Source organism: Mytilus trossulus, chromosome 11, assembly GCF_036588685.1.
Source record: "Mytilus trossulus isolate FHL-02 chromosome 11, PNRI_Mtr1.1.1.hap1, whole genome shotgun sequence".
NCBI lineage: Eukaryota > Metazoa > Mollusca > Bivalvia > Mytilida > Mytilidae > Mytilus > Mytilus trossulus.
The window spans coordinates 54,436,082-54,508,170 of record NC_086383.1 but is presented as its reverse complement, the minus strand read 5'-3'; the positions used below and the strand labels follow the sequence as shown (position 1 = coordinate 54,508,170).

Below are 72,089 nucleotides of genomic sequence, written 5' to 3'. Positions count from 1 at the left end.
GATAACTTGTACAAAAATTCTGTACAAATTATAATTTGTACAAACTTACATCTTGTACACAACATATATATAAGGATTACATTTGAGCGCAAGGAGATCTCTATTTGCGGATCGGTTTATTAACCCCTTTGAACCCAGGGTCAAAGTTCAAGATGTTAACATATTAACGGAAAATTTTAGCGTTGCTTTTACTATTGAGGCCATCTATTTTTATTGCGGGGTTTCACATATATTTTAAATCGGAATAAAAGAAAAAAAATGGAATGTAAGCAGAATCAAAACAGAAAATAAATGAACAATTGATTATTTTCAGCAATACGTTCATACATTGGATTGAGGGTCTATGTATACACATTATTTGTAAAACTCTCCTTTTTTCCTGTGAAGCGTGTGCTTTACATCGAGGCTTGCTATGCTTTACATCGACGCCACAGTACTTCAACCAATCAGGGAATGTTTATTTGGGGCATTCGACCTATTTTTACTCAGATTTTGGCACATTTTAATCGAAATTATAGAAAAATGGAATATTGTTAGTACATATAAAATAGAAAAAGATGAATACTTGTAGCTAAGGTTGATTTGGATGGGGGTTCTGTGTATTCACATTATTTGTACAACTCTCCTTACTGATGCCATATTTTGGAATTTCCGTGACCTAAATGGTTCGCGAAAATTAATATTTTTATATATAGTATAGTAAATACTCATGATACAATTCACTTATTTTGCTTATTTGCTTCATTGGTTTGCTGTGCCACTGACAGGCAAACTTGATCTATATAACGTGCATGCCCAATTATTGAAGAACGAGCGGGCACATCAACGTTGCTTCAACCGTTCAACGTCATGCTAAAACGTTGAATCAACATTGAATTATAGGTTGAAAATAAGGATCATTTCAACGTTGAAAATGAAAGGTCATTTCAACGTTGAAAATACAACGTTGCATCAACGGTTGGATGCATCAACGTTCATTCAACGTTGAAAATTCAAAGTTGATACGACGTTGAGAATGTTGAAAAATAATTTCTCTAATTTTTGTGCTATTTTTACATTTCTTGATTGGCGTTAGAAAAGTATTTCTTCTCACTAGTGAAATGCAAATGATTGGTCGAAATTTAATTATGACCGCAAAATTTTTTGGTTTCTTCTGAATTTTCCTAGTGTGACGGCATGAAAAAAGGCGACCATGCCTAATGACGTCACATAAAGAACACAACTCTCTGAAAATCTTTAAAAAGAAATGATAAAATCATTTGAGAAACCGATTCGGACACTTTAACTCGTGTTATACAATATTTCTCCACTCTCAACAGTTAAATTCTAATTATTTAAAAAGATCGAAGCAATTGGGTAGACTAACAAGCAGTACACTGTAACGCTTCTGGCGTAAGTTAGTCAGCTCTTTCATGTGAAAATAATACACTTTTTTTCTGGATGCTCCACACACTTTTTTTTAGAAAAAAAGAAGATTGAAAGACATTTTCTAAAATATTGATTTTGAACATCATGATTAGGATGAATGGATAGTTGGTTGTTTAACATCCAGTGGCAAGTCAAATGCATATTCAGGACAAACTTGATGAGAGCAGACATGCTGAGCAGGAATTTTAATGTACTAGCTCACTAACAGTTCACATATGTCACCTTACCCAGACACATTATTCTGACTCGAGGCTAACCAGTCTTTGCTCTTACTCCTAAATCAGTGATCGGGAAGGACGTGCGCCCTGCGCCTATAGCGCATATTCACCAAAAATGGCGCATAGAGTGACAAATGTAAGCGCCCACGTGGCGCACGATATTTTTCACATCGTTTCGAAACGTTTAGATATTGTCAAATAGTTTTCCGATCGTGTTCCGTGCCGCCATGTGTGTGTACACAACTGTATAATGTTCCTCCAATCATAGGAGCACCCATATATTTTTAGGACCTCTCGGGTGTTTTCCTATGGTAATAGAACCATGCGGTTTAACGTCTCGGGTGTTTTCCTATGGTAATAATAGAACCATGCGGTTTAACTGATAACCCAAAAAACGCAATAAACCATCATTCATGATATATTTTTTTATAAACAACTTAACATAATTTTTTGTGAAATTTGGCTATTACAGACAAGATTTAACCCTAATAATAATCTTTTAATTTAGTTTAGCTTGCTATTATTTCGATTGAAAACCCCTGAAGCCTTTTTATGAATATAGTTTTTGTCTCCATAAAAGGCGCTAAACTTTCCTTGTCATTTTTTGGTCTTTGGCTCGTTTTGACATTTTGTAAACATGACTTCAGCGAATTATTGTTTTGTTCTATCAATTAATGGTACTCTCTACTGTTATTCTTGTCATCTTGATGAAGTAATAATAATAATACAAGAAGTGCAGAGGACGTTCCTGAAATGTCCTCTAATACGGAACATCTGGAATGAGTATGGTATCGACGAAGACCCAAATTTAATGTTAAAAAAACATGAACATGAACAAGCCAAGGCAACAGTAACAGTTTATACATTGTAAATAAAGGTTTATCTTTAATATTGTCCGTTTTGGAAGAAGTTATTGTATATATTCATTGAAATTACAGAATCACAGGAACAATATTATTTAAAATCATAAAGGTAAACTTGTACCAACACCTCTTTTCCAAAACATGAGAAAATAATGATACTTTTTATTTTTTTACAGAAGTCAATTCAAATGGCCCACTCATTTGACAACATGGCCCCATATTTTTTAAAATGGCCCATTGAATTTATTTTTGAGGGGCCCTGGGCCCATAGTGGAAAAAACCTTCCAGATCACTGCTAAATGCTGCATGTTTGGCGGAGAAGCGGTAAATACCAATTCTAAAATCTTTGGTTTGACCTTACCTGCCATACAATTATTAAGTCAATATGAGTCAATAAAAAACAAGATGAAAAGAGCATTTATTTATTTTGACCATCTTGAATCTGTGAAATGTCCTCATCCTGCCTCTTTCTTTTTTTTGTTTCCTCCCGCCCTTCTTGCCTTTCAGGGACATAGTTCAGGTACCTAGACATGTCACTCTTCATCACAGTTTCTGTTGCTTCAGCTGACTCAGGATGGGATTCTGACACACAATCTGTTTGAAATAAAAACATAGCAATAGTTAAAACACTCTTCATCACAGTTTTTGTTGCTTCAGCTGACTCAGGATGGGACTCTGACACACAATCTGTTTGTAATAAAAACATAGCAATAGTTAAAACACTCTTCATCACAGTTTTTGTTGCTTCAGCTGACTCAGGATGGGACTCTGACACACAATCTGTTTGTAATAAAAACATAGCAATAGTTAAAACACTCTTCATCACAGTTTTTGTTGCGTCAGCTGACTCAGGATGGGACTCTGACACACAATCTGTTTGTAATAAAAACATAGCAACAGTTAAAACACTCTTCATCACAGTTTCTGTTGCTTCAGCTGACTGAGGATGGGACTCTGACACACAATCTGTTTGTAATAAAAACATAGCAATAGTTAAAACACTCTTCATCACAGTTTCTGTTGCTTCAGCTGACTGAGGATGGGACTCTGACACACAATCTGTTTGTAATAAAAACATAGCAACAGTTAAAACACTCTTCATCACAGTTTCTGTTGCTTCAGCTGACTCGTGATGGGACTCTGACACACAATCTGTTTGTAATAAAAACATAGCAATAGTTAAAACACTCTTCATCACAGTTTTTGTTGCTTCAGCTGACTCAGGATGGGACTCTGACACACAATCTGTTTGTAATAAAAACATAGCAATAGTTAAAACACTCTTCATCATAGTTTCTGTTGCTTCAGCTGAATCAGGATGGGACTCTGACCCACAATCTGTTTGTAATAAAAACATAGCAACAGTTAAAACACTCTTCATCACAGTTTCTGTTGCTTCAGCTGACTCGTGATGGGACTCTGAAACACAATCTGTTTGTAATAAAAACATAGCAACAGTTAAAACACTCTTCATCACAGTTTCTGTTGCGTCAGCTGACTCAGGATGGGGCTCTGACACACAATCTGTTTGTAATAAAAACATAGCAACAGTTAAAACACTCTTCATCACAGTTTATGTTGCGTCAGCTGACTCAGGGTGGGACTCTGACACACAATTTGTTTGTAATAAAAACATAGCAATAGTTAAAACACTCTTCATCACAGTTTATGTTGCGTCAGCTGACTCAGGGTGGGACTCTGACACACAATTTGTTTGTAATAAAAACATAGCAATAGTTAAAACACTCTTCATCACAGTTTCTGTTGCTTCAGCTGACTCAGGGTGGGACTCTGACACACAATCTGTTTGTAATAAAAAGATAGCAACAGTTAAAACACTCTTCATCACAGTTTCTGTTGCGTCAGCTGACTCAGGATGGACTCTGACACACAATCTGTTTGTAATAAAAACATAGCAATAGTTAAAACACTCTTCATCACAGTTTCTGTTGCTTCAGCTGACTCAGGATGGGACTCCGACCCACAATCTGTTTTAATAAAAACATAGCAATAGTTAAAACACTCTTCATCACAGTTTCTGTTGCGTCATCTGACTCATGATGAGACTTTGACACACAATCTGTTTGTAATAAAAACATAGCAACAGTTAAAACACTCTTCATCACAGTTTCTGTTGCTTCAGCTGACTCAGGGTGGGACTCTGACACACAATCTGTTTGTAATAAAAAGATAGCAACAGTTAAAATACTCTTCATCACAGTTTCTGTTGCTTCAGCTGAATCAGGATGGGACTCTGACACACAATCTGTTTGTAATAAAAACATAGCAACAGTTAAAAACTCTTCATCACAGTTTCTGTTGCTTCAGCTGACTCAGGGTGGGACTCTGACACACAATCTGTTTGTAATAAAAACATAGCAACAGTTAAGACACTCTTCATCACAGTTTCTGTTGCTTCAGCTGACTCGTGATGGGACTCTGAAACACAATCTGTTTGTAAAAAAACCATAGCAACAGCTAAAACACTCTTAATCACAGTTTCTGTTGCTTCAGCTTACTGAGGATGGGACTCTGACACACAATCTGTTTGTAATAAAAACATAGCAACAGTTAAAACACTTTTCATCACAGTTGCTGTTGCGTCAGCTGACTCAGGATGAGACTCTGACACGCAATCTGTTTGTAATAAAAACATAGCAACAGTTAAAACACTTTTCATCACAGTTTCTGTTGCTTCAGCTGAATCAGGATGGGACTCTGACCCACAATCTGTTTGTAATAAAAACATAGCAATAGTTAAAACACTCTTCATCACAGTTTCTGTTGCGTCAGCTGACTCAGGATGGGACTCTGACACACAATCTGTTTGTAATAAAAACATAGCAACAGTTAAAACACTTTTCATCACAGTTTCTGTTGCTTCAGCTGACTCAGGATGGGACTCCGACCCACAATCTGTTTGTAATAAATACATAGCAATAGTTTAAACACTCTTCATCACAGTTTCTGTTGCTTCAGCTGACTCAGGGTGGGACTCTGACACACAATCTGTTTGTAATAAAAACATAGCAACAGTTAAAAATTCTTCATCACAGTTTCTGTTGCTTCAGCTGACTCAGGGTGGGACTATGACACACAATCTGTTTGTAATAAAAACATAGCAATAGTTAAAACACTCTTCATCACAGTTTCTGATGCGTCAGCTGACTGAGGATGGGACTCTGACACACAATCTGTTTGTTATAAAAACATAGCAACAGTTAAAACACTCTTCATCACAGTTTCTGTTGCTTCAGCTGACTCAGGGTGGGACTCTGACACACAATCTGTTTGTAATAAAAACATAGCAACAGTTAAAAACTCTTCATCACAGTTTCTGTTGCTTCAGCTGACTCAGGGTGGGACTATGACACACAATCTGTTTGTAATAAAAACATAGCAACAGTTAAAACACTCTTCATCACAGTTTCTGTTGCTTCAGCTGACTCAGGGTGGGACTCTGACACACAATCTGTTTGTAATAAAAACATAGCAATAGTTAAAACACTCTTGATCACAGTTTCTGTTGCTTCAGCTGACTCAGGATAGGACTTTGACACACAATCTGTTTGTAATAAAAACATAGCAACAGTTAAAACACTCTTCATCACAGTTTCTGTTGCTTCAGCTGACTCAGGGTGGGACTCTGACACACAATCTGTTTTAATAAAAACATAGCAACAGTTAAAACACTCTTCATCACAGTTTTTGTTGCGTCAGCTGACTGAGGATGGGACTCTGACACACAATCTGTTTGTAATAAAAACATAGCAACAGTTAAAACACTCTTCATCACAGTTTCTGTTGCTTCAGCTGACTCAGGGTGGGACTCTGACACACAATCTGTTTTAATAAAAACATAGCAACAGTTAAAACACTCTTCATCACAGTTTTTGTTGCGTCAGCTGACTCAGGGTGGGACTCTGACACACAATCTGTTTGTAATAAAAACATAGCAACAGTTAAAACACTCTTCATCACAGTTTCTGTTGCGTCAGCTGAATCAGGATGGGACTCTGACACACAATCTGTTTGTAATAAAAACATAGCAACAGTTAAAACACTCTTCATCACAATTGCTGTTGCTTCAGCTGACTCAGGACGGGACTCTGACACACAATCTGTTTGTAATAAAAACATAGCAATAGTTAAAACACTCTTCATCACAGTTTCTGTTGCTTCAGCTGACTCAGGGTGGGACTCTGACACACAATCTGTTTTAATAAAAACATAGCAATAGTTAAAACACTCTTCATCACAGTTTCTGTTGCGTCAGCTGAATCAGGATGGGACTCTGACACACAATCTGTTTTAATAAAAACATAGCAACAGTTAAAACACTCTTCATCACAGTTTCTGTTGCGTCAGCTGAATCAGGACAGGACTCTGACACACAATCTGTTTGTAATAAAAACATAGCAATAGTTTAAACACTCTCTATCACAGTTTCTGCTGCGTCATCTGACTCATGATGAGACTCTGACACACAATCTGTTTGTAATAAAAACATAGCAACAGTTAAAACACTCTTCATCACAATTTCTGTTGCTTCAGCTGACTCAGGATTGGACTCTGACACACAATCTGTTTTAATAAAAACATAGCAATAGTTAAAACACTCTTCATCACAGTTTCTGTTGCTTCAGCTGACTCAGGATTGGACTCTGACACACAATCTGTTTTAATAAAAACATAGCAATAGTTAAAACACTCTTCATCACAGTTTCTGTTGCTTCAGCTGACTCAGGATGGGACTCTGACACACAATCTGTTTGTAATAAAAACATAGCAATAGTTAAAACACTCTTCATCACAGTTTCTGTTGCTTCAGCTGACTCGTGATGGGACTCTGACACACAATCTGTTTGTAATAAAAACATAGCAATAGTTAAAACACTCTCTATCACAGTTTCTGTTGCTTCAGCTGACTCAGGATGGGACTCTGACCCACAATCTGTTTTAATAAAAACATAGCAATAGTTAAAACACTCTTCATCACAGTTTCTGTTGCTTCAGCTGACTCAGGACGGGACTCTGACACACAATCTGTTTGTAATAAAAACATAGCAACAGTTAAAACACTCTTCATCATAGTTTCTGTTGCTTCACCTGACTCTGGATGGGACTCTGACACACAATCTGTTTGTAATAAAAACATAGCAACAGTTAAAACACTCTTCATCACAATTTCTGTTGCTTCAGCTGACTCAGGATTGGACTCTGACACACAATCTGTTTTAATAAAAACATAGCAACAGTTAAAACACTCTTCATCACAGTTTCTGTTGCGTCAGCTGACTCAGGACGGGATTCTGACACACAATCTGTTTGTAATAAAAACATAGCAACAGTTAAAACACTCTTCATCACAGTTGCTGTTGCTTCAGCTGACTCAGGGTGGGACTCTGACACACAATCTGTTTTAATAAAAACATAGCAATAGTTAAAACACTCTTCATCACAGTTTCTGTTGCTTCAGCTGACTGAGGATGGGACTCTGACACACAATCTGTTTGTAATAAAAACATAGCAATAGTTAAAACACTCTTCATCACAGTTTCTGTTGCTTCAGCTGACTGAGGATGGGACTCTGACACACAATCTGTTTGTAATAAAAACATAGCAACAGTTAAAACACTCTTCATCACAGTTTCTGTTGCTTCACCTGACTCTGGATGGGACTCTGACACACAATCTGTTTGTAATAAAAACATAGCAACAGTTAAAACACTCTTCATCACAATTTCTGTTGCTTCAGCTGACTCAGGATTGGACTCTGACACACAATCTGTTTTAATAAAAACATAGCAACAGTTAAAACACTCTTCATCACAGTTTCTGTTGCGTCAGCTGACTCAGGACGGGATTCTGACACACAATCTGTTTTAATAAAAACATAGCAATAGTTAAAACACTCTTCATCACAGTTTCTGTTGCTTCAGCTGACTGAGGATGGGACTCTGACACACAATCTGTTTGTAATAAAAACATAGCAATAGTTAAAACACTCTTCATCACAGTTTCTGTTGCTTCAGCTGACTGAGGATGGGACTCTGACACACAATCTGTTTGTAATAAAAACATAGCAATAGTTAAAACACTCTTCATCACAGTTTCTGTTGCTTCAGCTGAATCAGGGTGGGACTCTGACACACAATCTGTTTGTAATTTAAACATAGCAATAGTTTAAACACAGAAAGCCAAAAAAAAATCATTTCTTATAAAAGGTTCATACAGCTACTCTGAGGATAATGAATAAGTCAAAAGTAGTCTTGGAGCTGATTAGGATGGACAGGGTTTCAAATTTGTTTTCCAATGACTTGTGCAAGTTACTTGCTGATGTAGAATTTAAAATATTGCAACTTTCCAAGAATTATTTTGAACAACTTTGAGGCACCAAATGCAATTTTGCCATTTGTCCCGCTGATGTTCATTTTTGCCGTCAAAGAATAAGTGAGGACCCTGAAAAAAAATGTATGCATCTAAATAGACATGTTACGAAAAGGTATATACTCGACGCTGAGGTTGACAAATCAGAATTTAAACGTTGGGTGTCGTATCAAAACACAAAAGTGATTTAAAAATTTAAATCACCTGTGTGTCAATCATATCTTGTGTTTTAACTGCACATGTCCGAGTATATTTATTTCTTATAACAAACGTCCTTTCGAAAACTTATCTTAGATAGTCTCTTTATAAATACTCCTTATGGAACAAGAATTTAATAATGTTTATTCCGTGAAGAATGAAGAATCATTAAGAGAACGACCATTAAACTTCAAATGAAAGTGGGGGTATATTTTTCCAAATAAAAAAAATCGAGAAAAAATTTGATTGAAAGCGTCGAAAAACTCAAAAAAAGAGTTTCAGACTTGGGGATCCTCCCTCTTTTGTTTTCTCATCAGTTAATTGATTGTTGGATACTTAACCAATGGAAAATATTTCATGCATATACAGGACGACCCCCCCCCTTTTGAATTTAAATGAAGTGAATTGGTTGCTCCCTACTATTTCTACGTTTTCATATTTTTAAAATCTGACATATGAGAGAATATAGGAGAATGGATATAAAATCCCAGAAAAAAGGAGTGATGGAGGGGAGAAAAAAAAAATCCAGCGCCAATTCTTCGAAATTAAAGAAATTTACTATTTTTCAATTGTTTCGAACTCAGTAGTGACGGACATTTAATTAAAGGTGTGTTTAACCATGGTCAGAACTTTTGGACGTGTGGTATTCAATGCAGAACCGACTCAAACAATATTACGAAATTCAACTGGCGAAAGGCTGGGCGTGCAAGCGAACAGGAGAAGAGGTATCCGCTCGCCCCACTCGCCCTTGTAATTGTTGGAAATTATTTAAAATATGATAATCTGTTAAATTGTTATAGGGACTCTATGTCAAATGTAACCCGCTTTTTGCCTGTTGCACATTCTCGACAAATACACGAAGGAGTGACATAAAATGCCAGAAGCGTAAGCGGTAATTGACAGCAATTATCGTGCCGTTTATAGACAAAACACGGAGTCTCGGGCGCAACTTTGCCCAAAATAGCGGCATTGCATATGTATGCAGTATTTTGTGGACACTATGGATCATAGCAGTTTCCTAGCACAGCATGATGATGCTCAACAGATTAATTTACTGATGTTTTGTTAATCGGCCAGGTTTGACATTAGATTTCCCCGGGATTTTTCCATTTTATGTCAAATAAATATACCGCGCTTCGTTCCCCGTCCAGTATTCTTCTTTTATGCCATAAACTTGGAGCTAAGTGTATAGAGGAGAAAAAATATAATGTAAGCAATAATCTTGCAATTTTCGTTCGTGGAACACGCTGTAAAACACTGTAACTAAAAAAAAAAAAGATGTGGTAGAATATCAATGAGACAACTCTCCACAGGAGACCAAAATGATACAGGAATTAACAGCTATAGGCAACCAAACGGCCTTCAACAATGAGCAAAGCCCATACCGCATAGTCCGCGTTAAAAGGCCATGGAATGACAATGTAAAATAATTCAAACGAGATAATTAATGGCCTTATTTGTGTAAAAGAAATGAACAAAAATCAAATATGTAACACATAAACAAACGATAACCACTGAATTACAGGCTCCTGACTTGGGACAGACACACAAGCCTAGTATGGAGACTTTCCCAACTTTGTGCGGATATGCAGAGATTGATTGAATGTTGATTGTCTTACGTCCAGTGACAAATATTTCATGACTTTTCAGGACGAGGGTCAGTAGTGGATTGACAGATTAATATCGTAATTAAAATAGTAAAAAACTGGCTTATTACTAGTATTTGATTCTGTTCAGAAATGCATACTAAAAAAAATCGTCCGCTTTCCGGTTTGCTTTCCCCGCTAACACGTTCACTGACCTTTCCAGTACTTTAACCAATGATATCAGAAAATGATTATTCTATATTTTTGTATTATTTCTTATAAACAAGAAGTGCGTAGGATACCTGGGGCCGTGTAAATGAAAGTATCATTGGATATGTCCTAAGATAGGTCTTAGGACATTATTAAGAATGGTCTTAGGACGTGTCTGAGACATGTCTTATGATGTAAAACAAAGCTATCTTAGGACAGTTCTAACTACGATGGTTCTAGGACCATCCTAACACATTTATTTGATTGAAAAAATATGTAGGGAATTCAATGACATATACATTTGTATTTTATTGTATTTCACTTTATGTGTAAAGGAAGAAAGGGTGACTCTTTTACGGAAAACAATTTATGCAAAATAAAAGTTGTAACGTAATACTAGTAGATACGTTATTATACATGATAACAAAATATAAATGAATTGCATACGACAACAAAACTAGATAGTCACACAACTATAAAAATTCTTAAATGATATATTCGTGCTAGAATCAAAAGTTAGTATGTAAATTGTTTTGTCTTTGGGTCCACTTGATTTTATTGCATGTATTGGACAAGGATTTAGTAAATAGAAGTATTTTTTCCCACATTTAAATTAACATTGCACCGGTTGGTTGGGTGCACAAAATGTTACTCATGATGATAGTATTTTTTTAGCAAAAAGGACAGCCTGTTATTCTATATAGATGTATGAGCGTAACGCCGGATATGGCATCGTCAAACATACTTTTTGAAAATTTACTATTGATGTCCCTTTCATATAGATTTGTGTACAGAAAAAAAAACAATTTTAGTTTATAGTAAAGCATTTCACCAAATGGCTATTCCGCAATATCTCAATGTAAGTTCTAGCACACCAACACAAATGTCTTGTAATATGCTTAAATTATTCCAAAAACTCAAACTAAATACTATGAACGCTTTTTCTTTTAAATATATATCTAGAAGTATTTTAAATATCAAATTTGTCTACAAATTGAAAATAATGTAACACAATTGAATCTTTAACAAATATTGAAAATTTTTGTTTAATTTATTTATTTTTCATAACATTATACTACTTGAGTATTGTATTAGTATTTTTTTTAATGGATTTTAATATGCCATATTTGTTGTCTTTATTTCGTTTAAGGACATCGTAACTTTTAGGACTATCCTAAGACACCTACATGTATTTATATATCCTAACTTTAGGACCAAATTTAGGACATATCTTATTTTAGGACACCTTCGTTTACCTGACTTAGGACTAAGACGTGTCCTAAGACCATCCTCAGACATGTCCTAGTCCTAGGACAGCTTCGTTGACACGACCCCTGGTTAATATCACTCAAATTTAATTTTACCTGTTTTACTCGATAATCAATGTTTTGACACAGTCCCCACATTTAAAGTCTAATTTGTCAACCTCAACGTTAACGTCGAGAATATACCTTTTCGTAACATGTCTAAATAATAATAGTAATGGTAGATACATGTAGTAATTTTTGTCTGTGTTAAGAACACATCGTTCTACTGCATGGGTTGTTTGTCTCATCAATGAGAGCACCACGTGTATAAGGAACACATCGTGTTACTGCATGGGTTGTTGGTCTCATCAATGAGAGCACCCCCTGTATAAGGAACACATCGTGTTACTACATGGGTTGTTTGTCTCATCAATGAGAGCACCCCTCTGTATAAGGAACACATCGTGTTACTACATGGTTTGTTTGTCTCATCAATGAGAGCACCCCTGTATAAGAAGCACATCGTGTTACTGCATGGGTTGTTTGTCTCATCAATGAGAGCACCCCTCGGTATAAGGAACACATCGTACTACTGCATGGGTTGTTTGTCTCATCAATGAGAGCACCCCTCGGTATAAGGAACAAATCGTACTACTGCATGGGTTGTTTGTCTCATCAATGAGAGCACCCCTCGGTATAAGGAACACATCGTGTTACTGCATGGGTTGTTTGTCTCATCAATGAGAGCACCCCTCTGTATAAGGAACACATCATAATACTGCGTGGGTTGTTTGTCTCATCAATGAGAGCACCCCTCGGTATAAGGAACACATCGTACTACTGCATTGGTTGTTTGTCTCATCAATGAGAGCACCCCTCGGTATAAGGAACACATCGTACTTCTGCATGGGTTGTTTGTCTCATCAATGAGAGCACCCCTCGGTATAAGGAACACATCGTACTACTGCATGGGTTGTTTGTCTCATCAATGAGAGCACCCCTCGGTATAAGGAACACATCGTACTACTGCATGGGTTGTTTGTCTCATCAATGAGAGCACCCCTCGGTATAAGGAAAACATCGTACTACTGCATGGGTTGTTGGTCTCATCAATGAGAGCACCCCGTGTATAAGGAACAAATCGTACTACTGCATGGGTTGTTTGTCTCATCAATGAGAGCACCCCTCGGTATAAGGAACACATCGTTCTACTGCATGGGTTGTTTGTCTCATCAATGAGAGCACCCCTCTGTATAAGGAACACATCGTACTACTGCATGGGTTGTTTGTCTCATCAATGAGAGCACCCCTCGGTATAAGGAACACATCGTGCTTCTGCATGTGTTGTTTGTCTCATCAATGAGAGCACCCCTCGGTATAAGGAACAAATCGTACTACTGCATGGGTTGTTTGTCTCATCAATGAGAGCACCCCTCGGTATAAGGAACACATCGTTCTACTGCATGGGTTGTTTGTCTCATCAATGAGAGCACCCCTCTGTATAAGGAACACATCGTTCTAACATCGTACTACTGCATGGGTTGTTTGTCTCATCAATGAGAGCACCCCTCTGTATAAGGAACACATCGTACTACTGCATGGGTTGTTTGTCTCATCAATGAGAGCACCCCTCGGTATAAGGAACACATCGTACTACTGCATGGGTTGTTTGTCTCATCAATGAGAGCAACCCTCTGTATAAGGAACACATCGTACTACTACATGGGTTGTTTGTCTCATCAATGAGAGCACCCCTCGGTATAAGGAACACATCGTACTACTGCATGTGTTGTTTGTCTCATCAATGAGAGCACCCCTCGGTATAAGGAACAAATCGTACTACTGCATGGGTTGTTTGTCTCATCAATGAGAGCACCCCTCGGTATAAGGAACACATCGTTCTACTGCATGGGTTGTTTGTCTCATCAATGAGAGCACCCCTCGGTATAAGGAACACATCGTTCTACTGCATGGGTTGTTTGTCTCATCAATGAGAGCACCCCTCGGTATAAGGAACAAATCGTACTACTGCATGGGTTGTTTGTCTCATCAATGAGAGCACCCCTCGGTATAAGGAACACATCGTACTACTGCATGGGTTGTTTGTCTCATCAATGAGAGCACCCCTCGGTATAAGGAACACATCGTACTACTGCATGGGTTGTTTGTCTCATCAATGAGAGCACCCCTCTGTATAAGGAACACATCGTGTTACTGCATGGGTTGTTTGTCTAATCAATGAGAGCACCCCTCGGTATAAGGAACAAATCGTACTACTGCATGGGTTGTTTGTCTCATCAATGAGAGCACCCCTCGGTATAAGGAACACATCGTTCTACTGCATGGGTTGTTTGTCTCATCAATGAGAGCACCCCTCTGTATAAGGAACACATCGTGTTACTGCATGGGTTGTTGGTCTCATCAATGAGAGCACCCCGTGTATAAGGAACACATCGTACTACTGCATGGGTTGTTTGTCTCATCAATGAGAGCACCCTCTGTATAAGGAACACATCGTGTTACTGCATGGGTTGTTAGTCTCATCAATGAGAGCACCCCGTGTATAAGGAACACATCGTACTACTGCATGGGTTGTTTGTCTCATCAATGAGAGCACCCTCTGTATAAGGAACACATTGTGTTACTGCATGGGTTGTTGGTCTCATCAATGAGAGCACCCCGTGTATAAGGAACACATCGTATTACTACATGGGTTGTTTGTCTCATCCACGACAGCTCCACATGCATTAGGAACACGTCGTGCTCTTGAATTGGTTGTATGCTTCACGAATCCATGACAGCTCCATCACGAAAAGGAACACATTATTTTGTTGTGGGTTATTTGGGTAATACATGACAGCTCAATCTTCATATGGAACACGCCATGTACTTATTTAATATTGTTTACACAGGAACTCCTTTGTTGTCCCTCCATTGATAAATTTGACTTGGTATTTGACCATGGCATGAGCCAGTGGTGCAATTCAAACCCACATTTTATCAGGGTCTATTTGGGTTTATAGAATAGAGAATAATGGACAAAAAGGACAGAATACATGGCAAATAATATTTAGAAAAAAAAGACAAAATAGACCAAATAATAAAGAATAGAGAATAATAGGCAAATAGGTTGTATCTCACATGATTCCGTGACAGCTCCACATTTATCAGGAACACATTTGTGGTTGATCTCGTCCATGACACTTTTATGTGTAAGGAACACATCGTGTTACCGCATGAGTTGTTAGTCTCATCTATGACAGCTTCGTCTCTTTTGAGAACACAATGGAGATGTCATGGATGAGAGAAATAACCCATGCAATAACACGATGTGTTCTTTTTGCAGATATCAATGTCATATAGACAGAACGGAGTGCAGTTGTAAGGTATTGTATTAATAAGACAACATCGTGTTACTGCATGAGCTGTTTGTCTCATCCATGACAGATCCATTGTGTTCTCATCATTTAACTGCATAGTTGTCTGTTTCAGGAACCAATGACGCTCCTTCTGTATCAGGAACACCATTGAGCTATCATGGATGAGACAAACAACTCGAGTAGTAACACGATGTGTTCTTAATGCAGAGGGCGTTGTCATGGATACGAACGAATTGCAGTTGTCAGTTAGGTTCTTCCCATGCAGTAATACGAGGTGTTCCGAATACAGAGTTATCAATCATGGATGAGACAAACAACCCGTGCAGTAACACGATGTGTTCCGTTCCTAATGCAGATGAAGCTGTCATGGATTCCTGAGATAAACAACCGATAAAGTCTAAACTGAGAAATGTTAACTTGAAAGTGAGCAATGACAACTTCTAACTGACAATGTCCAGGTGAAAGTAAGAAATATCACAACGTAAAAGAGAAATGTAAAAAAAGATTATTCTAACAAGTATTTCGTATTTTATTTTTTTTTAAATCTTGTGCATACATATATACATGTATGTAATTCAAATCTAGAAAGAAACACATTTTCGCATTTTACCCTTTTAAACAACAGTCAATGACTGATTGAAAGTTAATCTCGCTAAATGTAAGAATCAATGATTTTAGAATTAAAATACGATGTTGACCGTTACATATTATACATACAAGTAAGAGTTTAGTGAAAGGTAATAAGACAACAACCTAACGACCAAACAAACTCAGACATCTAGAGGTCAACGTACGATCTTCATCACTGGTCCTGAAACTAAAGAACATAGGATCTGCCGAATATCAAATATGTTTATCACTTCTATTATAATGTTCATATTTTGCCATGATTTATAACTGATGTTTATCAACCCTAACCTTATGTTACAAAGGATCAGTTCCATTTTCAAGTTGTAGACTGCTACTTAACTTAGTATCAGAGTTGGGTTTCTGACTGTTATCTGAGTTGTCGGATGCTGGGTTGTATGTACTGATGTTTGTCTGTTATGGTTGGACTTAACCAACAGCACACCTTACGGACTATTGAGTATGGGTAAGGGCCTGAAAACAGTTATAACAAACACATTGAAGTTGGTTTTAGATGTTATATCTTCTAAAGCGCATTCGATAATCATATATATTTTACACAATATAATAGTATATAATACAAATAATAGAAACATATAATTCATATAAATGATCAAATAGTATCTATAGTATACAAATTTTATGTAAATGCATGAGCATATGCATTTAAACTGACGAACACGTATGCTTATAATATTTCTTATAAATAAAAGCTTATTTAGCATTCAAATATATGAGCAAGATGCGGACTTAATATTAAATATATGAGCATAATGCGAGACCGACTATTTGAACCTAACAGAGCATAAAGCACGTGCCGAACAGCATAAAATAATGAATATATAATATTTTGACTAGAGGGATGTACATATGTAAGAACATATTGAGATCTGATATCTTTCGAAATATAAACATGGTAGAGCATATATATGGCGCTTGTAAAAGCTTTAACTATAAACCTATCAACCCAAAAATAATCAATTCCGACAATGAGCATTTGTTGAGAAATATTCGAAATCGAGACTAAACTTAGCATTACGAAACTAATCGCAAATATGCAAATAATATAAATATGAAACAATATAATATGAATTGGGGAAAACTAGCTTTTAAAATATACGAGCTTGCTTTGTATAAAAAATTCATGACTCATAATAAAATAGGACTAAACGACAAGAATAGTTTACGATAAATAATTTCTTATTAAATTAACCTACACATGTGAAAATTACGCATAGCGCGTTTATTAACATAATCAATATCTTATCCTTGCGGAACTGACCTTAAATTGTATTAAGTATGAACAAGCGATAAGTCAAAATTATCATTTCCAACATGCGAGCGTAAAACTTAATTCTATAACGCGTTTAAAAATACCCTTGAGTACAGAAAGTTTGTGAAGAATAAACCAACCTTTTTTTGAACATATATACATCTATTTACACTGATCGAGAAATCAATTTTACTAAAATAAAATGGAAATGAAACTTAACGAAGTTTCATGATGCAATTAAATAAAATAATAAATAAAAATACTTGACTCACCTGAAAACAGTTATAACAAACACAGTGAAGTTGGTTTTAGATGTTATATCTTCTAAAGCGCATTCGATAATGCCACTTTAGGGACCGAAATTCACTTGTTCGATTTTGCGTTACTGTTTCAGGTTCGACCAATCAGATTCGTTAAACAATCAAGCTATCTTAGTTACCCTGATATTTTGGGGTAAAAAGGGGCGTGGAAAGGTCTTTGCTGGACAGGACAAAGAACCTTAATTGACCAGGTAACCTAGACATAGGTTGTTTACACAACAACTTGTTTGTGTTTACCGGACAATAGAATTACTAAAAAACATGTCTGATTGTGTCCACTTAGCTTGTCGCTAAAACATCTTAAATTGATAAAAAATAAAGCCTAACAAAGAGAAAATCTAAAGTGACAAATGCCAAAATAAATATCTATCAGATGTGAAATTCTTATCTTAAATGTTTCGAGAATATAAAAATGATTTCCTTCAACAATAATGAACGAATATAAAACAAAAATACTTTAAATAAATACTGCAGCTTCGAAATGAACTTTAAATAAATAAAATATCTTAAACTTATGTCTTTTTGCTGAAAACTAAATTTTCACCAAAATATAAAATGAGGTCCAAAATGACTCCATGACAACTAGTATACAAGGAATTTTCCAATATTGAAAAAGACATCCTTCCCGAGATCTAGTTTGCCCTTTAAGTAGAATAATATCTAAACTTCCAAACCTGAATAATATAGCTCTATCCAATGTTTACATTTTCTTTTTCCACATAGGGTTGACCTAAAATCCCAGATGATCGCTATTTTGATTACTTTTTTCGTGTGTCATCGGCCTTATATCCAAAATGTTTACTTTTCTCGAACATAATTTTTACATACTAGATGTACCAATACTTAAGACGTTTATGCACTTTGGAACATAAATATTTAAGCTAGTTTAATTTTGCATAGAAGTTTTCTCAAAATCCAAGATGGTTAACCATCTGCAACCCATATGATGAAGACTTAATCTGTCGATCCGTTTTATTGACGTCTGGAGATGGCATGTCAGTAACTGCAATTAGTCTTTTGTTAATTCATGTTGATCATTGTAATTTTGCTTAGATTCTTCAGCTTCCTTTTTGAACATCGGACTCGGACTTCCTAAAAACTGAGTTTTACTGTGCGTATTGCTGTGCATTTGTTTTATTCCACATTGGATAAAAGTAAAGAGAAGGGTTAAGATCTCACAAAACATGTTTAAAACCGCCACATTTTTGCGCCTGTCCCAAGTCAGGAACCTATAGACTTTGTTAGTCTTGTGTTTTTGTTTATTTGTATGTTTCGGAGTTTAGTGTAGCGTCCATTTTGCTGAACTAGTATACATTATTATTTAAGGGTCAGCTGAAGCCCACCTCTGGGTGCAAGATTTTCTCTCTGTGTTAAAGAACCATTGTTCGCCTTGAGCTATTTTTTGCTCTTTGGTCTGGTTGTTGTCTTTTTGACATATTTCCCGTTTCAATTCTCAATTCTACACCTAGCTCACACATGACAATCTAGAGATCAAAATATGGACTTAAAACATAAGACACAACTATATAGAAATTAGACCAATCTAGAAATCAAAATACGGACTTTAAACATTAGACACAACTATATAGAAATTAAATCAATTTAGTCAGAGATAAAATACGGACTTAAAACATAAGACACAACTTTATAGAAATAAGTTTAATCTAAAGAGGTCAACATATGAATTTAAAACATTAGACACAAATACACAGAAATTAGACCAATCTTGATTTCAAAATACGGAATTAATACAAAAGACACAACTACAAAGAAATTGGACCAATCTTGAGATCAAAATACGGACTTAAAACATTAGCCACAACTATATAGAAATTACACCAATCTAGAGATCAACATATGGACTTAAAACATTCGACACAACTATATAGAAATTAAACCAATCTAGAAATCAAAATACGGACTTTAAACATTAGACACAATTACAAAATCTTTAGACATATCTAGTGATCAAAAATGTAATATGGACTTAAAACATTTGAAATAGCTACAAAGAAATTAGACAATTCTAGAAATCAAAATATGGACCTGAAAAATTAGACACTTCTACACAGAAATTAGTTTAATCGAAAGAGATCAAAATATGAACTTAAAACATAAGACAAAACTACACAGAAATTAGACCAATCTTCAGATCAAAATACGGACCTAAAACATTAGACTCAACTATAAAGAAATTAGTTTAATCTAAAGAGATCAAAATGTGGACCTAAAACATCTGACAAAACTACACAGAAACCAAACCAATCTAGAAATCAAAATACGGACTGAAAAACTAAACACTTAGTCTACTACACAGAAATTAGACTAATCTATAGAGATCAAAATATGAAATTAAATCATCAGACATAACTACACAGAAATTAGACCAATTTTGATATCAAAATATGGACTTGAAACATTTAAAACAACTACACAGAAATGAGACCAATCATGGGATCAAAATATACTAGCATGAAACATTAGACACAACTACACAGAAAATAAACCAATGTAGAAATCAGATACGGACTAAAACATTAGACACTACTACACAGAAATTATACCAATCTATAGAGATCATAATAAGGACTAAGACGCTAGACACTAGACATAAACCAAACTAATCTAAAAATTAAAAAAAAAGATCGAGTTCTATTCAACATGTGGAGTATTTCATTGCCTCGAGTCTTGAATTAGTTATAAATCATTTGGTCATGCGTCAAAAAGAGGACTTTCAATAGTAATAACAGTTTATAGTGTTACATTATCATGTGTGTACTTTCAGGTTCACACCATAGTGTCCCACATAACATATAAGTTTCTAGTTGACATACTGATGATACGAGGTTACATCTTCATATGTGTACTTTCAGGTTCACACCATAGTGTCCCACGTGACATATAAGTTTCTAGTTGACATACTGATAATACGAGGTATTAAGGATTGATGAAGTTGACCTTCATTTAGTAAGCTGATATCACCAAAACGTTCCATGAAATAAGTACGTTGTTATATATGTATAAAACATTTGACTGAAAAGAGATCTAGGGTATACGTCACTGATCGTTTGATTGTTTTGTGTTTGCTTAATGATCTTTGGCTTATTTTTATCTATAACAGTTTGCTAGGTAATAGACAACACTCCTGTTAACACATATCTTCTATTGTTAACCTTGTCATTGAATATGGGACAACTCGGACAAAGTATCTACTAATGAGACCATTTAGACAGTCAACTCGGACCTTCTATAAAGAGACGGGTTAAGGGGGAGCAGGCTCCCTTATAGAGCTACATATATGGCTAACGCATAGACGTTTTGCATGTCCCATCAATACGTTGGCCCCTTTCAAAATCGTGCATCAGCATCTGAATGTAATCCTGATCTTCTGGTGTCATGAACTCCTTTAAACAAGTGGTGGAACTAGCTGCTCCACAAGTGACATGAACTAGTTTTAACCTGTGGAGGAAATACTGATCCACAAGTGACACGAACTGGATAAATCCAGTATAGGAACGAGCTGCTCTACAAGGAACATGGACGCCATTAAATTAAACCTGTGGAGAAACTAACTGCTTTGCTTGAAACACGAACTCCCTTAAACCCGTAGACGGACATGCTGCTTCAATTGGGATATGCACTCTATTATACCTGTGTAGGAACTCGCTGTTTCAAAAGTGACATGAACTCCCTGAAATAAGAGGATAAACTAGCCATTCCACTAATGACATGAACTCCTCAAAGAGGAACTAGCTGTCTCACAAGTGACATGAACTCCCTAAAACCAATGGACGAACTAACTGTTCCACTAGTGACATGTTTTCTCTGAAATAAAATCATTATTAATAAAATGCTTCGCCTAGCGCAGCCTGATACAACAGGAGAGGTCGAACCCTGAACAGTTAGGGCAAATTTGGACACAATATGCAAGCTTTAGGGGCCAGCTATAGGACGCCTCCGGGTGCGGGAGTTTCTCGCTACATTGGAGACCCATTGGTGGCCTTCGGCTTTTGTCTTCTCTATGGTCGGATTGTTGTCGCTTTGACACATTCCCCATTTCCTTTCTCAATTTTATTGATACTGTCTGAATTTGGATTGTGATCAAATTTTTGACATAATATAGGTTTCTGAAACAAAATAAATGTGGTCAAAGATCATACAAATCTATTGCGCAATACTGTGCAATTGAAGGTTTCTTTTTTCTTTTTGAAACTTTTTAAACATTGGAAATTTAAAAAATAAAAAAAAATATGAACCCCTAAAAAAATTGGAACCCTCCAAACTTTTTGTATCCCTCCTTTGCACAATAACCCCCAAACTCAATCCCAGTCTTTCCTTTATAGTATGGAACCTTGTAGTACAATTTCAGAGAGATCCATTCACTTAAACACAAGTTATCTACAGGAAACTAGAATAAAATGCTTGTTTTTGGCCCTTTTTGGCTCTTTATTCCTGCATGTTTTGGGCAATTACCCCAAACTCAATCCCATACTTCCCTTTGTGATATGGAGCCTTATGGTACAATGTCAAAGAAATCCATACACTCAAACACAAGTAAGTGTCCGGAAACTACAAAAATGCTTGTATTTGGCCCCTTCTTTGGACCTTTTAATTCCTAAACTGTTGGCACATAACCCAAAAAATAAATCCCAACCTTCTACTTGTGGTATTAAACTGTGTGGTACAATTTCAGAGCGTTCAAAATACTTATACACAATTTATTATCCTGAAACTTGATTTTTTTTTGTTTTGGACCTCTTTTAGGCCCTTAATTCCTAACGGTTGGGACTACTTATGTGTCTTTGGACGACGACGCCGCCGACGACATCATACCATTATACGATCCCAATTTTTTTTTGGGGTCGTATAAAAAGCAATCTCTTTGTTAATCTTTTCGGTCGTATAAAAAGTAATCTCTTTGTTAATCTTTTCGGTCGTATAAAAAGCAATCTCTTTGTTAATCTTTTCGGTCGTATAAAAAGCAATCTCTTTGTTAATCTTTTCGGTCGTATAAAAAGCAATCTCTTTGTTAATCTTTTGTGGTCGTATAAAAAGCAATCTCTTTGTTAATGATAGTTGAAGTTTCATTCTAACTAAGCTAGTAGATCTTCTCCTGCTGAAATGTTTTTTTACAGTTTTTCTCCATTCTCTTATGCTACATCTATCATTCTATGGTTAAAACATAGATGTTTTATACTTCCCACTACAAATATTGCCTAGTTTGGGGACCCAGACCATTTGAAAATCCTCGATCCGCATCTTGAAAGTTAACTTTTCTGTAATATCAACTCAGACAAAGTATATCAAGTGGGTTTCGACAATTTAAATGATAGTTACTTTTTTTTTCATTTTATAAAAAAGTATCCTTTATAGTTACTTAATTCATAAAACGAAAAGTTTAGGATGAATTTTTTTTTAAATACTAATTTTTTGAAGCGTAATTCATTACCTTTTATGCATTTAAAAAAAAATCTCATTGCAAACTTATTTTGTATTTTACCAACAGTCATAACCATTCTTTTCATTGGGTTCGTGTTGCTAAATCTTCAGTTTTCTGTGTTGTATTTGAAGACTGTGGTTTTCGTTTTGTTTGTTTTACTTTTGTATTGTTTTTGTTGACTCGAATTTTTCAGCTGGACTAAGTACTATGTAAACCAACAACAGAAGAACATGTTTTTATTTTAATGACACAATTAGTCACACGAGATGATTATAAATATGTGAGCAATCTACAACAATGATGGAATTAAAAATTAAAATGAAATCAGAGGAGAAACAAGAGATTGGAAACATGTTACTCCATCATGACTTGAACACCCTGAAATAAGAGGGGGAATTAGCTGCTCCACCAGGACATGAACTCTCTAAAATCAAAGGAGTAACTAGCTGCTCCACAAGTGATATGATCTCCCTAAATCAGAGATGTAACTAGCTGCTCCACAAGTGACATGGATTCTCAAAAACTCAGAGGAGTAACTAGCTGCTTCAACAGAACATGAACTCCCTAAAATCAGAGGAGTAACTAGCTGCTCCACAAGTGATACTATTTCTCTAAATTCAGAGGAGAAATTAGCTGCTCTACCAGGATATGATCTTCTAAAAATCAGACAATAAGTCATGTAATATATTCTCAGCAATTGATATCAACTCCCTTAAATCAGAGGAGTAACTAGCTGCTCCACTAGTGCTATGATCTTCCTAAAGTCAGAGCAGGAACGGTATCAAGTCCGTTCGCGCCTAATATACTTTCGCACCCTACACGTTTGCACCTCGCACGTTCGCACCCAAGGTCCGTCCGCACTCTACACGTTCACGCCCAATTTTAATTCAAATTCCAGTTGAATAATTGGAAAATCATAATTGTTGTTTTTAATTGCTTTGATGTAAATACTGAATGTATTTATAGCTTGGTATGAGTAAAAGATTGAATATTTTAAATGAAAAACACCAAAGATAATTGTTTTTAACATCTTGGTCACTTTGATCTGAAACAATGAAATCATAAAATATAGCAATACACTATTCATGCTATTTTATAAACCAAAACATGATAAAATTTATACAACGCAAAAAAAAACGTAGTCAGAATTTCACTTCATTTTGAAACAAGTCAATGAAACAAAGTTATAGGCAATACACCTCAGCAATACACTAAACCAGAGACATATATACACATGTGTATATATATCTCTGACTAAACAAAAAACATGATTAAGTGTTATTCAACATAAAATAAAACGTTGACAGAATTCCACTTTAATTAGAAAGGAATATTATTATTTTTAACAATACACTCTCAAAAACATGATTAAGATTTATTTAACACATAAAAATGCTGTCTCGCTTTATTTTGAGACAATAAAATCAATTATACTTTTAAAAATACGACTTGCCAAAACTTGATTACAAAGTTATTAAACACAAAACCAATTAAAAATTAAATTGGGCGCGAACATGTAGGGTGCGAACGGACTTTGGGTGCGAACATGTGGGGTGCGAAAATGAAAGGGGGCGAACATGAGTGGGTGCGAACGTGAATGGGCGGGAACGGACCCGGATTCAGCAGGAACTAGCTTGACATGATCTCCCTTAAATCAGAGGAGTAACTAGCTTCTCCACAAGTAAAATGAACTCCCTAAAATCAGAAAGTAACTTACTGCTCCACAAGTGATATGAACTCCCTAAAATCAGAAGAGTAACTAGATGCGCGACAAGAGACATAGATTCCCAAATAATCAGAGGAGTAAATAGCTGCTCCACCAGGACATGATCTCCCTAAAATTAGAGGAGCAACTAGCTGCTCCAAAAGTGATATGATCTTTCTAAAATCAGAGGAGTAACTAGCTGCAACACAAGTTATATTATCTCTCTAAATTCAGAGGAGAAACTAGCTGCTCTACCAGGATATGATCTCCTTAAAATCAGATATGTAATTATATTCTCCGCAATTGATATCAACTCCCTTAAATCAGAGGAGTAACTAGCTGCTTCACAAGTGACATGATCTCCCTTAAACCAGAGGTGGAACTAGCTGCTCCACAAGTAAAATGAACTCTCTAAAATCAGAGAAGTAGATTGCTGCTCCACAAGTGATATGAACTCCCTAAAATTAGAAGAGTAACTAGTTGCTTGACAAGTGACATGGATTCACAAAAAATTAGAGGAGTAACTAGCTGCTCCACAAGTGATATGATCTCCTGAAAATCAGAGGAGTATTTAGTTATTCCACAAGTGAAATGGATTCTCTAAAATCAGAGAAGTAACTAGCTGCTCCACAAGTGACATGGACTCCCAAAAATCATAGGAGTAACTAGCTGCTCAACAAGTGATATGAACTCCCTCAAATTAGAAGAGTAACTAGTTGCTTGACAAGTGACATGGATTCACAAAAAAATCAGAGGAGTAACTAGCTGCTCCACAAGTGATATGGATTCTCTAAAATCAGAGAAGTAACTAGCTGCTCCACAAGTGACATGGACTCCCAAAAATCAGAGGAGTAACTAGCTGCTCCACAAGTGACATGATCTCCCTTAAACCAGAGGTGGAACTAGCTGCTCCAAAAGTAAAATGAACTCTCTAAAATCAGAGAAGTAGATTGCTGCTCCACAAGTGATATGAACTCCCTAAAATTAGAAGAGTTACTAGCAGTCAGGGGTACTACTTGTACAAGTGTATTTTATTTACTTGAAGAAGTAAAAAAAAATATACACATATAAGTAAATTTGTAGGATACTTATACAAGTGAATTTTATTTACTTGGATAGGTAAAAAAAAAATTGCTTAGTTATGTCCCTTAGGCGTTCAGAATTTTTTACTTGTACAAGTAAAAAAATCATCCTTTCTTCTTTTCTTGAATTTTTAAGATTTCTTTGCTCTAATAGAATTTTGAATTGTGTACCATTTGCAGATGTCTTTACTAATCATTTAAGTGTAATTTCATGGACAATGAAAGTCCCATTTGTCTGTTATCTTCTTAACACTGTTCATTTACAAGCCCCAAAGGAGCAATTTTTGATTGCCTTGCGCAAATATACAAGATCTTTGCTCAATTAGTTTCTTTGATGAATTACTGAGATGAAACATTGAACTTTAATGAAAAAATTTGAGCAAACCTGGGAAAAAATTTTAAAGGCATGATTTTACATTTCAAAACTTGAGGATTTTTGTGAGATTGTAAGAAAAATTTACTTATACAAGTAAATTTTTCAAAAAATTAAGGGGAGATTATTCAAACATTATTTATTTACTTATATGTGTATATTTTTTTCCACTTCTTTAAGTAAATAAAATACACTTGTACAAGTAGTACCCCTGACTGACTAGTTGCTTGACAAGTGACATGGATTCACAAAAAATAAGAGGAGTAACTAGCTGCTCCACAAGTGATATGATCTCCTGAAAATCAGAGGAGTATTTAGTTATTCCACAAGTGACATGGATTCTCTAAAATCAGAGAAGTAACTAGCTGCTCCACAAGTGACATGGACTCCCAAAAATCATAGGAGTAACTAGCTGCTCAACAAGTGATATGAACTCCCTCAAATTAGAAGAGTAACTAGTTGCTTGACAAGTGACATGGATTCACAAAAAAATCAGAGGAGTAACTAGCTGCTCCACAAGTGATATGGATTCTCTAAAATCAGAGAAGTAACTAGCTGCTCCACAAGTGACATGGACTCCCAAAAATCAGAGGAGTAACTAGCTGCTCCACAAGTGACATGATCTCCCTTAAACCAGAGGTGGAACTAGCTGCTCCACAAGTAAAATGAACTCCCAAAAATCAGAGAAGTAGATTGCTGCTCCACAAGTGATATTAACTCCCTAAAATTAGAAGAGTAACTAGTTGCTTGACAAGTGACATGGATTCCCAAAAAATCAGAGGAGTAACTAGCTGATCCACAAGTGATATGATCTCCTTAAAATCAGAGGAGTATTTAGTTATTCCACAAGTGACATGGATTCTCTTAAACCAGAGAAGTAACTAGCTGCTCCACAAGTGACATGGACTCCCTAAAATCAGAGGAGTAACTAGCTGCTCCACAAGTGAGATCATCTCACTGAAATCAGAGGAGTAACTAGCTGCTCTACAAGTGATATGAACTCCCTAAATTACGAGAAATAACTAGCTCTTCCACAAGTGACATGGACTCCCTAAGTGCATAGGAGATACCAGCTGCCACTCTTAACATGTACTCCCTCAAGACAGCAGATGAACAAGCTGTCCCACTTTTGACATAAACACAACTAAACTTGTGGAGAAACTAGCTGCTTCTCTATGGGCAAGAACTTTTTAAATCAAAAGAGAAACTTGCTCCTCCTCTAGTGACATAAACTCCCTAAAACAAGTTGAGGAACTAGCTGCACCACTAGCAGTATGCACTCCCTTAAACCTGTGGATGAACTAGCCAATCACATATTGACATGTACTCCCTTAACCCAGTTGAAGAACTAGCTGCTCCACAAGTGACATGACCTCCATTAAATCAAAGGAGTAACTAGCTGCTCAACTTGTGACAGAAAATCTGTTAACCCTGTGGAGGAACAAGCTGCTGCACTAAGGACATGCACAGTTTTAAATCAAGAGGAAGTAGCTGCTGCACTTGTAACATGAATTCTCTTAAACCAGTGGACGAACTATCTGCTCTACTTGTGACAGGAAATCCGTTAAACATGTGGAGGAACTAGCTGCGTCACTAGTGACATAAACTACCCAAAACCTTTGGAGGAATTAGCTGCTTCACTAGTGCATGAACTTCCTAAAACCATTGGCGGAACCAGCTGCCCCATAAGTGACGTGAACTGAATAATAAAATTGGACCGAACAAGTTCATACGCGTTATGATCATTTTCAAATTCAGAGGTTGACTGGTAAGGAACTCCCTAAAACCAGTAGAGAAACTAGATGCTCCATTTGGAACAGGAACTTCATTAAACCTGTGAAGGAACCAGCTGCTCCACTAGTGATATGAATTCCCTAAATCTGTGGAGGAACTATCTGCTTAGCTTTTGACATAAAATCCATTAAACCTGCAGAGAAACTAACTGCTTCACTTGGGACATGAACTCCCTAAGATCCTAGGAGAAACTAGATATTCCACTAATGAAATGAATTCCCTTAAATTAGAAGATGAACTAGCTGTTCAACTGTTGACATGAATTTCTTTAAACCTCTGGAGGAACTAACTTCTCAACATGCATGTGACATGAACTAAAAAAAACTGAAGAACTAGCTGTTCCATAAGTTATATGAACTCCCTTTTTCCTGTGTCAGAACTAACTGTTCCACAAGTAATATGAACTCCATTAAGTCTGTGGATGAACAGCTCTATAGGTGACATGAACTCATATAAACCTGTGGAGAAACTTGGGCTCACCTGGATTTACATGCTACACTATTGTTATATGAATTCTCTATGTACAGTCTTGTTAACAATGTTATGTTTCTTTTATTATTTTTGATATTTGTATGAACTAGGGGAGCTAATGAGCCTGCGTCGCTATCCTGAATTTATAATGCTACACTACTGTTATGTAAATTTGCTATGTACTTTCTTAACATGCTTAATAACCATGTTTTGTTTCTTGATTTCGTGCTGATGAATGTTAACATTATTTACATTAAGACCCCACCAAAAACGATAACAATTGTTCCCTGAAACAACACACAAACATACAACGGTATGACATACATCAATATTAAATCATATTGACTGAATAGTTTTAGTACTATTTCTTCTTCTGAAAAGGATTCATTTTTTTCATTAATGTCTTTAACTTTCCTTGTTTCTCCTCTTCAACCTTTTCTTCTGGAATATATTTCTTCACTCCTTTACTTTTGATGATCTCCTCCAAACACTTAGTACCTCTCCCAACATTTACCAAAGCATTGACGAGAACACCTATGGTTGGCCTGACTCCCTGCTCTCTCCATTCATATAAAATGTCTTTACATTGTGCCACTAAGTTCCGATCATTGTTATACTGTATAATATCTAATGATGTTATTGGCAATTCTAATTCTATACCCAGTTGGAAGGATACAACTCCTATTACTTGTGCCAGTTCATCTAGTATTTCATCAGTTGGAATCAAATCCATGTACTCCTCGCTGATATCTGTAAATAAATAACAATAAAAAGACATAAATCTTTAGTTATGATGACATCTTAGTCTTCAAAATTATCTAGAAAAAAACCCATAATATCAACAAAAAAATAAATAGAAATTTATAATTGACAAGGTTTAATGTTCTCAACGGTGAACCGAGCAATTAAATTCCGTTTTTAAAAGGAACATGACAATATTAGATAGGTCATCAAAATGATTAAATGGATACATTTTAATATTTTTAACTATACAGCTCAGTTTGTAAAAGGTTCTGCGGAACTCCTTGTGTCGCCTTCGAATAACCCCTGCTTTAAGTGTAAATGTGTCAATTTATCAACAAAATACAGAATTTAAAAAAAAATCTAAATTTCTGTTAACATTTTTTCTTAAACTTTAAGATTATCTTTTGTCCAAGTTTTGTAACAATGCATAAAGGTGTACAAACATATTGTATATATTATGTCGAAAAAATAATCAAATCATTGAAATGTTAACCCCAAAAAACTTAATCATCTTTCTTTAAAAGATATAAGAAATATAGTTTCAAAATTCGCTGTATATATCATCTCTTAAATTAAAAGTGACTTCACCGAAAATCAAACTTTGCCTGTATGTTATGGTAATAAATACTGTATACAAGTTTCATTACTTTTTTTAAGGCAAACTTAGTAAAGGAACAGGGGAAAAGGATTAGCAATGTTTCCATTTTTATTAGATTATAACTCTATAACGTGAAGTCAAAGAGTGAAAACTAATTTCTGTACGAATAAAAGTCCCTTTCCAAATAGGTGGTGAACATACCAAATTTGTTTAGTATGTTGCTCTGGATAATATCTGGTAATTAACATTATGTTCTAAATGTATACCGAACATTTGCGATATAAGAAAATATCAAATACAAATAATTTACAGGGTTACCATGAGCATGTATACCTGATTATGTAAGGTTCGTGTTGCTCAGTCTAATGTGTTCTGTGTTGTGGTTTGTGTTTAGTGTGTCTGTTCATAATTTTTTCGTTTTTGCCATGGTTTTGTGAGTTTGTTTTCGACTTTTTTAATATCTCATCAGTGTCTGTCAACTCTCGTTTTAGGACTAAAATGTGTTGATTACAATATACAGAAAACCAAGTGATCCATCTAATATCACTACGCCAACCAATCCAAACAATTTGTTTTTGTACAAAAATAGGAATGTTAGTAACCAGGACTGGGTTGCACAAACGTCATTTAATTTAAACATTATTTAAAAGATAAATGATACTTAACTTCTTAAATAATAATTAGTTAAACAACAGTTTAAAATCTGTTGCTCAAAGCTTAATTACACCTTCAATTACTTAAGTGTTATTTAACAACTTTAAGTATTATTTAATCCAGAATCAACTGGTTCTAAAACAGTTCCCTTATTCGCGTGCATTTTCGCGAATTTTGTACGGAATCAAAATGGAGAACCAAGTAGACGCTGATAGAAAAAAACGATCATCAAACTGGGATTCATCCGAAATTTCCTTACTCAGGCAACTGGTTGAACAAAATTTAACTGTAATAAGAAGCAAATTGACAAACGCCATTACAAATGCACAGAAAACAGGGGTCTGGAAGACCATAGCATGCCAAATCAATGCTCTTGGGTTACATTGTCGCACAGGCAAAGAAGTTAAAACCAAATGGCAAAACTTGCAATCAAAGGCAAAAACACAGTATGCTGAAAAAAACAAATATTCAAAGCAAACAGGTGGTGGGCCGGCACCTAAACCAATGTCAAATGAAACAGAGAAAATAGTTGAAATGATGAAGGATTGTTCCAGTTTCGTTGGCCTGAATGGTTGTGAATCTTCAGTGATTCTTGTAACTTCTGAAGGTGCTTATTCTTTCTCTTTTTCTCTTATCGTGTTGCTCTTAAATTAAAAAAAAAACAAAAAAAAAAAAAAATTCTAATTCTCTCAACTACGCATCAGCTGATCAATATTTGTAAACACATTCCTTAAAAATAAATTGTGGGGCCTTTTTGAAGGGTAGTCCACATTTGTATAATAATAAAATTAATTGTATATATAAGGACGCTCACACACTGCTTGTGGAATGAATATCGTCATTCGCTATTTACTAATTTTTCAATATTTACGATTTCTTATTCTCTGACCTCTCAATTATAAGTCAAAATGAAACCATATGACTGTGACCAAGCACATTTCGCAACCGTCAACAAAGTCGAACGGATATTCACTCGAGCTTACTTCAGAAATAGAAAAAAAATCTTACCGGTTTCTGTGTAATAATCCAATATTTCCCAATATTCTTACTCTCAGAAATATTATTATTTTTAATTCAATTCTCCTGCACTATTGCCTCTTAGAGAAATATTTTAGCGTTTCGATTTTTAACATGACGTCACGGTAGTAATGAGGTACAATTATGGGTGTTTTTAAAGCACACCATTATCGATTTATTCTATGTTACAGTACTTGAATTTTTTGTATCATTTCTAACATGTCTAACGTGATAATTCTTGCATAAACACAATTAATAATTTGGGTAAACGTTATTTCAACATTGAGTTTAAAAAAAAGACAATCGACTTGTTCCGAGATAAATGATTGTTTTTATTAATTTAAAAAGTATTTTCATACTAGAGGGGAGGGGTATAGGTTTTTTTTCGGGTCTTTGGGATCGGGTGTTTTTAAGTTCGGGATTTCAGAATTGACCCTTTCGGGATCCGGGAATTCTTTTTTTTCTAATTTGGGATCGACGGGAATTAACTTTATTTAAAATCTGGACCGCGATCGGGATTGTGTGTCTTTAAGCCCGGGAATTCGGAATCAGGACCCCTCCTACCCCACCTTTTCACTACGCAAAAATTAAATGGAGCATATATCATTTTTTTTCAAATAATAAATGCTTTCTTAGTTGTCTCATTGGCAATAATACCACATCTTTTTTTTATATTTTCGTCGAGGAGCATTTGCGTAGCCATAGTTGATCTTAGTTCAAAATAATGTACAATGTAGTCGTGGAAAATATTTATGATCCTTAATGCTAATAGAAAGAAATCTATGCAATAAACATTAACACATAATTTAGATGTTGGTAACTATTATCATAGTTTATTGCTACAATTGACACAAAACTGGTAATTTGCAGTTACCTTTTTTCTGAGACAAATATAAATTAAAGTCCTATAATTTAGACAAGAACTATATAATATCATTGCTTACATTGCGAGAGGTCGTGTATTCGATCAATTTCCCTGAATCATTGTTTTATTGTCAATTAGGCTAAACAACATTAGTTTCCCAAGTTTAATATATTGCTTCATATTTTTCCTGTCGGGCATTTGCATTGTATTTTTTTCTCTCTCTCGCTCTCTCTCGTCATTATTAAAGGCCGCGGCACGGTTGCCCATCAGTGCATACATCTACTTTGTTCAAACCTTGCTGGTTAGTTCTCTCATTAGCAATTGTACCACCTCTCTTTACTCTAATCATTGAACATTGAATTCGTACAGTGCGTCTTCCTCAAAATATCCCACAGTCAGAAATCAATAAGAGTAACGTTATATAGATTTAGGATGGGGGTCTCACGTGGGTTTATTTTGGAATAGAATAGTATGGCCCCTTTTTAGTCGGAAAACAACTTTCTTTCTCACATTTTTTGAAATGAATTGCCTAGACCCAAACAAAATTGGCTCGTTTTGCTCGGCATCTTTATTGGTTATTTTTTACTAGAACAATGTGATGCTCCCCCATCAGGCCCCTCTTTTCTCCTGGATTGGGACCCCCTTTTTAAATGGCTGGATCCGCCCCTGCCTCCAACACACGATATATACAAACAAACCGTGAGAGGTTTGATTTTAATCAGAATGAACTATGGCCCATGATGTATCTAATTTTAATTTTACTGACGGCAGTTCAATATATTTATATACATTGTATATCAACATTTTAATTGACATATTAACATTTTCTTGAAGATTGTATATACTATGTAAATATTTTGGCAGGTTAAAACAATAAGTATTTTACTTTCTTTCTGTAATATATATTCAAACACTGCCTTCTTCATGCCAGTCTAATCGATACCGTATAATTCATGCATTTTCAATCTTTATATTTTCAGATAATTCAGACTCAATCTTTTCACCAAATATATCTCCAGCTGAATCTTTCTCAGGGTGTGAGGTTGAAGTTCAACCAGAAAGTTGTTTGTTAGTAAACAATGATACCTATGATACTATTACGTGCACTCCCGCTACTGCAATTTCGTTACCAAGATACACAAGCACTCCATACTCTAAGAAAAACTCAGTGAAGACTTCACATGTTATAACTCAGGAAATGCTAGCAAGGAAACAATATGATGTATTAACAGTCCAGGAAGAAAAATTTAAACTTGAGGTAGAGAAAATTAAACTGGAAAACGAAAAGCTTAAACTTGAAATTAGAAGGCTGAACCAGTGGGAAATACAAGAGAACGACGCCCTACTAACTCTTGATGCATTAAATGCATGAACAATGAAACAAAGAAAAAGATGATGTACAATTTTTGAACATTTATGTTATCTGTGATATTATTCTTTAATGTGCTTCAGTGTAATATAATAAAATTATTATGCAAAAAATGTCCTTGCAATGTGATCTCTCACAACACGTCCTTCGTCTGGTCCTTGGAAATCTTTGCTGATGTTCCAAAACATTTGAATTTCATCGTCAGGATCCTCCATCGGTTCTCTCATCTCTATTGCAAGATTGTGCAAAACTGCACATGCCATAATTAAGGTGCATACTTTCTCTGGTTGCAGTCTTAATTCTGCGTGCAAGCAATAAAATCGTTTCTTCCACCACCCAAATGTTCTTTCAATGCAGCATCTTGTGCGCGTGTGAGCTGTATTAAATCTCTCGTGGTAAGGCTCTGTCGGTCTGATATAAGGCGTCATCAGGAAACTTCTACATGCGTAACCGCTGTCACCAAGTATTAATCCATCTTCTACACATTTATGAGCTTGCTCCAAATGTTCAGATATTTGTGAACATCTCATGATATGACTGTCATGAACACTTCCAGGCCACCTCGCTACAATGTTTGTAAATTTACCTACGAAAATAATAATTGTATACTGTAATATAAATCAAGAAATACTAAAACAAAAACAAAATCTTTTAGTTTTTGAGAGCTTATTTGATTTTTTATTGATTTTTAAAACAACACAATTTTATTTCATAGCAAATTCCGAATTGAGAATTTTATGACACCATTCAAAGGTTTTAAAATTGCCTTTTCAAATGTTTTGTCGGAACGGTACCGTTGGAACTTAGGAATGATATTAAAAGATCAATACATGTAGGATAAAAAAAAACTTAGATCAAATAGTTTGGGGGTGCATGGGTGGGGGTTTAAGATTTCGCATATTTTGTATATATAAAATCGATTTTTTTCCAAATTAAGTGAAGAGGGGGTGGGGGTGGGGATCGGTAAAAAACTATGTTAATTCAGTTTTTTATCATTTGATGTCGTCCTTTATACCTTTCATAGAATTTTCTTTGTAAGCGCTGGTCTGGATTTTACTTTATCAGAGATGATCAAACAGCCAGAAGTCTATGCGGAATCTTAATTGGTCAAGTTAAAAAGTGGGTTTATTTTCTGGCATTTATCAGTGAAATGGACAAACGATCTGCATAAATTGTTATGCTGATAACTGCTTGAATATTTAACTAAACCACTCTATGATATTTTGCTATACTTAAAAAAATATTGACATTTTTTTTTGCAGGAACGAATAATGATAAAGTAATGTTATATAAACATATATGTATATAGATATAGGAAGATGTGGTATGAGTGCCAATGAGACAACACTCCATCTAAACAACAATTTAAAAAAGTAAACCATTATGAATATATATGCGTGGCATGAATGGAAAATAAAAATTAATTTATGTTGATAAATACCTTCATTATCACAAATGGCCTGCACATTTATGCTATGAAAGCCCTTTCTGTTGACAAATGATGGTTCGTCGCTTGAGGGTGCTGCAATTCTCACATGGGTACCATCTATACAACCAATTACTCCAGGGAATCCACCATTGTCATAAAAACCTTGCTTTATATCTCGTTTCCTCTGTTCTGACGGCCATTTGATGTACTGGTCAGATTTAGAAGCAAGGGCTTTTGATACTTTGTTAACACATCTACTAACTGTTGATTTATCTATACCCACAGTATCTCCTATGACCTGCATGAAACTACCAGATGCAAAGAACCTCAAAGCAACAAGCACCTGTTAAAACATTATATATGATGAGTTTATTTTTAAAACTTGCGTGCTAACAGTTCATTAACCATTTATATATATATACATTATCAGAGGCGAAATCAGGGGGCAGGGGCCCGGGCCCCCCTTTTTTGAGAAAAAAATTGGTTGCTTAAATAGGGAATCACTGGCGCATGACTGGACCGGGCCCCCTCTTAGGCCAGTCAGTGGGCCCCCACTTATGAAAATTTCTGGATCCGCCACTGATTATACACTTAAAACGCTGCTTAGATACAGAATTTAAAAATCATATATTACATGCATTTTATTGCAAAAATGTATCCCTGAACCCCGAAATAAGGTACAAGTATCGGGTCCTTTTCGTCATTTGACACGTTTGCACACAACTGTATATGATGTTCGAAACATAATCTCTTCATACAAAAATATATGTATTTAATTTAATATCTAGATATTTATATTTTCAAGATTATAAACATACAGGAACCGGCGTTTCTTAGTTTAGCGATTAAATGAATAATCGTTAATTATTAATTATTATACATACATATATATATATTGATACTTAAAAGAGGGTTCTTATCCCGAAATCCCGGGCTTAAACTAATGAAATCCAGAGGTCCAGAATTAAAAAAAAAATCTCGGCATCCTAAAATTCGAAACAAGAATTCCCGGGTCCCGAAAGGATCAATCCAGAAATCCCGATCATAAAAACATCCGATCCCGACGTCCGAAAAAGGTCCTGCCCCTTCTTCATATTAATTATTGATTATTTCTAAAATTATAACAAAGGTATAAAGTTGTGCACGTTGAAATTATATGTGTTTTAACAAAATCGCTGAAAATAATAATTATTGTTTTTTAACAGCGTGTCTCTATGATATCACTATTAATATGTCACACGAACAGTAACGAATTTCATAGATAAATTACACGTTTCCGGGTTTCCCTCCCCTCCCCCAATGACTTTACAAAAAGTTAAATTTTATAAGAAACTGTATCCCTTTATGAACCCCGTAAAATGTATTACGTCCCTTTGAAAAAATGTAAACAAAGTTGATGGTGGGAAATGTTTGACACATATTTTGGATTTCGGCATTTATGAAAGGATTTAATACTCAGTGTGCAGATGATCTTGTGTAGCTGTTTTTATTCTAAGAAAAGGGATGTTGCAAATGGTGGTTATGTTCGTAAACACACAAAAATAGAAACAAACATTGGAGAATGTGATTGTTTTTCAAAACCATGTTTACAAGAGTTTAAAATCTACATTTAGTACCTGCATTTCTGCGCTTAGTGCGTGACTTCTCTGGGTCGGGTGTGTAATATCGTCACGAACAATATCAGTTATCCTTTGGATAGATTGTCTCCCAAATCTATATCTGGAACGAAGCTGCTTGTCTGTCAAATCATTTAGGGTGAGTAGCCTTTCTCTATACTTTCTAGGTGCCAATGGTGGCCTTATATTACCAGCAAGGTTGCCGAAAAGCAGCATGTCTTCCATATTTAATCGATATTTAAATATTTAAAAGTACCCCTTTCCCACATTTAAGTTTAAGTAACCTTTAAGTGTTACTTATCTCTAATAAACCTTTGTGCAACAGGAATAACGGTTACTTAATTTTAATTATGGTTTAACGTATATTTAAATGACACTTAAATTTAAATAACGTTTGTGCAACCCAGTCCAGGTATATAACAAGCCCACCTCACTACTTGTTTCTTGTCACGAAATTGTTGTTTATGTGTATGTATGTACTTTTATGCCTCATGTGAAACATTTATTGAAATGCAAGGTCTTAAAGCACCTGACCCATGCTAGACTATATCTAACAGCCCGAATGTTGACTAGTTACAGATAGAGACATTTGATATCTTGGAGCATTATCATTTGTTATTAATCAATCAATGAATATATGTAGTAAACAAGGTAACATAGGGAGGTATTGTATTGCACGACAAAAAATCATTATAAAAAATTAAGAATGGAATGGCTCTTCAAAGTCGTGACAAACTCCCACACCTAGCTTGCGCCGTACCCTTAAAACAAGGTCAAATCCACCCCACACATAACTCAGAAAAACATTAATGAACAAAGACTTAAAAAGCACACATGACTAACACAGACTGGAGGTTCCTGACTGGTGAATGCATGCTAAGGGGTTAAATATGTTCTGTTAGATCCCAACCCCTGCCTGACCTCTGTTCAATATGGGGAAAAAAAGACACATGCAAAAAACAAATAGCATATATAGTGATTTCATTTCTGATATATAAGATACAGTTTAAGACATCACTGCAAGTACACAACGGTTAGGGCAGAATGTATTATCCTAAATAAGACATCTATTTTCAATGTAGTAGTATATAAATTGCCGTCAAAGACAATTATGAACAAATAAACAGATATAAAAGTACTACATACCGTACTCTCCTTTTCTTATTCTTTTAACCTACAAAATTTTATAAAAATCGATTTACATTTTTTTTTAAATAATTCCCCTTCAATTTGTCACATTTGAATGTGTTTAATTTTGAGCAAATGATTTTAAAAATATTCCAAACAAAGGGAAGTAATTCTACACTGGTCGTTCAAATTACATATCTCATATCTTTGAGAGAAATGACAATGATTTAGTTTGATACCCCTATGTGATTCAATAAAAAGCGTGTTGCTGTCACATTAAAGCAACTGTCAAAGAGAGACAACATGAGAGGTGTAAAACATGCGTGTGACCTTTACATGTTAATGTCTGTGTCATTTTGGTCTCTTGTGGAGAGAAGTCTAATTGACAATTACACCACATCTTCTTTTTTATATGCAATGTTTTAAAAGAGACGGAGATTGAGTTAAGATGAAACTGAGGGCTCTAAAGATCCTGCATCGTTCACCTGCAATTTCAACAATGTGCATGTTTAAGTTAAATTCATCATAACCGTTAAAATTAAATAATAGAAAGAAAATGTTTGCACTTATGATCAAGGTTCAGCTTTCACAATGCTATAACAGATATACTTCTTGAACTCTTTACGAACATAATCCATGTCTATGATTTGCCTAAAGAATTGTGTGGTCCATAAATTTCTTTTTAAGTATAATATACAACTGAGGTCTTCAAAAAAAATAAAACGGTCAACATATTGTTTGATCTTACAACAGTCAGTCAGAACAAAATTCTTTATAGTAAAATGCTTTTTGTTATGCTAGACAGCAACTATTTCATTTTCGGGGGAGCGGCTTTTGGTTGTTTTCTATTTAGATTTTTGACTGTATCAATCAAAATATGTTTTTCCAAATTAACAATATAAGGTATAATAAAATCTTAATTTTATTGTACCTTATACTTATTACGAATAATTTTCATCTGCTTGACCAGAATATTTTTTAACAAATTTGGGATCGGGATTATTTTTCAGGAAAACCATTAACATATCCCCCAGGGCTGACATTTAAATGATTGTTCCCTTTAGTGTATCAGAATAGTTCACCTGACAAAGGTTATGAGTCGATACATCCATATCTGTTAAAGCTTTTGCTAGGTTGCGGAATCTTCCTGAGTTTTTTTCCCGCCAGTTGACTAGTATTCTATACTTGACAATATCAATCCAACGATAATCAGTTACGAGTTTTTCCCATTCTTTCAAAGTCATACCAAGATGTATGGCCAACTTTTGTACTGTTGATTCGTCACAACCTGATGAGAATCGTTGAAGCTCAACATCACTTGGAATTTGATTCAAAGCATCATCTCGTAAACCTATAATTATACAAACTTTCATAGTATAGTGAATCGAGCCCTTTAAAGACAAGTGTTATATGTTTGGTTCACAACAGATGAAAATGCATTTACTACATATTGTAGCCTTTGGTAAACACATTTAAACGGAGGCATACAAAATCAATAGGACATTTCATTTGCATTATATGTGGAGGAAAAACTGCCATAAAAATGGCAAAACATAGAAGAATACAAAGACAAACAACACCCTTCAAAACATTATGCAGAAAAAATGAAAGATGGCTTCATGGAAAAACAGATGATGCCCCAGATGCATATACAATTATAAAGAAGCATAACTTGAGAACGGTAAAAGTGACGCCACTCAAAGTAGAACTTGTTCTGTGATGATTGGAAATACACATAGTGTATCAGTTTTATAACATTAAGTTGAGGCAACCAAAGCTAGAGACGGAAACCAAACCAATTGTGGACATATATACAGACGGACAAGGATTATTGGAACATAACTATGTTAAACAGTGACACAGATATTCAACAAATACCAATCCAACTATTTTGAAACTGACACAGATGTTTATATTGGATAACATTTACATTGCCATTATAATTGCAAAGACATATATTTTAGAAAGTATGTACAGAAATAAAACATATGGCAAAGGATGAAAAGAGCTAACATGGTCTTAAAATTTTATTACACAGTTACCTTTACACAATGCCTTTGTCAAACGATTAACACATTATCGCCTTTAGGTTTGGATTAACAAACACATCATGCAAATTATCTACCTGTTACAGATTTTACCAAAGAAAAATATTACCTTGACAGTTCTGTTCACACTGTTCTTGTTCTTTTTCCTGTGAAAAGAGTTATATACAAATGAATAATAAAAAATCAAACAGGACCAAAACAGAATAGCCAATAACCATATACTATGAACGCATGTGCTTCTATATTACACAGACATTTGATGATGCACCGATTTTTGGTTTCTCTTTGATGTAATAATTATAACATTAACTTGAGTGTTTACTACTCGCTGATTTGGTGGGAAATGCAGATTTAATAATAACACTACTCTTTTTTTTTTTATTTAGGCAATGATTCTGCTAACTTCATAAGAAACTGGTTTAAAAAGTCATTTATAAGTTTTCTATCTTGTTGTTATTTTCCTTGTTATTTATATTTACTAATAATATTACCATATCATACACCTTATACCAATGAATGTATACCTTATCTTGATTCCAAACAGCGAAGTGTCCTGCTCTGTGTGTTTGTTTATGTTCGTCACAAACCCATTCGTTGGTCTGCAAAGCTTCTTCTTCACTGATGAGGCATTTCAGATTTGAACATGAATATTCAATATGGAAAGGTGATTGTTGGCTGCGTTTCACATTGATTGTGGACTGATAAAAATCTGATATTCTCTCCATTGTTGTAACCAAACATTCCTTAACTCCAGTAGCTATATCTGGTACTATCAGTCCAGCGGCGGTTTTATGGACTATGTACAGAAGAATTTTGTTGCCTTCAACACATACTAAAATATCATGTGCCTTGTCAAATGAGACTACAATGAATCCTGAAAAGAGGAGTTTTCTCCCTTCATACTGCTTCAAAGTCCACATGCTCAGACATGCACTGATCAGACGATTGGGCAAAGCTGGTGGTATGACAGTTCCTTTAAAAACAAAGGCCAAACATATAGCTTTCTCTGGTGTACATTCTGTGTTCATGAAGCTGGTGGTATTTCTTTGTGTGACCATACAGGGAACAAAGAAGTTCTCTACTGGTAACCGACTTCCAGTTGCTGTGTCATATCTCCGTTGCTCTGCCAGAATATCCAAATGAATGAGGATATTGAATATAAACTCTTTGTATCGTAAAATTGGACGGAAGTCCTTTTGTTCCCAAATCTGATAAAGGTCTTCTCTGCGTATGATACCACTTTCTGACATTCTACTGAAAATTACTTGCATTCTTCTTTTCTTTGGCCAAAACCCTATGTCTGAAAATAAACATACAGAGATAGACCACCCACTAAGGATTTTTTTCTTTTTCATATTGACTATGGATTGTTTTAAGATGTACACAATTCTCCTGAACATGTTACAAAAGTAGTTTATTAAACTCTAGAATTATTAACAACTTTAATTTTAGATTCAGAAGTGATTAACAATATCTTTATGCAGATTTTCCTGAAATTGCAATCATCGTTCCCCCATCTGTGTTCATTTTTTTTAAATAGCAATTAGAAAGGGAGGCAATATTTATGAACTTAAAGTAAATAGATAAAGGAATAATATTGTTGATTCACCATGTATTGTATCCATTTGTTTTACACATTTCAATCCAATACTCATCCTTGTTTTATTGTGCCTTTTGGTGTATGGTTTTAGATTTGTTTGTCAATTGAAAATCAGGTGACTTAAACAAACAAATGATTCTTCAATTTGATACCAATTATACCATTTTGGTCATTTTATTTATAAATTGGGGCATGAACTATATTGATATTTAACACTAAGATAATGAATATTGACACAAGAAATTAATTTGGAATTGTATATTAATAAAGCGTTAAAAAAAATCAGATCCCCATTGCAAATGAACCAAAACATATTGATTATTGACCAGAAAACTATGATGACTTCAAATTTTTATCTGAATTTTACCCAAAATGATAAACACATCTAGATGTAAAGATTGTTTCAAAACAAGACCCATTTATAATCTTCAAACACACAAATCTTTCAGTTGAAAAAAACAAACAGTAAAATTAAACTGTAAAGTTGACAAATCATTGTTTGACTGGCTATTTGTGTTTGTTCATAAACATGTGAGTTTCAAATCTCTGTTGTCAAGTAATTATCTGAATTACAAACAAACAAACTTACAATGAAATTCATTTAGAAAAGTCAGAGGTAATATCAGTACGAAAACACATGAAAAAGGTTAAAATACATTTTGATTTGTCAGTGTTCTTCCTGACCAAAGCATTGCCTATTTTGATACCAATTATAGTTGTTAACATCTTCTCTCTTTGTATATTGTTTGATGTCCGAGATGACACCAATGACATCTTCACCATGTTCGACTTTTACATAATTAACAATTTATAACTACCTGTCACAAATGATCTCATAACCTCCACCATGAAGAGTGGGTTAATTATAACATAATCCCTGAGCTGAAGGGTATCAAAGTAGATAATCTTGCCAAGGGAATGCTGGAAGTGTAAGAAGTCATGAAGTTGTTCTAAATCCAGGACGGACACCTTGCTGATTGAATTCAATTCTTCAAGTTCTACCAATGACAAGATTTGCTTTCCTGCAGCTACCATTTCAGCAATCTCAAGTTCAAGGGGAATACAAGCGTTAGGCATTTTCTCTCCCCAACAAGGATGATCGAAAGTAAGCTCTGTGATGGCTCTCTTCAGTGATTCAATTTCTTGATCATTTTTATCAGTTGCATTGACAAATATCTGTTTGTCAAGGACAAGATGATTTCGTCCCTCATGGTCCTTAAATAATTCCTGTACTTCGCTGTGCAATAGTGCACGTCTGGTTTCCACATCCTCCTGGCAAAAAAAATATCCTTGAATACAGATTTAATGGCTGAATATGATGTAAAAAAGATATAGTTGACGTCATACTCAATTTCTTTTTTGTTTTTCTATTTAAAAGAATGTGATAGTACTTATAAAAAACTATTGATACATTGTATAATCAAATCGTTTTTTTGTTTTATTGTTTACAGACAGTAACTCAACAACACTTTTAACCTCTTCTTTTTTTGAACTTTGTTTCTACATGCATGTACATGCAATACTGTGTATATAGTATAGTTGTCATGTATTGTTTGTGCTCATAGTCTCTCCTCTGGTACCTATGAAAACATGAGGAGTGCAGTGGTGGATTTACCGTAAGGGGTGGGGGCACAGGAGGCATGGTGCCCCCCCCCCCCCAGTTCAGGTCATCAAAAAAAATTCTAACATAATTTTATTGCTATTGAATCTTAATCGGAAATTAATCCCAGCTTGATTTGACTTCTTAAACGAGTCCTTAAACTGGCCGTTATGTTATTAATACCAGTGTCCACATGTGTGATTTATGACAACTTATCGGTGGGTGTGTAAATATTGACACCTGTGTGTAATGTCTGTTTGCAAAAGCTTTTATTTAAAATACATTTACATGTTGATTCGAATAGTACGATTTTTTAATGGTTTATAATTACGATTACCAGGTAAAACATCTGATGTGTTTTTTTTTTAACTAGGTACAAATATATGTTTGAATTCGATAAGGATGGCATACATTTATATTTGGGTATCTCTTCATTCCAAAACACAGTACTCACAAATAAAATTTCTTCTTCTTCAATTTCAAAACTCGTTTTGAGAATTTATTCAGCAAACAAATTAAACTATTCTTTTTTTAAATACTATGCAAGATTTTTTTTTTTAAACGGCATGTCATATTTCTTTCCCCTCTTATTTTCAAGGGAAATTAACAATTTGTTTTACCCCTCCCCTTTTCATCAGGTCCAGGAAAAATGAATTGACATTTTCTAATAAATAATCATTTATAAATGCTATTTTATTTCCATAAGATCTACTTTAAAACACAATCTGGGACTTGTACAGCCCAAGCATACAGTTATATTTGTTTATTTTTCTTGTTTCAATTACCATATGTACGTACATGTACAAGGAAATGAATAGTACACCATATATAAGGATATGAAGGTGTTTTACAGAGATAATAATTCTGTGTAAAAAAGTAAGCCTGGAAGGGAGGCCAAAAAGTATAGATAAAAGAAGGTAGAGGTGATGAAATATAATGACAATATTGATTGATTGTTGGTTGTTTAAAGTCCAGTGGCAAATATTTGATGCATGTTTAGGACGAATATAAATTAGATCAATTGACAGGAAAATAAAGTATAAAGTGAAATAGTTATAAAAAAATAGAAAACGATGATGTGACCCCCCTAAAAAAAAACATACAACAAAACAAACCCACCCACACTCGCATATACATGTATACATCTCTAAAAAAATATATGGATTTTGGTTTCATGGTGCCCGCCTAGGAATCCAGGTTATGGATCTGCTCCTGGGAGTGTGGCAGTTTTTTCAACCCGAAAATAGGGATGACTTTTTTCATTATTGAAATGATCCAAAAAAAAATGGGGAATGTTTACATGAGACATAGATGATGCCAGCGCTAACATAACATATACAATTTTAAAGGGACATAACTGATGAATTATAAAAGTGACATTACCCAAATTTGTACTTGATCTGATATTTGTGGTAATGAGTTTTGTTTATAAGTTTCATTAAATTTGTTTGAGGCAATCTCAAGTTAGAGAACAGAAATGTAAAAATCAGCTAGTTTTCCATTTGTAAAGGGGCATAACTCTAGAACAATAAAAGTGACACCCCCCAAAATTTAGAATTGATTTGTATATTGTAGTAAGAAGCATTGTGTATAAGTGTCATAGCATTTGGTTGAGGCAAATCAAAATTAGAGAGCAGAAATGAAAAATTCAGCATTTTTTTTCATTTGTAAAGGGTCATTACTCTAGAACATTTAAAGTGGCACTACCCAAATTTAAACTTAATATGTGTTTTATGGTAATAAGTATTGTGTATAAGTATCATAACATTTGTTTGAGGTAAGCTTAGGTTAGAGAACGGAGATCAATTTTGGAACGTACGTACAAGAGGGACGTACAAACGGACAAGGGTAAAATTGAATGCTCCCTCCGCTACGGCGGGGGTATATATAATACAAATCATAACACACTTTATGAAATGTTCATGTCATCAAATTTATCAAAGATCATAACACAAACACACCAGTGTGGTATACATTTTCTTAATGTTGATATCATACCAAAATATTTCTTTACCAAATCACATTTGTACTCCTTATCGTTCACATTTCTTTTGGACTTTTGGAATTTATTTTTAATCACAATCTTTGCAATGTCATTTTTTATAGACCATCTTTCTTTTAGTTTGTTATTTTCTGGAATTAAAATTGTTTTTAGAGAAACATGCTTTTTACAAAATATACGACCTTGTGTTTTTAAAAGCCATTATGTTTAGACATATGCAGTATCTGTTTAACAGGCAATGGCTGAGATATGAACCTGATTATGCATGCCCGAAAGAATTATGGTTAGTTCTAACCCTGAGGAAACTTTAATGTATCTCTCCTTTAATTCCTTTTGAAATCATGATTTGAATGGAAACAGATTTAAACTAGCTATATATATATAGTATACTACCCTTCAAATGTGAGGTATAAAACAATTCCATTATAAACTATTAATTATTTTCTAGATCACCAAATAAGGTATATTGGTATATTAGCTATATAGGTAACAATCAACAAGATCAAATGAATGCTGTATATAAGACCTATATGTATCTCTTTCACTTGCCACTGGTACCTTGTGGTTAGCTACAAACAAGATCTAATTATTTCCTGTATAAAAGATTTTTTGATAGATACTTTTCACTTACCACTGGTGTTTTTTTTTTATGGGAAGCAACAAACAAGATCTTAGGGATTTCTTTAAATGAGGCGTAATTTTATCTTTGCTACTTACCACTGGTACCTTGTCCTTATGGGTGGCAACAAACAATATCTTAGGGATACCAGGATACACCACCTTACAATAGGTCAGGATTGAGTTTACCCAGTGCAGTAAAAAGACTGAAATAAGAATAGAGTATAATGTGTTTTAATTTGTTCTCTCAATTTACAGGGGTATGAAAATATTCGTTTTGAAAACTTTACCCTTGGCAAGTAAAACTAAATTCTTTTTGTCCAGAACAAAAATTACTTGCCCTGAATTTCTCAATAAATGTTGAAGTATTTTACTGTATGATTCTTAAAACTGTTTTGTGTTACATTTTCTCATGGTTGTGTCCTGTTATATATGTCTTGCTAGCATATACATTTTTCGTATCACACTGTACGGAGTGTGATACAAAAAAGTGAAATAAAAATCTGCGTTAATTCGACTGGCCTATCCAGCATCCCGTGACGATATTACGGCATTTAAATTTGTTATTTTTTAGGTCAATGATGACTTTCAAAGGTTAAGACGACGTACAAATAAGTTAGACTTTTGGTCATCAAGATAAGAGTGTTTCTCCGGACTATTGGTTTCTAATTGTCATTATGCATGCTATGTTCATTTTTGAATGAAGTATGTTCAGTATTATCAATGTTACAATTCTAATTGATATAAATTACCTGCTGGGGTTGGTGTCATGTGCTGCCCTGGAAAACACAGTACATCAGGGATTACTTCATTCAGTCCTTTACTTCCATCAAACACTACTAGAAACAACGCTCTGTAAGTCATGAATGTCTGGTGTGTTGTATAATAGACATACTGTCCACCAAAGTCCCAGAAGATGAGCCTGCCAACTTTCATCTTATATTTACCAGTTTTTAGGACTTTCTCCATTCTCTTTCTTATTTCCTTTTTGGTCATTTTTGTTCTTATTTTCTTCTTCATTTGCTGTTTTTTATACTCACTAGATGATGTTTGTGGGGACACAGATTGAGCTGCTTGTGGCTTTGAAGAAGGTTCATCTGATAGGTTAGCAGGAAAATATGGTGACTTGGAAGCATCTGACTTCTGAGAATTAGTATCTTCTTTATTTTGACTATCACCAGGTTTTGCAACTGATTCCTGTTTTTCTGGTGTTTTTGTTTGACGTTGACTCTCATCTTCTTCTATCGAGGTCATTAACACTTTATTGTACACCACATCCAAGGCATTATAGGTTGCTGTATAAAGAGATAACAAAATACTGATGCTATCTACTTAAAGATGTACTTAGCTGAAGTTAGGTGAAAATAAATAAATTAAGAAGTTAAAAACTTTAAGCTGGTAGAGCATCAATTAAGTATGAAAATAAGCAAAAAATATTGATAGGTCATGGACATCCTTTTCGAGATATTTGAGATTAAAAATATGGAAAGAAAAGACTGACTAGGACTTTTATCTATATTTGCATTGGTATTATTGGGTCTCAAAACAAAAGAAATAAAATAAAGAGTCTTCTAAAAGTTTGGTAAATGACCTTTAATGAGGTATATATATTTAATCTTTCATGAAAAAAATAAATGAGTGATATAAGGCGAATAATTTCACATTGTGTTGTATGGAAAAACACCAAGGAGTTCGAACATTTGACACAAATTCCAAAACCTTACCTAAGTTCATCCTTAATATACAGAATAAATAAACTTTGAAATGAACTTTACTCTGTCTATTTCAAAATGACATTCTGGAAGTCATCAAAATAATGTACTGGTAGTCACCTATTAAATGACATTCTTGTAGTCATCAAAACGACATTCTGGTAGTCATCAAAATGACATTGTGGTAGTCACCAAAATAACATACTGGTAGTCATTAAAATGAAGCACTGGTAGTCACCTAAATGACATACTGGAAGTCATCAAAATGACATTCTGGTAGTCTTCAAAATGACATTGTGGCAGTCATCAAAATGACATTCTGGTAGTCTTCAAAATGACATTGTGGCAGTCATCAAAATGACATTGTGGCAGTCATCTAAATGACATTGTGGCAGTCATCAAAATGAGATACTTGTAGTGATCAAAATGAAATACTGGTAGTCATCAAAAGAACATACTGGTAGTCATCAAAATGACATACTGGTAGTCCTCAAAATGACATACTGGTAGTCCTCAAAATGACATACTGGTAGTCCTCAAAATGACATTCTGGTAGTCCTCAAAAAGACATACTGGTAGTTGTCAAAATCACATTGTGGTAGTCGTCAAAATGACATTGTGGTAGTCATCAAAGTGACATACTTGTAGTCATCAAAATGACATACTGGTAGTCATCAAAATGACATTCTGGAAGTTATCAAAATGACATACTGGTAGTCACCTAAATGACATTCTTGTAGTCATCAAAACGACATTCTGGTAGTCATCAAAATGACATTGTGGTAGTCATCAAAATAACATACTGGTAGTCATTAAAATGACGCACTGGTAGTCCAAAACCTTACCTAAGTTCATCCTTAATATACAGAATAAATAAACTTTGAAATGAACTTTACTCTGTCTATTTCAAAATGACATACTGGTAGTCATCAAAATGACATACTGGTAGTTATCAAAATAACATTCTGGTAGTCATCAAAATGACATTCTGGTAGTCATCAAAATAACATACTGGTAGTCACCTAAATGACATTCTTGTAGTCATCAAAACGACATTCTGGTAATCATCAAAATGACATTGTGGTAGTCATCAAAATAACATACTGGTAGTCATTAAAATGAAGCACTGGTAGTCACCTAAATGACATACTGGAAGTCATCAAAATGACATTCTGGTAGTCTTCAAAATGACATTGTGGCAGTCATCAAAATGACATTCTGGTAGTCTTCAAAATGACATTGTGGCAGTCATCAAAATGACATTGTGGCAGTCATCAAAATGACATTGTGGCAGTCATCAAAATGAGATACTTGTAGTGATCAAAATGACATACTGGTAGTCATCAAAATGACATACTGGTAGTCCTCAAAATGACATACTGGTAGTCATCAAAATGAAATACTGGTAGTCATCAAAAGAACATACTGGTAGTCATCAAAATGACATACTGGTAGTCCTCAAAATGACATACTGGTAGTCCTCAAAATGACATTCTGGTAGTCCTCAAAAAGACATACTGGTAGTTGTCAAAATGACATTGTGGTAGTCATCAAAATGACATTGTGGTAGTCATCAAAGTGACATACTTGTAGTCATCAAAATGACATACTGGTAGTCATCAAAATGACATTCTGGAAGTCATCAAAATAACATACTGGTAGTCACCTAAATGACATTCTTGTAGTCATCAAAACAACATTCTGGTAGTCATCAAAATGACATTGTGGTAGTCATCAAAATAACATACTGGTAGTCACCTAAATGACATTCTTGTAGTCATCAAAACAACATTCTGGTAGTCATCAAAATGACATTGTGGTAGTCATCAAAATAACATACTGGTAGTCATTAAAATGACGCACTGGTAGTCACCTAAATGACATACTGGAAGTCATCAAAATGACATTCTGGTAGTCTTCAAAATGACATTGTGGCAGTCATCAAAATGACATTCTGGTAGTCTTCAAAATGACATTGTGGCAGTCATCAAAATGACATTGTGGCAGTCATCAAAATGACATTGTGGCAGTCACCAAATGAGATACTTGTAGTGATCAAAATGACATACTGGTAGTCATCAAAATGACATACTGGTAGTCCTCAAAATGACATACTGGTAGTCATCAAAAGAACATACTGGTAGTCATCAAAATGACATACTGGTAGTCCTCAAAATGACATACTGGTAGTCCTCAAAATGACATTCTGGTAGTCCTCAAAAAGACATACTGGTAGTTGTCAAAATGACATTGTGGTAGTCGTCAAAATGACATTGTGGTAGTCATCAAAGTGACATACTTGTAGTCATCAAAATGACATACTGGTAGTCATCAAAATGACATTCTGGAAGTCCCCAAAATGACATACTGGTAGTCCCCAAAATTACGTTCTGGTAGTCACCAAAATGACATACTGGAAGTCCTAAAAATGACATACTGGTAGTCCTCCAAATAACATACTGGTAGTCATCAAAATGACATTCTGGTAGTCATCAAAGTGACATTCTGGTAGTCACCTAAATGACATACTGGTAGTCATCAAAATGAAATACTGGTAGTCATCAAAATGACAGTGATAGTCATCAATATGAAATACTAGTAGTGATCAAAATGACATACTGGAAGTCATCAAAATGACATACTGGTAGTCATCAAAATGAGATACTGGTAGTCCTCAAAATGACATACTGGTAGTCCTCAAAATGACATTCTGGTACTCCTCAAAATTACATACTGGTAGTCATCAAAATGACATTCTGGTTGTGTAGTCATCAAAATGACTTACTTGTAGTCCTCAAACTGACATACTTGTAGTCCTCAAACTGACAAACTGGTAGTCGTCAACATTACATACTGGTAGTCTTCAAAATGACATACTGGTAGTCCTCAAAATGACACACTGGTATTCATCAAAATGACATACTGGTAGTCCTCAAAATGACATACTGGTAGTCATCAAAATGACATTCTGGTAGTCATCAAGATGACATACTGGTTGTCCTCAAAATGACATACTGGTAGTCCACAAAATGACATACTGGAAGTCCTCAAAATGACATACTGGTAGTCCTCAAAATGACATTATGGTAGTCCTCAAAATGACATACTGGTAGTGTAGTCATCAAAATGACATACTTGTAGTCCTCAAACTGACATAATTGTAGTCATCAAACTGACAAACTGGTAGTCGTCAAAATTACATACTGGTAGTCTTAAAAATGACATACTGGTAGTCCTCAAAATGACATACTGTCATCATCAAAATGACATACTGGTAGTCCTCAAAATGACATACTGGTAGTCATCAAAATGACATTCTGGTAGTCATCAAAATGACATACTGGTTGTCCTCAAAATGACATACTGGTAGTCCACAAAATCACATACTGGTACTCCTCAAAATGACATACTGGTAGTCATCAAAATGACATTCTGGTTGTGTAGTCATCAAAATGACTTACTTGTAGTCCTCAAACTGACATACTTGTAGTCCTCAAACTGACAAACTGGTAGTCGTCAAAATGACATACTGGTAGTCATCAAAATGACATACTGGTTGTCATCAAAATGACATACTTGTAGTCATTAAAAATGACCCAAATTGAGCAGTAAAAGTAAGAGTTGATTATTGAACCATGAAAAATAAAGTTAATGGATTAAAAACCTGTCAAAGATGAGAATGACATAACCAGGAAACATTGTGAAATAAAACGTGGCATGATTGTAGATAAAGACAACTTTTCAACAAAGTCCCATCGACATGGTTGAAAACAATTACATGTAAGTGTACGGCCTTCGACATTGACCATACCCTTATATATGGACGGACGAATACATACACATACCGAAAAGCATAATGCCGCTAGGTTAGGCATTAACAAGCATCAACCAAATTAGTTACAACACAATAAATGTTGAACAGAAAGAAAAAAAAATAGCAACCAGCAACAACCACTGAATTGCAGACAGACACACACAGAATCTAGAGTCAAGGTTGACCTAATATGTTCATTTCTTTACACACTAAATACTGCCTACCTCAGCTTCTAAAAAAACAGTAGAAAAATAATAAGGTTGAATTCATATATATATATATATTGATGTTTATTCTTACCTGGATCTATCATAATCCAACTTCTGGTCTCAATATCGAGTCCACAGCGACCTTCAACGAGGGAAATGCCATCAGTTGCATATCGCCCTTCTGGAACATTATCTCCAACTAAAAGCTTGACTAGGCTCGATTTCCCAGTAGCGAACTGGCCGGTTACCATGCAGCGCATGTCAAATGATTCGTAGCTTCCTCTGCCAAACATAGAAGACTCTAAAAATATAAATGTCGAAACTGTCTATTATCAATGTATGGCTAATGATATTTACAAAATATGTGCTACACCTTAGGAATAGTGACTATAAATTAGGGATGGCAACGAGTAGTCGAGTACTCGGGTACTCGATCGGAAGGCCGAGTACTCGAGTACAGTTTTAGTACTCTGATACTCGTTTGACTGTTATACATCTTGAGATATTTCTCTAAACATTTCCACTCACTTTAGTTCATTTGAAACACCCCATTCTTTATACTAAATAAAATCAATTAACGACATAAGATGTTTATCTTGAGGCTACGTTTTGTTATAGCAATACCAGCAACGACCTTTCCTTCCGAGCTAATTTTTTCATATGCATTAATTGTAACAAAAAATAGAAAGTCAAACAGTCTTTCGTCTGAAATTGTTGACCCTATCATGTTTCTTAACAAGAACAAAATCAATGTTACCTGCGGTGAACCCCACAGAACTGATTAGAGATATTTGTAACAGTGTTTGTAAACGGATCAACACTTTCATGGATTAATAATTTTAAAACTCATCACAAGCCGTAAACACTTATCTTTGTTTGTTAATCTAGAAGGAATTGGTATGAGATGTACATTTAAATTAATTTAATTACTCTGTATTTGAAACTGAACTATAATTGGTTAATTTACAATTTAAAGATATAGACGAGAGCAACATTCAAACCAGTAGGTCGAAAATAAATTGACAACGGCATGGCTAAAAAAAAAGAAGTTCAGATAAACGATAGTGCAAAAAAAAAACACAGAAAAAGTAAGACTGAGCAACACGAATAAGCACAAGTACCTGAAGTCCAATATTGTTGTTGCCAATAAATGGACAAGTCGTATAATAAAAAAAATACGAACTCCTAAGGAACAGATGATACATACATGTATATTGTCTACTTTTTTGGACTTTATATGCAATATTTTTTTTTTTAAATTAGGTTCATGAACACGTACACCGGCAAACGATTATAGGTTATTTATAGAAACGGCGGTCGGTAATTCATTGTTTTTAGATACACAAAAAAACAGAGCATCAAGCTATGTTTGTAGTACGTTTGTCTTTCGTTAACATGTTTATGATAGGTATTAACAAAAATACTGCATCCTACCTAAAATCTAAACTTTTCAATAAACGTTTAAGATTTATCCGAGTACTCGCGAGTACTCGAGTATCATGACCGAGTATCCGAGTATTAAATTTCAGATCTTTTGACATCCCTACTATAAATAGTAAAATTTATGACAAGCTATTTTACTTTTTAATAACACTTCAAAATTTGATATCAAAAATATACCAACATAGTTCATAAAATATCTAAGATATCTTTAAGATATCTTATCAATCACATACGGTAACTTATAATGTATATGATAAATCATAAAATCATATAAGATATCTTATGAATTATATAATATATCTTATAAATTATATAATATATCTTGTGAATTATATAATATATCTAATAAATTATATAAGATATCTAATAAATTATATAAGATATATTATAAATTATATAAGATATCTTATAAATTATATATAAGATATCTTATAAATTATATAAGATATGATATAAATTATATGAGATATCTAATAAATTACATAAGATATGTTATAAATCATATAAGATGTAATATGTCATGTGTATGTTTTATATTAAGCTACTATGTTTTTACAACAATGAACTTCTGACCAGGACAATACGTTATATATATTGACCTGTTATGAGTGTATTAACAGAGGACGAAGTCCAAAGGTAAATGCATTCTGATAGATCAATATATATATACTTTTTAAATGATATGAGCAAATTAGTCATAATACAAATACATCATCATGTAAGATACGGAAAAGGTTCCACTATCAATATAAATCAAGAGTTCATATTGCTTTATTAACAAGACCAATATGGACAAAAACAGGGCCAATACGGATAACAGACGTGTTGGCCCATTGGCTAATACAGTACATTCACTTCTGGTTTAAATTTTCTTACACCGTGACTTAACTTAAGGAGTATCGTTATCATTGGTTATGCATAAAAAAGTGTGTATTACATTTTTGTTTAACTTAAAATCATAATATAAAAAGGTTAAAAGATGTTCTATATTTTTTAACCGTTTGAAGTCTTGAAAAAAAAAAATTTACAGCCTTTCCAAGAACCACTTTTGATTATTGACACTATTGCATTTCCGTTAAATATTCCTCCGAAGCAGACGATCCAAGGGTAAGAATAGTTTATCTGTCTAATTGATTCTTTCCAGCAACTTTATAGTTGAAAAGAATCAAAGAGCTGATAGCTCTGAAGTGGAAGAAGGTGAACATATGTAAAAGGTAACTTGAATTACCATAAAAGCAGCCCCACTTACCCAGGCTGCTTTGTTCCATTATCGTTAAAATGTATTTTTTTTCTTCTAACAAGAAAAGGACATAAGTACATGGATTTCCCATCCGTACAATCATTTTCTATGTTCAGTTGACTATGAAAATTAGGTAAAATCTTTAATTTGGCAGTAAAATTAAGAAGATCATATCAAGAGGAACACATGTGTACTAAGTTTCAAGTTGATTGGATTTCAACTTCATCAAAAACTACCTCGACCATAAACTTTATAACCAGAAGCAGGACGGACGGACAGACTAGAAAACATATAGCCCATAAATGGAGCATAAAAATAGTAAGACTTGTTACATACCCGCCAACTTTTGAAAGTTCCCATATGGGTTATTACTGCACAACAACAATTTTAAAGGTTACAATTTTTAGCGACGTATTTTGCAAGATCTGGATTGTCTAGAAAAAGTGTCATATTTGTATGATGAACTTACATGCCTTTTCCTTAAGTCTGTTTGCATGATTCTAGTTATATATTAAATCGGTAGAAAAAATATACATGAAGCTAGCAGACCAGGGTTTATTTTCCAGATTAAGAATATTGATGCTTGTTGAAATTTCCAATTTTGAATTATGCACAAAGATGGACCTTTAACAGGTTGGGAACAACACTCCAAATGAGGGTAACCTAATTGGAAGATCATCACAACCCACTGTAAAAAATGAGCACAAAAAAAGTCATTTATATTCATATTATTTGATGAAACTTTTCCCCAAGAACTATGCATCTATTAAGTACTGAATGGTCAAAACATCATGTTTTTTTATCGACATAAATTTTGTCGTAAATGTAACCAAATGATGTAGAAATTGTGTTTTTTCTTCAAATTTCCATCAAATTGGAATGTTTATAGTTCCCTTATTGCCTCTCTATTTGAATAAAATAAAATAATAAGAAGAATCTGTTTCTTGTTTTGTTTTGTTTTGTTTTTGACAAATGATTGTTCACTGCTTGCAAATGAATCATTATATTTATATATCTTATCTGTATATGTTTTTGTTCATGTCTCCATCTCCTTATCATTTGTAAATGTATAGACAAATAAGAAAGAAATAAGCTCCACATGTATATTTGCAACATCGTAAATTAATTAAAAAAATAACATACACTAACACTAGTACTGCATGGATTTTAAGCATTATGAAAGTCATATTTGTAGAAAGCTTAAAAAGACTTAAAAACAGTGTAAAATGTCTTGCTATTTCTTAGCTTAAACAATAAAATCTATTATATACTAACATTTACAAAATTAAATTTCAAGATTTTACTAGGAATTTATCTTTCTACTAGACCTTTTATAAGTCAAGTTGCACATTTTATATACTGTTCTGTGATAAACAAATTCATGATATAAACTTCAATTTAATCCTTGAAAGGAGGTCTAGATTGCTAAAATAATTTATAAATTTTATTTTTTTTATTTGTCCAAAAATCATTTAAATTCATTTTACCAACATCCTTTTATGATTATTTGATTAAAATATTAATCATTTATAGTCTTTTTACAATTTACATTTTTAAAAGCAAAATAACTGAAAACAGGATAAAACAAAGGGAAGTAACAAAAAAGTATTTCAATATTCCCAATACACATCGTTTTGATAACACAACGGCAGTAAGCCGAAGGTAAACATCGTTGATTACCAGTATGTTTGACACCCAAGCTGTCAAGTGAAGCCATATAATTATACATCTTCTTTGATGTTCAGGTAAAATTTAACACAGGTGTCAATTACACCCGTACAGTAGTAAGAAATGATCAAATATGGCGTCTAAAAATTTTCATTCATGAAATATTTCATTCACGGGAGTTTTTTCCTCCTAAACTGGAGGACGGGAGGAGACCCCTGAAAACGGGAGTTTGTACTCCCGTCGGGAGGTTCACATGTATGTTACGAAGGGCATCTAATTCACATGACAAAGGAAAACCATGAATAAAGACAACACTTTATATATCCTTTTTATTTATATAAAAACAAAATCTTCTTGTCTGCAGGATTGCAAATTCGTAACTTCAAGGGCGAACTTGTAAACAGGGCGAGTTGTCCCGATACCAAATTCACGCATGCGTAATACAAATATCTACAGTTAAAACATCCTGTTACAAGTAAACAAATAACGTTCATGTGGATGAGATGAAATCTAATAATTTACATAAATAAAAGGGTCATATTTACGATAGTGATTGTTTTACAATCATAATTTACAAATTAAATGATTCAGATGCCTAATCATGTGTAAAAATCGGTGTCAGGAATCATAAGTTGTTTTGAAATTGTAATACACGAAATGAATGCGGCATACGGAGACTCAATGCCAAGGGTCAGCCCCTTAAGTCTTCAGAAGACTTGACGTCTTCTTCCACTAAAAAAAATCATGGACGTAAAAGCGTAAAAACAAGTTCAGATAAGCAAATAAGGTAAGTTTCTTATTTCATTCTTATCAAAAATATATATATTAGTTATTAAAATTGTTATGTACGTCCCGTTTCTTAATTGTCCATGTTATAGATTGTGAATCAAGTGTATTGGCCCTCGAATCAAGTTTCGGGTCAAATACAGCTATCCTCGAGTCTACAGGGCCAATAAAGAAACAGAAATTTGATAACAACATAGTATTAGAAGAATGAAAGTTCTTGATTTGTACATTACACATGTAACGTATATGAAAAATGGACTTCAAATTTCTTTCTATGTATTTTAAATTGCATTTTACAAGATTTTAACATGACATTGAAATATCAACAAATAAGAGGAATTTGTTTAATTAAATTTCGGACAGTAATTCTACAGCGGTTGGTCCAAGTGGTCTGAAAGTCCATAACTGATAGATTTTGATCTATTATTTACTGTATTTCCATGTCACGTTTTTACTAACTGCTATTTTTTTTTTTTATGAAAGCAAAATAACTGCATAGTAGTTTCATAGGAGTAGTTTTATAAATGTTATAATAACGTTACATAATGAAAAAAAATTGTCAAATTGTCCTTGAAGGGCCAATTTACAATTTTTGTCATATCAACGTTTTAGAAAATCTTACTTTGCTGAATATTTTCCCTGTTTACAGTTTATCTTTATCTTCAATAATATTTAAGATGATAACCAAAAACAGCAAAATATCCTTAAAATTACCAATTTAAGGACATCAACCAGTTCGTCTGAATATACATGTATTTAAGGACTGATGCAACTTGACCTATTTAACAATATAACCCCATGTCAGATTTACTGTATATGCTTAAGTTTTTGAGATATAAGCAAAAAAACTGCATTTGACCCCCATGATCTATTTTTGGCCATAGCGGCCTTGTCTGTTGATTGATCTCAACACAGATACAATCTATAAACTAGATACCTTTAGGAACATCCAGTTAAACTTTAGAAGTTTTATGCCAAGTAGTTTCAGAGAAGAATATTTTTAAATGTTAGCAAACATGATGAGCAAATTGAGCAAAATTGTCTTTAAAGGCAATAACTCCTTAATGTGTCAATTGAGAATTTTGGTTATAGTAATTTTTTTGTAGATCTTACTTCCCTGAACATTTTCGCTACAGTTTATCTCTTATATATTCAAGATAAACAAAAAATCCAACAATAGGTTTTTCAGTTCGACTGCAAATTTCAGTGCTGATAGATTTTGACTTATTAAACATGTTCACCCCATGTCAGATTTGCTATAATTGTTTTAATTTTTGAAAAAATATAAGTCAAAAACTGCATTTGATACCTATGCTCTATTTTTATTCATATCAGCCATGTTGATCATCAGAACTTTGGATAGGATTTACATAAAGTTAGACCCTTAAAAAAGATTCAGTTAAAGTTTGAAGGCATTCGGCCCAGTAGTGTCGAAGGAGAAGATTATTGAAATAGTTTACAAGAACGATAACGACAACGACAGATGCCAAGTGATGGCATAAGCTCGCATTGGTACTTTGGCACCGGAGATCTAAAAGGATAAGGATTGTCTGTGTATCCCCTTATAAACAGGTGAGCCATATGCGCCTGATACACCCATCGTCTTGTGTGTAAATTTTATGCAATAATCATAAATAGTTTCTGAAATACAGCGCGACATGTAAAAAACGACTGTTTTTAACAAAAAAATAAATGACTCTAAAATAAAATTTTGATTCAAACAAAAACATATACAGATTTGTAGATTAAACAACTTATAAGTGTGTAAAGTTTTAAGCAATAATCATGAATCGGTTTTGAGAGACGTTATCACCCCTCCCCCTGTTCCAAAATAATCATAAATCGTTTTTAAGATATGGCGCGACATGTAAAAAACCCTCCCCCCCCTTTTTTTTTTTACAAAATCCGCAATATCTCAAAAAAAAACTTTGAATCATCACCAAAAGGTATACAGATCTTTAGATCAATATAACTAAGAACTGTGTAAAGTTTTTAGCAATAATCATAAATTATTTTTGAGATACAGTGCGACATAATAAAATACACCCCTATTTTAGTTACAAAGTCCCATCACTTCAAAAGTTTTTACTTAATTTTCACTAAAAAGTATACAGATCTTTCGACCAACAACATTAAGTTTCATGAAATTTGGATAAGTATTTCTCAGGTTTTGGTTCCAAATGTTTACGCCTGACAGACATACGGACGGACTGATGGACGGAAGGACAGACAGATGGACAGTCGGAAGGACAACGATATACCATTATCGTTCCGTCTCAGACGGGCGTACAAAAACTGCAACAAATCTTCCTCAAGAAAAAAATACACCCGCTTGTAAATTCAGATTCAGCAAATTTTCAATTTCTAAAAAGATATCAACTCGAAAACGGTGATCCAATATTGGCACATGGTCTGTGTTTTTAGTAACAAATATTGTGTATAAAGTTCATATTATATGGTCGAGGAACACTTTATTGAAAAAAAAAACATTTCTGGACATAGGGACACATGTAGACTGTGAGTGAATAAGGGTAAACGTTTATCCTCCAAATGATCAGAACTGATTTCGAAACTTGTTCGATTAGTGGAAGATATTAGCAGGCAAAATCGAGGGAATTGTGCAAATGATGATACAAGCATGAAAATTACCACAAAGCATCATTATTATATACTTTTAAAGAAACAACTGCTGGCCATTAAAAAAAATCATTTTTTCAAGATGGCCACCGCCGTTTTCTAAAATGGCTGTTTTTTCAGTTTGAAAATATAGATTTTTTTCTGGAAAACTTTTCGTTTACCTTCTTTAAGGGAAAAAACAGTTGTCAGGTTTGGTAGCTACCTTCCTTACATGTGAATAATTCAGTAGACATGAGCATTTGACATATATAGGGCTTACGCATGCGCGAAAATGCCCAATTTTGATGAAACAAAATTCATTAAAAAATATTTTACCTATTTACTTTAAAATAAGTGATTTGGGATTTTCCAACAAATAATGATATGGTTTGATAACATTTTTCAAAGTAATGACACGATTTAACAATTTTGCGCATGCGCAAACTATTTATAGACACAATGAGTAATTTGTATGCACTACCAGAGCAAACCGCAGTTCATCTCATTACTCTTTTAAAAATGATGCCACTGTTTAAAAACAAGCTTATTCAGTTGCAATGATCAGGAATTTGATGGATAAGACGGAAAATGTGATTTATATGAGAAAAACATCAATAGTAACGGCAGATCAGCAACTTTTGGTAATGGATATTCAGTGGGAATTGCCTGATTTGTACAGAGAAGATAAGTTTATCGTCATGTGAGGTGGATTTCACATTGAAATGACTTGTTATAAAATTCTGGGTGATATATTACGTGACAGTAGATGTACATATGTCCTCACTAAAACCAGTATTACAACACCTAGAACGGCATATTCTTGTATGTATGTTCAAATGTACTTAGGACTAGACACGTGCATAAGATAACTCTATGTGTTTTAGCTTGAATGGTATATATCGGATTAAGAAAGCTAAACACAGAAATTATAATTATGGCATGACTCTGTGACGTTCAATGATTTGGAATACTGGAGTAAAAAAATATACTAGTAGTCATCTATACCACAGTTCGATTCCTGGCATTCATTTATTAAATTAAAAACTTCTTGTGAATTTGGTAGTATACTCATTTCGTGAGTCAGATTTTGTACAAACAGTCCATATAATGCATGATAGTGTATTCATTTAGGTCTTGCTCGTGTAACATATTCTCGATCGCTACCGACCTTCTCCGAGATAAGGCTTTCCTTCTCTTACGTCACCCACAGGTGGCAATTGATATTGAAACTGATAATTTTAATGTACGTAAGACCAGAAAATATTTTTTTTATAACACAATTGATCAGATAAAAAACCAAAAATAATACAATTGTAAAGGGCGATGTGTTGTCATAGGTTTAACCGAAGACCTCATTTAGATGTATTGATGGTAGCTGGACCAGAAGTCAGTAGACGATCAGATGAATTTGCAAGATCTAGTGGTTTGAGGCATTATATTTTTTTTCTATAATAGATGAACGACTTAATGAACACATAAGGATTTCTTTAAAAAGATCACAGGCAAATAATTTGAAGATTGTTTGCAGCAAATACAAAACGAAGGAGAACCGGTTTTTGATAACCAGATCAAAAGAACAACTTTCTATTATGTCGGTAAAATAAAATTGTAAACGTTTTTGTAAAAAACAAAGCTCGAGAACCTTAGCTATCTTTTCTAGACTTTTATTTCTTGTCGCAGTGGACAAATTGATTTGGAATATTTCTTAATCCATAAAGACAAACTGCTCCTCTGTTTTGTCTTCGGATGTCATTTAAACAGTGGTATTAAATCAGGGTAAATGGATAAACTTGAAACATTTTGCAATATGCAGATTCAAATTCTGACGCGTTAATCGTTGATGGGGCAGTAATGGTTAATTCCAGGCCACCTTGTAGGGCAACAATATTGGATGATTTTGCAATTGTGGCATACGGCCTTGAATTAAATCTTGCATCGATAAGTATTCAAGAGTATACATTGTGTTAGATTTACTAAATGAATCATTGAAAGGCTATATGACAGAAGACAAAAGTTGGGTTCTGGAATAGTTTTTTCTATGGAGATGACAACGAAACGAAATTTTTCAAGTGTCTTGCCAACAGAAATACTTCTGTAGAGACTAATAAGGATACTTTCCAGCTATCCCTTGTAAGCATGGAGTAGCAGATATACGAATGTTTGTCCATGTTCGGCATGATTATATAATTGTTGTAAGACGGTAATTTAAGGTAGCACCGTCACAGATGTAGTAGTATTAAGAATTGCAGCACTCCAAAAATATGGTGGAACAAACTGTGAAAAGGTTTTGGCAGGAATGAAGACTTTTGATGGCTTCCTTTACGTGATATATCAAATGTGTTTGGTCCTCGTGTAGCTACTCTTCCTTTCATTCATTCAGTGGATGTGACACTAAGGGAATAGGTCAGTTTGGATGACATGAGAAGTATTTCAACATATAAAGGACGTACTTTGCTGAAGTGTAAAGACACATACATGGTCATAAAAGAAGAATTTGTTTGCATCATGTATGACAGAACAACATCACTACTTGCTGTTAACGAGGCACAATGTAATTTTTTACCCAGGAAGCAGCGGCATTGTGATGTAGTTCCGTCTACAAGAGGTTTTTTTTACCGGAGCACATCCAAAGAGCAGCGTATCAAGGTGGATAAGTTTGGGCTCAGCTTGATTTATGTACCATTTCATGAACACTGGGGTTGGATGAAAGAAAAAAAAATCGATGACAGTAGGGAACCTAAAAGGACTTCTTCGGCTGTTATTAAAGTTGCATCCTCCTGTCGGGAACTTTTGAAATGAGGAGGCGAAAAATCCAGTTGTGTTGGTGACTGTAAATGCTATCGTTCTGTCCTTCGTTGTACGAGTTTTGTTATTGGCTTCTGTCAGATAATTATAAGATAGCAAACCTGTCTTTCTAACAAAACTAGGCATTTAATCTTAACATAGAATGTGATATCACTTGTTAAGTTGATGAAAATTATAAAAAAAACATACATTTTCAAAAATTTTGCCGCCATTTTGAAACCGGAAATCACTCTTTTTTTGTCATTTATGTGTTGTTTTTTCATACTTTAGGAACTGTAATTTACGCTTAATAAAAATTACATTGGATTATACATGTACCTATAACCCAACTTTGAAGGATTTACAACTGGCTATAACGCCATTTGCAAAATGATCGGTGGCCATCTTGAAAAAATAGAAATTTTTGATGGCCAGCACCTGATTTCTTTTAATTATCATTTAGTCCACCTTTATACCAAATTTCATGCTTGTTTTTCATGCTTGTGTTATTACTTGTTAAGTTGACGAAAATCATTAAAATATTTTCCACGTATTTGCCTCTAATTTGGAACCGGAAACCACTATTTTTTTTCATTTATGTGTTGTTTTGTCGTACTAAGGAGCTGTTTTTAACGTTTTATCATTACTCACATTGGATTATACATTACACATCTTTCAAGGATCAAAATTCCTTGTAAAATTGCTTGAAAGTAAAAAAAATCGAAATTTTTTACTCTTTTGCCGACATTTTGAAACCGGAAGTCACCTAAAGTTTCATTAATGTATTGTCTAGTCGTTATTATGAACTGTCATTTGCTTTTTATCAAATCTAACAATGGATGTTACATATAACACACCTTTTAAAGGATAAACAAATAATGGCTAATTTGTTATGACGCCGTTTTCAAAATGTGTGGTAGCCATCTTGAAAAAATGATTTTTTTTCTGGCCAGCAGCGGATTGTTTATAAGTATCATATAATTAACCTTTATACCAAATTTCATGCTTGTATCACGATTTGCACAATTATGTCCATAATATCTCCCACTAGATTCATTGTTGATATAAAGGTTTTTCATAGATTAACTATTAAAATTGCACATGCTTACATAGTAATTTCTATAAAATACATATTTCCAAGAGGCATTACTTTTGAAAATACAATGTAGTTGATATGCATCGATTTTCCGTGCAGAAAAACACAGTTAATCTAAATTGCCAAAAATGTGAAAATACACATGGAAGTGCTTACAAGACCAAACAGTTTTAACTGACCCCTGGTATTCTACATCGCTTTTTCTACATATAACTAAACAAAATCAATAACCCAATTTTTCTGAACATATTCCAGTCTATTTATAATAACTTTATGGCAATGTCCTCTGACCTAGTGACATTAAATTGAAGAGGGATCTACCTTGCATCATATTTACATAGATATTGTGTTCATAAGTAACACTAAATATGTAATGTGTCAAATCTTGTAATGAAATAAAGAAATTACCTTTCATCCTTAGGACAGCAGTCTGAAATAAAGAGGAACATGTATTGAGTATATTTCACCAAACTTGTAAGAGTAATAAAGAGGAAAATGTGTTGAGTGTATATCACCAAACTTGTAAGAGTAATAAAGAGGAAAATGTATTGAGTGTATATCACCAAACTTGTAAGAGTAATAAAATGTATTGAGTGTATTTCACCAAACTTGTAAGAGTAATAAAGAGGAAAATGTATTGAGTGTATATCACCAAACTTGTAAGAGTAATAAAATGTATTGAGTGTATTTCACCAAACTTGTAAGAGTAATAAAGAGGAAAATGTATTGAGTGTATATCACCAAACTTGTAAGAGTAATAAAATGTATTGAGTGTATTTCACCAAACTTGTAAGAGTAATAAAGAGGAAAATGTATTGAGTGTATATCACCAAACTTGTAAGAGTAATAAAATGTATTGAGTGTATTTCACCAAACTTGTAAGAGTAATAAAGAGGAAAATGTATTGAGTGTATATCACCAAACTTGTAAGAGTAATAAAGTTTAAAACATAAACACCCACAACGTAGTATGTAATGGAAAACAAATAGATGTTGATTGATTTATATTTGGTGTCAAATGCCACTTTCTGCTATTGGCTCGTTCTTATCTTCTCTTAATCTGAGTTTTACTGTGCGTATTGTTGTGCGTTTGTTTTTTCTACATTGGCTAGAGGTATAGGGGGAGGGTTGAGATCTCAAAAAACATGTTTAACCTTGTTTGCGCCTGTCCCAAGTCAGGAGCCTCAGGCCTTTGTTAGTCCTGTATGATTTTTAATTTTAGTTTCTTGTGTATAATTCGAAGTTTTGTATGACGTCCATTATCACTGAACAAGTATACATTTTTTTTATAATGGTTTTTTAAAATAATAGCCGCAACACTTGTATTTAACCCCAATAATCTATGTTTAGTCATGTTGGCTAATCTTCAACATTGTAGACAAGAATATAATTATTGAAAAAAATCTCTGTTTTATATTACCGATCATTCGGTCTGTTTAGTTTTTTTCTATAAACAGTGTATAATACCAATGACCACAAAGGTATCCAAATGAATCATCTACCCAGTAGAGTGTCTAGCACAACGGCTGGTAACGATATTTAAGTGTATTATCTACCAAGTAGAGTGTCAAGCCCCACAACTTGTAAGGGTATCCAAGTGTATCTTTATACTAAGTAGAGTGTTTAGCACCACTGCTGGTTATAAGGGTACCAAAGTGTATCATCTACCAAGTAAGGTGTTAAGCACAACAACTTATAAGGGTATCCAAGTGTATCATATACCAAGTAGAGTGTTAAGCCACACAATTTATAAGGGTATCCAAGTGTAACATCTACCCTGTTCGTTTCTCTTTGTGTTGCATTTTAACGTTGAGTCGTTTGTGTTTTCTCTTATTTTTGAGATATTGAGATAAGACGTGGCACGGTACTTGTCTATCCCAAATTCATGTATTTGGTTTTCATGTTACATTTGTTATTCTTGTGGTGTTTTGTCTGATGATTGGTCTGTTTCTGTGTGTGTTGCGTTTCGGTGTTGTGTCGTTGTTCTCCTCTTATATTTAATGCGTTTCGCTCGGTTTTGGTTTGTTACCCTGATTTTGTTTTTTGTCCATGGATTTATGAGTTTTGAACAGCGGTATACTACTGTTGCCTTTATTTACAACTCAGTCGCATTATTTGCAATAATAAAAACCTCACAATAATTTCTGAATTTACAGTAGTGTGAAGCCACACAATTTGTAAGGATATCCAAGTGTAACATATACCCAGTAGAGTGTTTAGCACCACTGCTCGTAAGGGTATCCAATTGTATCATCTTCCCAGTATAGTAGAGTGTCAATAACGAAGTAGAGTGTTGATCACCACTCCTTTAAAGGATATCTAAGTGTAACATATATATATATTTATATATGCATCTATTAAACAGCCAGTATTTAGCACCACTGCTGAAAAGGAATTCATGTGTATCATCTGCAAAGTAGACAGTTTGTTGTACCACGGCTTGTGTACATGATATTTACAGAATACCAAGTAGATAGTGTTTAGTACCGAGGTAAGTTTTCAATTTGCAAAGAAGACAGTGTTTAGTAGCATGGCATACACAAGTAATCCCATTGATGGAGAGTATATTCAAGTGTATGATTTATATTGCACATGGTGTTAAGTTACACTGCTGGTAAGAGTACGGAAGTGAAACATCTACGGAACAACAGTACTCTTGTTGAAGGTTGAAGGTTAAACGTATCTCTTATTCTAGTACCAAGTAGACAGTCCTTAGCACAAATAGTCATGCTAATCAAGTATATAATCTATAGACAGTGTATAAAACCAGTTTGTTAGGGTTTCTAAGTTTACAATCTACCCAGTAGAAGTGTTTAGAAGCACTGCATGGAACTTTCTTCAAGTGTATCATATAAACAATTGAAGTGTTAAGTGCCATCACCAGTTAAGGTAAAAACGTGTAGTATCAAATAACCATTTTGTGGTAAGGGTGTCAAAGTGTTTCAATTATCAATCCCTGTGTACCATCCACCAATTATACAATGTTATGTCCCTCCGCTGGTATTGGTATCATTTACCTAACATACAGTGTGTCGTACTACTCCTGGTTATGGGACCATATATAACTTACTTAACAACCAGTACTGCTGCTGGTAATAGTATCATCTACCAAACATACAGTGTGTCGTACTACTCCTGGTAATGGGACCATATATAACTTACTTAACAACCAGTACTGCTGCTGGTAATATTATCATTTACCAAATATACAGTGTGTCGTACTACTCCTGGTAATGGGACCATATATAACCTACTTAACAACCAGTACTGCTGCTGGTAATAGTATCATCTACCAAACATACAGTGTGTCGTACTACTCCTGGTAATGCGACCATATATAACCTACTTAACAACCAGTACTGCTGCTGGTAATATTATCATCTACCTAACATACAGTGTGTCGTACTACTCCTGGTAATGCGACCATATATAGATATAGGAAGATTTGGTGTGAGTGCCAATGAGACAACTCTCCATCCAAATAACAATTTAAACTAGAGGCTCTAAAGAGCCTGTGTCGCTCACCTTGGTCTATGTTCATATTAAACAAAGGACACAAATGGATTCATGACAAAATTGTATTTTGGTGATGGTGATGTGTTTGAAGTTCTTACTTTACTGAACGATTTTGCTTCCTACAATTATATCTATAATGAACTTTGCCCATTAGTAACAGAGAACTATATTTGGTAAAAATTTACATAAATTTACCAAATTAAAGAAAAATGTTAAAAATTGACTATAAAGGGCAATAACTCCTTAAGGGGTCAATTGACCATTTAGGTCATGTTGACTTATTTGTAGATCTTACTTTGCTGAACATTATTGCTGTTTACAGTTTATCGCTATCTATAATAGTATTCAAGATAACCAAAAACAGCAAAATTTCTTTAAAAATTACCAATTGGAGGGCAGCAACCCAACAACCAGTTGTCCAATTCATCTGAAAAAGGACAGATAGATATTGACTTGATTAACAATTTAACTTCTTGTCAGATTTGCTCTAAATGCTTTGGTTTCATAGTTATAAACCCAAAACTGCATTTTACCCCTATGTTCTATTTTTAGCCGTGGCTGCCATCTTGGTTGAATGGCCAGGTCATCGGACACATTTTTCAACCTAGATACCCCAAAGATGATTGTGGCCTAGTAGTTTCAGTGGAGATTTTTGTAAAAGATTACTTAGATTTACGAAAAATGGTTAAAAATTGACTATAAAGGGCAATAACTCCTAAAGGGGTCAACTGACATTTCGGTCATGTTGATTTATTTGTAAATCTAACTTTGCTGAACATTATTGATGTTTACAGTTAATCTCTATCTATAATAATATTCAAGATAATAACCAAAAACAGCAAAATTTCCTCAAAATTACCAATTCAGGGGCAGCAACCCAACAACCTATTGACCGATTCATCTGAAAATTTCAGGGCAGATAGATCTTGACCTGATAAACATTTTTATCCCCATGTCAGATTTCCTCAAAATGCTTTGGTTTTTGAGTTATAAGCCAAAAACTGCATTTTACCCCTATGTTCTATTTTTAGCCGTGGCGGCCATCTTGGTTGGTTGACCAGGTCACGCCACACATTTTTTAAACTAGATACCCCAAAGATGATTGTGGCCAAGTTTGGATTAACTTGGCCCAGTAGTTTCAGAGAAGAAGATTTTTGTGAAAGATTACTTTAATTTACGAAAAATGGTTAAAAATTGACTATAAAGGGTAATAACTCCTAAACTGGTCAACTGACCATTTTGGTCATGTTGACTTATTTGTAGATCTTACTTTGCTGAACATTATTGCTGTTTACAGTTTATCTTTATCTATAATAATATTCAAGATAATAACCAAAAACAGCAAAATTTCCTCAAAATTACCAATTCAGGGGCAGCAACCCAACAACCGATTGACCGATTCATCTCAAAATTTCAGGGCAGATAGATCTTGACCTGATAAACATTTTAACCCCATGTCAGATTTGCTCTAAATGCTTTGGTTTTTGAGTTATAAGCCAAAAACTGCATTTTACCCCTATGTTCTATTTTTAGCCGTGGCGGCCATCTTGGTTGGTTGACCGGGTCAAGCCACACATTTTTCAAACTAGATACCCCACTGATGATTGTGGCCAAGTTTGGTTTGATTTGGCCCAGTAGTTTCAGAGGAGAAGATTTTTGTAAAAGCTAACGCCGGACGCCGGACGCAAAGTGATGAGAAAAGCTCACTTGGCCCTTTGGGCCAGGTGAGCTAAAAATAAACCATTATAGGTTAAAGTACATCCTTCAACACGGAGCCTTGGTTCACACCGAACAACAAGCTATAAAGGGCCCCAAAATTACTAGTGTAAAACCATTCAAACCTATGTATAACCTACTTAACAACCAGTACTGCTGCTAGTAATAGTATCATCTACCTAAGTTACCATACTGTGTTTAATACCACTGCTGGTATGTGTATCATTTACCTGACAGACTGTTCTCAGTACCACTCCTGGAAAGGGTATCATATTCCTAACAGATTATGTTTAGTACTACTGCTGGTTAGAGTATCATCTACCTAACAGACAGTGTTTAGTTCCGCTGCTGGTAATTGTATCATCTACCTATCAGACTGTGTTAAGTACCACTGCTGATAATGGTATCATCTACATAACAGACAATGTGTAGTACCACTACTGGTAATGGTATCATCTACCTAACAGACTGTGTTTAGTACCACTGCTGGTAATGGCATCATCTACATAACAGACAATGTGTAGTACCACTACTGGTAATGGTATCATCTACCTACCAGGCTGTTTTTAGTACCACTACTGGTAAGGGTATCATCTACCTAACAGACTGTATTTAGTACCACTGCTGGTAATGGCATCATCTACATAACAGACAATGTGTAGTACCACTACTGGTAATGGTATCATCTCCCTAACAGACTGTGTTTAGTACCACTACTGGTAATGGTATAATCTACCTAACAGACAGTGTTAAGTACCACTACTGGTAAAGGTATCATCTACCTAACAGACAGTGTTTAGTACCGCCACTAGTAAAGGTATCATCTACCTAACCGACTGTGTTTAGTACCACTGCTGGTAAGGGTATCATCTACCTAACAGACAGTGTTAAGTACCACCACTGGTAAAGCTATCATCTACCTAACTGACTGTTTAGTACTACTGCTGGTAAAGGTATCATCTACCTAACAGACTGTGTTTAGTACCACTGCTGGTAAAGCTATCATCTACCTAACTGACTGTTTAGTACCACCTCTAGTTATGGTATCATCTACCTAACATACCGTGTTTAGTACTACTGCTGGTAAGAGTATCATCTCCCTAACAGACAGTGTTTAAAACCACCACTGGTAAAGGTATCATCTACCTAACAGACGGTGTTTAGTACCACTACTGGTAATGGTATGATCTACCTAACAGACTGTTCTTAGTACCACTGCTGGTAATGGCGTCATCTACATAACAGACTGTGTTTAGTACCACTGCAGGTAAGGGTATCATCTACTTAACAGACTGTGTTTAGTACCACTACTGGTAAGGGTATCATCTACCTAACAGACAGTGTTTAGTACCACTACTGGTAAGGGTATCATATACCTAACAGACTGTGTTTAGTTCCACTGCTGGTAAGGGTATCATCTACCTAACATACTGTGTTTAGTACCACTACTGGTAAGGGTATCATCTATCTAACAGACTGTGTTTAGTTCCACTGCTGGTAAGGGTATCATCTACCTAACATACTGTGTTTAGTACCACTACTGGTAAGGGTATCATCTATCTAACAGACAGTGTTAAGTACCACCACTGGTAAAGGTATCATCTACCTAACTGACTGTTTAGTACTACTGCTGGTAAAGGTATCATCTACCTAACAGACTGTGTTTAGTTCCACTGCTGGTAAAGGTATCATCTATCTAACAGACTGTGTTTAGTACCACTGCTGGTAGTGGTATCATCTACCTAACATACTGTGTTAAGTATCACTGTTGGTAAGGCCACCAATTTCTTGACAATATGAAGTAACAATGTAGGTAAGGGTATTATATACTGTATAGCGGGTTTTTTTTCACGGATGTAAAATATCTCGATTAAGGGGCAACAATGTATACGAACATACCTGCCAACTTTCACGATTTAGGCGTGAACTACACGATTTTGACCCTTTGTCACGATTGCACGATCGTGTTCCTGAAAAGCCCTCTAAAACACGATTTGGTGAAAATCTACACGAAAAATACTGTTGTTCCCGATTTTGAACTGTGTCCAATGGAGGAAAATTGTGTTCAGCCAATCAAATTGTGTGTTTCTCATGATCAAATTAATCAGCCAATCAAAAACGTTTTCTCTCAAGATTGTTTTAACATGCTAGATATTGAACTTGTGTTGTATTCCACTGTTTGTTGATGTAAAAAAGTGAACATGGCAAATGATTTTTCAACTGCAAGGAGGTTCTTACACAGAATAAGAATAAAAGCATGGCTGATTGACAAACTTCACTTATGGAGTACTATCATGAATATAATAAATAGTAGTTTATTCACTAATTTATTGACATTACATTATACACTTGCTGTAATATAATTTCATTTATGTATTCAATCATTTAAAGTAAAAAGTACTATTCATTATTTTTCACATGCCCCCCCCCACACACACCCACATCAACATGAGGAATCCCTTAAATGAGGGACTACCCTTAGTTAAGGTGTCACTCTTGTAAAATGTAGATTTATTTACTTTAAAATGGGAAATTCTGACATTATATTTGGAACAGCTTTTCTAAATGAAGAGTCCTATTATTTTGAATAATAAAGAAGATATAAGGCCAAGAGCATATCAAAATTCTTGGACATGTGTTGACCATATAATACCAGATAAATCATAAGATGTATAGTTCTTTGGGAAAAGTTTCTTCAAATAATATGCATATGAATGTGTGCTCATTTGTACTTAAAAATTGGTTTTTAATGTCCTAACATTGAGGGGGGATCCCTCTGTGCTGTTCCAAACCTGATAAAGGTCCTTCTTTGTGTATAATTTTAAAATGGAAAAGTCAACAACTATTTAGTATCCTTACACATGAAAATAATTCCCGGTCTTACAGCTACATGTTCATATTTTCTGCTGATATAATAACTAGAATCATGCAAATAAACTTAAAAAAAAGGGATGTAAGCTCATCTTACAAATCATGCAAATATGACACTTTTTCTAGACTACAAAACACGCCCGCAAAATAGTCGTCGCAAAGAATTTTAAACTTTGAAATTGTTGTCGCGCGCTAAAACCCCCATGGGCATTTGCAAAAGTTGGCAGGTATGTACGAACGGTTTTGGACGATTCATAATACTCAACTCAATATTTTGACAGAAATGGTTGCAGTTAAAAATGTCAATCAAACAATTGACTTTTGTTATGATTTAATTTTTTTAATTTTTTTTTTGTTTTATTCACTTTTATGACGCCTTATTTATTGATTATATCTTGATGCAGTTAACCAATAGAATACCAGTATCTTCAATATTTGTCACAGGTGTACAAACTACAGTTGATTAGTTTTGAAATTAAGCAGACCTTTGATGTACTAACTATGTTGTAAAATTATTTAGAAATTTGGCACTAATTAACATGATTAATTAAGATATAAAAGAACAGAGTTCCTATGTCCCCAGCGTTGCACATACTTAACATTTTCAAGGGTCATATCTATGTTTAAAAAAGTCTATCGTCTACCCTTATAGAATTTGTCTGAGATATTGCTGATAGTAACCTATAGTATAAGTTTGATAAAAATCTGACAAGAATTGTACCCATA

At 34.4% G+C, this 72,089-nt stretch overlaps 3 protein-coding genes across 3 annotated transcripts; 1 reads left to right on the top strand and 2 right to left on the bottom strand.

Moving 5' to 3' along the window:
- Positions 1–26,568: 26,568 nt before the first annotated feature.
- On the bottom strand, positions 26,569–51,913 carry LOC134691309 (uncharacterized). Its single transcript, XM_063551761.1, has 9 exons — positions 51,720–51,913; positions 46,646–47,188; positions 45,993–46,099; positions 42,492–42,945; positions 40,598–41,373; positions 40,183–40,219; positions 39,108–39,376; positions 38,044–38,071; positions 26,569–29,355 (listed from the first exon to the last, which is right to left on the bottom strand). The coding sequence occupies exons 1-9, from the start codon at positions 51,886–51,888 to the stop codon at positions 28,967–28,969; spliced, it is 2,772 nt and encodes a 923-aa protein (XP_063407831.1). The 5' UTR covers positions 51,889–51,913; the 3' UTR covers positions 26,569–28,966.
- Positions 31,054–33,905, top strand: LOC134691308 (uncharacterized). Its single transcript, XM_063551760.1, has 2 exons — positions 31,054–31,208; positions 33,464–33,905. The coding sequence occupies exons 1-2, from the start codon at positions 31,106–31,108 to the stop codon at positions 33,853–33,855; spliced, it is 495 nt and encodes a 164-aa protein (XP_063407830.1). The 5' UTR covers positions 31,054–31,105; the 3' UTR covers positions 33,856–33,905.
- On the bottom strand, positions 33,882–37,148 carry LOC134691307 (putative nuclease HARBI1). Its single transcript, XM_063551759.1, has 3 exons — positions 36,898–37,148; positions 35,294–35,624; positions 33,882–34,438 (listed from the first exon to the last, which is right to left on the bottom strand). The coding sequence occupies exons 1-3, from the start codon at positions 37,120–37,122 to the stop codon at positions 33,954–33,956; spliced, it is 1,041 nt and encodes a 346-aa protein (XP_063407829.1). The 5' UTR covers positions 37,123–37,148; the 3' UTR covers positions 33,882–33,953.
- Positions 51,914–72,089: the final 20,176 nt, after the last annotated feature.

Coding starts and splice junctions, on each gene's coding strand:
- LOC134691307 (XM_063551759.1), bottom strand. CDS start 37,122: ATGGAAGACATGCTGCTTTTCGGCAACCTTGCTGGTAATATAAGGCCA. Junction 35,625..36,897: donor CACTAAGCGCAGAAATGCAG/GTACTAAATGTA, acceptor ATGTTTTAACAG/GTGCTTGTTGCTTTGAGGTT. Junction 34,439..35,293: donor GGCCATTTGTGATAATGAAG/GTATTTATCAAC, acceptor TTATTTTCGTAG/GTAAATTTACAAACATTGTA.
- LOC134691309 (XM_063551761.1), bottom strand. CDS start 51,888: ATGCGCTGCATGGTAACCGGCCAGTTCGCTACTGGGAAATCGAGCCTA. Junction 46,100..46,645: donor CATGACACCAACCCCAGCAG/GTAATTTATATC, acceptor TTCTTATTTCAG/TCTTTTTACTGCACTGGGTA. Junction 41,374..42,491: donor TATGAGATCATTTGTGACAG/GTAGTTATAAAT, acceptor GTTTATTTTCAG/ACATAGGGTTTTGGCCAAAG.
- LOC134691308 (XM_063551760.1), top strand. CDS start 31,106: ATGTCAAATGAAACAGAGAAAATAGTTGAAATGATGAAGGATTGTTCC. Junction 31,209..33,463: donor GATTCTTGTAACTTCTGAAG/GTGCTTATTCTT, acceptor TTATATTTTCAG/ATAATTCAGACTCAATCTTT.